Source organism: Lynx rufus, unplaced genomic scaffold, assembly GCF_022079265.1.
Source record: "Lynx rufus isolate CCGP_SWC_20201006 ecotype Redwood Valley unplaced genomic scaffold, mLynRuf1.p SCAF_9, whole genome shotgun sequence".
Taxonomy (NCBI): Eukaryota; Metazoa; Chordata; class Mammalia; order Carnivora; family Felidae; genus Lynx; species Lynx rufus.
This window is the reverse complement of record NW_025814897.1, coordinates 15,729,162-15,787,245: the sequence shown is the minus strand read 5'-3', so window position 1 is coordinate 15,787,245 and position 58,084 is coordinate 15,729,162. Positions and strand designations below refer to the sequence as shown.

Genomic DNA, 58,084 nt, shown 5'->3' with positions numbered 1-58,084 from the left:
TTAGACGACATGTGTCGTCTCTCGGCCCCAGGTTTGAACTGTGGGCTTGGATCTTATAATCTCAAGTTTTGGGAGAGTCTCCCAACCTCATTTTGCATAATTTAATAAATCTCATTTTACTCCTTTTAATTCAGTCCAAAAAATGTGTGTTGAACACGCTAGCTGGGCCAAACACCCCTCTGTGACCCCCATGAACGTCTCCATCACAGCTCGGGCAGCAGGTGCCTCTGTGCTGTGCCTCCCATCCTTGGATACACCTCTGATTCCAGCCGGTTGTCAATGGGCTACAACTTTGTGCCGACACGTCTCGTCTCCAGTGTCCGTTACACGTCACTTTCTCTCTGCCCTGGCTCCTCGTGTTCTGGGGGAGCCCAGACAGCCCCACGCACCAGCAGCTTGAGAGCGCAGCACCTCTGGCGGAAGCCTCGACCAGTGCAGGAGCTCAGGACTTCTGTCAATGCTCAGGGGACAATTGGAAGACGCTACTACACTCTTTAAGGAACATTCCAGTGGGATCAAGGCCAGCACAGCCAGCTTGGTGGCAGGTCCTTGTTTTGGCTTTTTCTTCTCCTGGTTTCTCACTCTCTTGTTCTCTGTGATCACCTTCCAAAGAAACTACCTGCCCACAGTCCTTGAATCAAGGTTCTGCTTCTGGAGGGACAGTCTAGGCTAAGACCATACTTGCCACCTTCCATTGTACGCTTGCCCTTAATCATTTACTTGCTCATTCATTCTGCAAATATGGATCTCTGCTGTGTGCTTTTAGTTGTGGGACTGCGGGAGTGAGCAAAAGAGAGGAGGTCTCTGTCTTCATAGATCTTTCTCGGGAGAGACAGGCTGTGAGCAAATAAACACACAAATAGGTCATATAATTTCAGGTTATAAGTGCTCTGGAGGAGAAAAGCTAGGGGTAGGGAGGGGCGGAAGGGGGATGGGGAGGAAACTTGGATAGGGGTTCAGCAGAGACCTCCCCAAGGAGGCTGTGTTTGAGAAGACACTCGAATAAATGACCTGAGATGGAGATTAGCTAAAAGCAGGATGGGCAAGAGAGAGAGTGCAGGAGGTGGTGTCGGGGAGCTGGCAGATACCAACTCATTTGGACTTTGCCTGTCCTTTGGCCCAAGAGCAAAGGGGAGGGCTTTCAACAGGGCAGTTGTATTTTATAAGGATCATGCTGGCTGCCGTACTAGACTACACATGTGGTACGAATCCCACCATTGGAGGCTAAGGCAGCAGGCGTGGAAGCAGGGGGACGGTGAGGGGATGAACTGTGGTCCCGGTGAGACGTGGTAATGGATTTGACCAGGAAGGTAGTGTGGGGGTGGGGACCAGCGATTAGACTGACCACATATCTGGAAGGTAGGGCTGATCGGACCTAACTGATGGATTAGATACGGAGTGTGAAGGAATGACTCCTGGTTTTTGTCCTGAACAACTGGGTGAATGGTGGCATCGTTACTCAGGAGGGGAAGATGGGAAAGATCGAGCGTGTGAGGGAATCCGACCTTCTTTTGTGGACATTACAATTTCGAGGTGCATGCCAGACATCTCCATGGAGCTGCTGAGGAGGTGGGGTTCAGGAGAGAAGTCCTGCTGGGACATTTGGAAGTCCTCGGCCTCCAGGTGGCATTTGAAGGCATGGTCTGGGTGACACCATCTAGGGGCAGTAGGGGGAAGGGTAGAGTTTAACAGAATAGACATCCAATCATCAAATTCTTTAAAGCAGTGGCCTTTACATTTTAGTGTGTATGGGGGGAGGGGGTCACCTGCACCTCCAACACCTGTCACCTGTTTACTAAGCCGGACCCTGGGAATTCACATCCAGAAATCCTGGGCCTTGGGGAGAAGCTTAGGAAAAGCACCCTTGGGTGATTCTGATGTGGGTGATACTTTGGAAAACTGCCCTTGGGTACAGGTAGATGGGCGTGTTAGGCGGTGGAGGGCAAGGAATACCGCCAGGGTCACGGTGACTGGGATCCTGAAGAATGCTTTTCTTCTCTCCAGAGCCATCATGAGGCCTTGACCTCCACCAACCCTTCCTTCCCTGTGTAGGTAGAGGTATGTGGGTGCACCCCCTACCCAGCCTTTTGGCAGTCCTGTACCAGTGTGCTCCGGGCACCCCCCCCCCCCAACGTCCGCTCCAGAGCTTATCAGCTCTACGGATCCGCTGATTTACTAAAAACTCTCAGCTGCACCTTTGTCTAAGCAACGATGAGGCGTTGATGAGGCTCCCCTGGGGTCTACGAGATGGGTGCCGAGCACACACACGGCTCCTGTCACTCTAATGGCAAAGGGCTGGTAGCCTGCTTTTCCTCTAGGCGGGGGGGTCAATAGGTGAGTGTTTCAGCTGCAGGTTGGCTGCGGGGTGGGGGGGGAGTGTGTGGCCATCACCATATCTGTGTCCTCAGTTCCACACCCAGGTGTGGGCTCTCCCATCCAGTGGGGGCAGCATGAGCACAAAGGCCATCACATCTGAATCCCCAGCTCTGAGCCCTCACCGACTGCCAGGCCTGCCTTGCCAACTGCCGGAGGACTACTTCTTTGGGTGACTTGTCCTAGGGCGCCAGAACTCCTCCCCCACCGCGCCCCGCCCCCCCATGTCTCCTTCCCATGTGCGTATTTCGCTTTTCTCGTCCATGTTTGAGTGGGATCAGTGCCTCTTTCACTGCAGCCTGCCACGGAGCCTTGCCAGTTCTTTCTGCAGAATGCCTTTTGAATCGGTCACCTGCTCTCCATTCCTGCTGTCCCTGTTCAGTATTGTCATTGGATCGGATTGTCATTGAACCCTGTGGCGGACTGAATGTGTCCCTTCCAATTTCACGTGTTGAAGCCCTAACTCCTAATGTGATGGTATTAGGAGGTGGGGCCTCTGGGAGGCTTTTAGGGTTAGATGAGGTCATGAGGGGGAGGACCCCATGGTGGGATAAGTGTCTTTGCGAGAAGAGGAAGAGAGACGAGAGAGCTCGCCTAATGGGAGCACGCACTCGCTCTCTTCCCCCTCTCCTCCCCCTCTCTTCCCCCTCTCCTCCCCCTCTCCTCCCCCTCTCTTCCCCCTCTCCTCCCCTCCCACCTCCCCTCCCCTCTTTCTCCCTCTTCCTTTAGTGAGGACAAAGGAGAAGGGGGCATCCACAAGCCAGGAAGAGAGCCCTCGCCAAGAACCAAATTGGCTGGCACCTTGATCTTGAACTTACAGCCTCCAGAACTATGAGAAATGTCTGTTATTAAGCCCGTCCCCAACCCGGGTGTGGTATTTTTCTATGGCAGCCTGAGCAAAAGAAGACAGCTGCCTCTTCCTTCCCCTCCTCTTGCTTCCACCATCCCTTCTTTTTCCATCTCTGTTCCTCTCAGGGCGCCTGTCACTGATTGTAATGATGTATCTGTCAGTCTGTTAGCTTGATATTCATCTTCGTAACCGGATGGCTTCCTCCATGAAGCTGCACCTCTTTTGTTCACCGTGGGCCAGTGCTGAGCACCCTATCCGGCACATAGTAGGTGCTTAAAAATGCTTCTTGAAGAAATGAAATGCTGACTGTAAGTGCTTCTGGCCAGGTCTCAGTACATCCTGCCTTGTCCCTTCTGACTCATGCCATGTGCTTTGGCCAGGGTTATCTTTTTAAAACACTGACCCAACCCTTCCTTGTCAGAGTGTTTATCGGGTCCCCCCCACCCTTGTCGAATATTTATGGGAGCCATGCGGACCTAAGATGAAGCGGCTAGTGAGAAAGGTGCTGTGAATCGTTAATAAAAATGCATTTAATTTTAAATTGTGGATTTGCTTTAAAAGAAACCCTGAAACCCAGAAGCACTACAGGAAATGGATGAGTCATGCCTCCTACTACCTGGTGTCCTCTAGGCTGGGGCTTCAGAAAATCTGCCCGAGCTGCCCAAAACACTCCCTCTCTCAGTCGCAAGTGCTCTGTCCCGGTTGGGCATGGCCCATGGCATCCCTCTCTCCGCCGTTCCCACGTGGGGTTCCTACAGTTTCCACCCAGCGGGGCAGTGTGGGCTCTGCGGCCATGACCACCCTCGCGACCCCGTGACCGTGTGTGTTCTGTGATAGTGCGTGCCTTGCAGGTGGGGTGAGGAGGGGTAGAGATCTTTGGGGAAGACAAGGCAGATTCTTTGACATAGCTATTTAGAAAGTTGGGAAAACAGTTCAATAGAATTTCCTGTTCGGTCAACGTGGGTCCATTTCCCCCGTCTCCTGGGTAAGAGGAAGTTCCGTTAGCTCATAGAAACGCAGAATCACACATTCCTCAGCCTGGAAAAGCCCTTGAGGGAGATTACTCAGTTTAAGAACAAAGAGGGCCTTCTGTTGGGGACTTGAATCCAAACGGCCGAGAAGCCTGTGAGCATCTCGGCACCGACTGTTGGAAGATCGCTGTTTGCCCCACGAGCCCTGGCTGTCTGGGCTGGGCAGGCAGAGAGGGGCTTCAAAGCAGAGGGGACCCAGCACAAACTCCCACTCATGCGTCACAAGGGAAGCAGGCGAGCCCACATCCTGGGACTCCGTTCTTCAAGCTGCTCTGGGTTTGGTCTCTTCCAGCCGAACTGTCCACGGTTGCTGGTTCCTCTTACTCTCTCAATCTGTGTATTCACCTCTCTGCCGCTCTCCACCCAGCCTGCCTCGGGGGCCTTTTCCTTGGGGCTGAAGCCATCTGCAGCATTCGTTTCCAGGAGTAAGTGGCCAAATCCACACTTCTTAGGAATAGGACAGGGAGGCCTCCGGGGCAGAAGTCTGAGCAGGTCCCAAATGGCATGGTATTAGTCAAGTTCTCTGAAGACGATAGGATCAGCACTTCCCCAGAACGGCTGCTTTTCTCAGAGTGGAATGGGGAGAAGCATCATTGGAGATAACCCAGGGGAAAGGAGATGAGGTGTCCCCATTCACCTCCTCGAGGATCCAGGCTGTGACAAAGGGCAAAGTGCACCAGAGACCCTGGCCCCGACCCTGAGTTTGCTCCATCTGCCGGGCTGAGCCTGGGGAGAGATTCAAACCCACGTGTGGCTTTTCGTAGAAAGAGAAGGTTGCTTTCAGAATCAAATGCAGATGGCTTCCGCACTTATGAGAAGCACCCGTGGGTCACACCTCCAGGTCGAGGGGGTCAGGTGGCGGGGCTCCAGGAAGGTCTGCTCTCTTTTCCAAGCGGTCAGAATCCACACTCAAAACATTGTCTTGGGGGCACCGGGGTGGCTCAGTCGGTTGAGCGTCTGACTTCAGCTCAGGTCACGATCTCATGGTTTTTGAGTTCGAGGCCCCGCGTCGGGCTCTCTGCTATCAGTGCAGAGCCCGCTTCGGATCCCCTGACCCCTCTCTCTGCCCCTGCCCCCACCCCCATGCTCTCTCAAAAAAACAAAAACAAACAAAAAACCTTTGTCTTCTACATTTCCTTTTCAGCTTTCCAAAGGAATGTTTCTTTCACTTGCATACAGTGTCGTGATCTCTTTCATTACATTACATACCCATTTCGTCATGTTAGCACGAGGGCTCAGACCTGTGTCCCATTTGAGCCTAAGTCTTCATCCCTGTTAAAGCGACATCATCCGTTTTATTCCTTATCAACCTCCATGAACAACAACTTGAGTCTCCCACCAGCCACCGTGTCATCAGAAATTTGACTGGTTTCACAAGATTCCTGTGGTCCTGACAATTTATTGAAATAAAAAAAAACATACACCACTGACGTACAGAGCTTTTCTTTTAAGACCCGTTCATACCCACCCCCTCGGTGGAAACTCACGTCCCTGTGAATGAAACGTGTCAGGCATGGTTTTCTAGATTTGCAGATGAGGACACCGAGGCTCTTCAGTTTACAGATGAGGAAATGCTACGCACAGTGGGGTCAGAACTGGAACCGGGGGGGGTCAGAACCGGGTTCTTGAAATACCCAGAATTTTTTCGTGGTATGGTGCTCTCTCTTCAATAAATAAGGGAACAAGATAAATAAACCTTCCGAGGGAACCCTGAGGAACTCCTCAAGCTTCAGTGTGCAGAGGGAGTCATCAGATACCTGAGAACCTCTTGGTAGAGTGTGGTGGGGGAGCAGGGGTGGTTCTGGCTGGATTCTCTGAGCTGCTGCGTCTATTCTTGGAATGCCACAGAAGGATGTAGGGCCGAGTGGTGACTCTTCGGGGGCGGCTGTCAGGCCTGTCACACCTCCCAGCTTCCTTGCCCATAGACTGTAAACTGGCTTGGAAGACAGAATCTTAACCCCGAGTGTGGGGAAGCAGGGCCCACAGCCGCCCCCTTTCTGGGCCCAGGGTCTGATGGTTCTCTCAGCGCGACACCGTGGACTTTTGCTAAATCTGTTAGTCCTCGGCGTGAGAAGGAAGCTGGTTCTCTGCAGACGTGGGTTCTACGGTCTGCTTCTTCCCAGCCCAGGCTCACACCGGGCCGGAGTCACCCCCGAGGCCAGCTTGGTTAACGTCCAGCGGGGAGGGGCCCCCTGGAGACTGCGTCCTTATTCCAACTGTGGCTGGCCCCAGCGCACACAGCTGAACCCTGAGAGAGCAGTGACATGTCCTGTGGGTCTGGAGCTGGATGTCAGCAGTAAACCCAAGTGCAGGTCCCAACCCGGACCCTCTGGGGCAGGCGAGCTGGCGCCCAAGTCCACAGACAACCTGGAGGGCTGAGTTTTGACCAGTGACCGGTGCAAATAGCCACGGCTTCTCCAGTGCTGTCAGCAAGATGGTGGAGGCCACAGGGTGGGGTAGTGAGTGGCTTGGACACGGGGGCTTCGTCCCCTTGTGGCTCCATGATGGTGGTTGGTAGATTGGCTGACCAGGGCAGATTCATCTGAAGATCTTCTGTGACAAGCTCCCTGCCTGGGAGGACTGCCAGTCTGGAAGATTCTCCGTGTGACCATCCTAGACACCACACCTGATCTCCGGGTCCTCCTGTTTCCTCCTAGAAATGACCTTGCAGGGAGGCTCTGAAGCCCCCACCCTCCCAGCCCTGCATCCTGCTGGAGGCCCTGGCACATGGTTAGCCTGAGACGGAGGGCTGGGTCTGAACCGACAGCTTGGTGCCCTCACCACAATAGCTGGCCTCACCACATTTCCAGAAAACCCTATGATTCCCCCGAGCAAAGACTCTTTTACAGTATAGGAAGAGCCCCTAGAAGGGAGGAGATCTCCGCCCTGCCCTTCCTGGTCCTGCCAGAGTCTCTGGGGCCCTGTCTGCATAACCGGCCAGTGCCATCTGGATACCCTGCAATAGTATAACAAGATAGCCTCTTTCTGCCCTGGGCACCTCAGGGAGCCCTGCTGGGCCTGGTGAGGGCTGGACCTCCGGAACTTGCAGAAGAGTGCTCACACTGGCCTCATGAGTCACTTCTGACCCCTGCGGCCCCTCCTCCTGGTCCAGGAAGGGCACGGCTGACATCAAAAGCATCCCCTTAGCCTGAGTCACTCATTCGAGTGCAGGCTGGAGATCAGAGGCAGAGTGACCAGGTTTGAGTCAAAGCGGTCCAGGAGACCACCTGGGGCTGCCATACAGTCCAGAGGGGCCAGGTCATGGGCCAAGTTGCAGTCAGATGCTCCTAGGTCCCTGGAGCTGGTCAAACCCAGAAGTGACCACTCCTCAGTTGGCCGACTCCACTGTCCGGTCGGGGTCCCTGATGCAGGGTGAGTCATTCCTGGGTCCTGTTTCAAATAGCCCTTGGCCAGGGCCAGCGGGGGCCAGCCAGCCTCGGCATCCAGGCATGTCCTGAACTTGGGGCCGAGGCCATCTGTCGAGGCAGGCTCTTCCTCCAGGCAGCCTGCCGTGGTTGCTCTCTCCTGTGTGCATCTGGTCTGCTTTAGGTAGCCCCGGAATGCCACTGAGGCTGGGTCTTCCTCCCCAGGCACCTCAGGCCCTGGGGGATTGACACGGCCCAAGTCTGAGACCCCCTGCACATCCCCAGGCTGCCCTTCTGAGTTTTGGGCTAGACCGAGGCCGCTGTCGTCCTGGCCCTGTCTGCTCTTCCTCACCCGCTGCTCCCAGTGGGGTCCGGTGCCAGGACTCGGGCTGGACTCCTGCAAGCAGATCCCGCTGTCTGTGCTGTTGCTGCTGCCCCCGCTGCGGCTGCGCTCCGGCTCCCGGGGCGCCCCCTTTCCCACCGTCCCCGCCGCCTGGGGGTGGGGGACCGGCAGGAGGAACTGGGACCCCTCATTCTGCAGGGATGACTTCGCACTGCCAAAGCCGCTGTCCGTGCTGCCGTGCAGTTCCGAGTTCTTCAGCTCCGGGGACACTTTGGGGAAGGCCCCCTCGTCAAGGGGATGGATGGTGTCCTGGGGCTCTGGGCAGGGGAGCTGGAGGACCAAGTTGAACGGATGGGGCTTCCCGAAGACCTGGAGGGGAGAGGGCAGAGTGAGAAAAACAAGGGTCACCTGCAGCAACCCACTCCAGCGTTGCAGGTGAGGCCCCGGGTCCGGGAGGTGAGCCCAGGGAGGCTCCGCTCTAACCGAGGGGCCCCTGTGCTTTTTGTTGTCATTTCAGAACCGACCTTTCCTCTTAATGCAATTCTCAGTTTGGCTCAGGCCTGTGTACTCACAGCCCGGGTGGAAAGGCAGGCGGGACGGGAGCCTGCAGGGAGCGGAGAATGTTCTCGGCTCCCTGGGCACTGCTTTCCACACCTGAGAGCAGGCTGGATTCCTTTAGATACGTCTAGAAGTGAGTGCCAAGCTTTTCTTTGACGATGGCCCAAAATAGGGAATGTGTTACATAGTAACCCACCTACAAATAGCCCGTAAGTCTGTAACTCACGTTTAAATAACTGTCACTTAACCCCTCTCCCCCTTGCTGTTCTGTCTTGGTCACACTGGGGTTCTTTCTGCCCTGGAACGCATCAGCTCAGTGCTCTCAGGACCTTTGCACATGCTATGCCCTGTGGTCGGAACACTCTTCTCTCAGCGCTTTCTACGGCTGTGTCCTCCTTAACACTCAGGTCTCCGCTCAGCTCAGCTCTCCCCAGAGAGGCCTTCCCGATCATCTTGGCTAGAGCAGTGCTCCACACAGTCTCTGCATTAACCTAGTTTTTAAAAAAATTTTAAGTTTATTCATTTTGAGAGTGAGAGGGGGAGGGGCAGAGAGAGAGAGAGGGAGAGAGAGAATCCCTAGCAAGCTCTACACTGATAGTATGGAGCCTGATGCAGGGTTCGAACTCATGAAATGTGAGATCATGACCTGAGTCGAAACCAAGAGTCAGACTCTTGACCAGCTGAGCCACCCAGGCGCCCCAGCATTAACCTAGTTTACTTCTTTCTAGTACTTGGTTCCTGGAATTATTTTTTAGTTTATTTTCTGCCCCCTACCAAGACCCACGATACACACTACCCACACCCAGCAGAATACAAACACCTTGAGGGCGGGACCTGCCTAGTTTTGTTTGCCACAATGTTCCTGGCGCTTAAGCTGAGCTGGCACATACTGGGCACTCATAAGGTTTGCTGACTGACTGACAGACTCACTGTTGCACATCTGCCCTAATTCCCTTTGTAAGTTTTGACTCCAGCGCAACTCTTACTGGTTGAGTTCCTATTGCTGTCCTGTAGGTTGGCGATTAAGGACAGCTGTTTCTAGAACCACACTCCATGGCCCAAATCCCAGCTCTGCCTTTGCCAGCCGTGTCACCTTGGCTCAATTATTTGTCCTCTCTGTGCTGTCGTGTCTTGCCTGTAAAATGGCAATAAGGACAGTACCTGTCTGGTCATGTTGCAGTTAATGCATGGAGAACGCTTTGAACTGTGCCTGGTACATAGAAGGCACTCGGTGAATGTTCGGTGAATCGAATTTTATGCTCCCATATCTAAGGAAGTGTTGTTTCTCCATTTCCTAGAGGAGGAAATGGAACCTCAGAGAAGTTAAATGACACGCCCAAAGTCACAGCAGCAAAGAACAAACCTGGGATTTGTACTCTGCTGGCCTGATTTGAAATCCCCATTTGTCCAAAGATCAGGTCAAAACAGCTAATGAGGGGCGCCTGGGTGGCGCAGTCGGTTAAGCGTCCGACTTCAACCAGGTCACGATCTCGCGGTCCGTGAGTTCGAGCCCCGCATCAGGCTCTGGGCTGATGGCTCGGAGCCTGGAGCCTGTTTCCGATTCTGTGTCTCCCTCTCTCTCTGCCCCTCCCCCGTTCATGCTCCGTCTCTCTCTGTCCCAAAAATAAATAAACATTGAAAAAAAAAATTAAAAAAAAAAAACAGCTAATGAGTGGGACTAAGCAAGTGAGTGTGAAGGTGCTAGAAGGTGCCAGAAGTTATTGGTACAGTTCGTAATGGCCATGATCACTTGATGAAGGGAACTGGGTTGCCTTTATCTTGAGGAGGCAAAAATTCTCAAGGAGAGCTCAATTCTGTGATCCAGATGTCACAGAGGAGCAAAACCCCAGAGGTTGCTTGTCCTCTCCTTTGGCATTTTGGATCTGTGTCGATTTCACTGGGTCGCATTAGAGTTAAAAGAATATATACACGTCAGCTGCCCCGACAGGCTGCGATCAAGCCCCTTGGGACCAGGGGCCACTGCCGGTTTGTTCATCTCTTCCTGGACGCTCGTCCTGATGCCCAGCTAGGAATCCTCGCTGCAGTTACCAGGACCACTCCTCCCCCACCCCTCTGCTTTCCAGTTATCCAGCCCGAAGGGCAGCCGCCATGAGGCACTCACCTCTAAACCTCCCCCATCCCAGCCCCAGGCCCTGTGTATCGGATATGCTCCAAGTACCTGTTAAACAGGCCAGTGTATACACGTTTATAGAACTGAATCTCCCCAGAGTACAGAGAAGGAACCGTGAGTTACATACTTCAGTTAGACACAAGGGAGAACTTTTTAGTCTCCTAAGGTACCCAGGGCACAGGAACACCGTCCTCTGCTTCCTGGACAAGGCTCTAAGTAGGGCAGTAATTCCAGAGGACCTGTGTCTCTTCTTATTTTTCCCAGAAATCCTGGGATCCCTCTGAGTGGGGGGATACCCTTCCAGCGGTGGCCTTTCCTAGGGCCCCTGGCTCCCTGATGGGGCCGGTCCTCCCCAGCACAGCCCACGGCTATCACAGTGATGGCGGCTGGGGGGATGTGGCCGCAAGCTCTGGAGAAGCCTGAATCCCAGGCGGGACAGGCGGGACAGTTTGGAAATGCTGGCTTACTAGCACAGGTGCAGCCGTTGGTGGCACAGTGTAGCAAGACGAGACGCTCTGGAAGAGGGTCAGAGACCCTGGCCATGACCTCCTCGGCATTACCACCCGCTCTGCTCTCTGCCACTCTGGTGGCAGCACTAGGGGGGTGCTATTAGGCCTGAGTTCTTCCTCTTCCGGAGCACTCGTCATCACCAGCCGGTAGGTGGGGGCAAAGACTGGGCTTCGGCCTGACTCTTCCTGGCCCTGTGACCCCTGTGCGTGGAACAGTCACTCTGTGCCTCCCCATAGGGGAAGATAAAATGAGGATAAGACCTGCCTCAGAGGTACTAATAGTAAATAGTAACAAAAACACCTTGGGGGTTGGGACTACTCAGTATGTATCTTATCGGGGCTATTAGAAGATCATGTTCTCAGCACCGGGCTCTGCATGTAAGCCCTGCCTCTGTCCCCGTGGTCCCTGAGGAAGGTGCCTGCTGATAACGTCAGGGCTGAGGGAACGGACCGTCTGGGGGGAGCCCGCTGCCTCCTGGAGCCCTGGTGCGGCTAGGGAGGATGGGATAGTGGCCCCTCCTGGAGACTCACCAGGACGGTAGGCAGCTTCCTCTGGCGTCGCACGTACAGCTGGAGGGCCAGGCAGTAGGCCAGGGCTCCGCAGAGCAGCAGGACGAAGGTGAAGAAGATGATGAGGTTGGTCACGGTGAAATCTGTAGGCCCAGAGAGATGTGTTTGTGGCCCGGCAGTTGCGGGACGTTGGAGGGGTGGCTCCCGGGAGCCACCGAGTGCGGGGCCCAGGTGATCCCCCAGGCTTCCTCTAGGCTATACAGCTAGATGTTTCTGGATTCTTGAGAATCCCTGCCTGGCCTTCCAACCTCTGTCCTGAAGGATTCCCTCACTGGGCACACTGACTCGGCTTCCGGCTTGGCGCTCGATTCACGCTACGGCACGTGGAACGGTGGGGCAGGGTGGTACAGCGGGTGGGAATGGAGGCTTTCGGAGCAGTCAGACCTGGGCTAAGTCCCAGCTCCAGCACTCGCCAGCCGTGAGGGTATGGACAAATCACACAGCCTCTCTGAGCCTCCGTTTCCCCACATAAGATGACTGTGAAGGACACAGCACCTGCGGAGAGCCTGGCTTCGGCAGCGTGGCAGGGGGCAGCTCAGTTCGGCTTCCTCGGAGGGGGAGGCAGGGTAAGAAGGCCCCCTGGGCCCGGCTCCAGGGAAGGACGGCTGAGGAAAGACCACAGGTGGCAGAGGTAGGCTGGGGTGGGGGTGGGTCCTTGGGAAGCATGGCTGTGCTCACGTGGAATCAGCAGCGGAAGCAAGAGGCCTGGCTTTGCCACCACGTCCTAGAAACTTGTTTATACCCACAGAGCCTCCGTTCCCGCGTCTCTAAAACGGGGACAATAGGAGCTCACCCACAGGGCTGTGGGGCGGAGCGCCCATGGCGTCGGCAGCCCTCAACTGATGCTTTTCGGGTTGTGTGAGGCCCTTCCTGCCTCCCTCCCCACCCGGACAGCAGCCCTGGCCGCAGACTCACACTGTCGGGTAAGCACAATGCACTCCTCCTTGGACCACAGCCCCCTGTTCACTCGGGAGGCCACAGATGGCTTCACCTTGACACAGAATTCTCCCAGTTCTCCAGGAGGTGAGAGGCTGAAGGTTTCGCGGTTTATCTTCTGCTTTATGAACTGAAACGAAAACAACACAGCCATCAACAAAATATCCCTGGCTCATGGGCTGCGGGAGCCGAGAGCTGGGGAGCCGTCAGAGGTGCTCCAGGCCGACCTTTCTTCAGTGTCCTTTCTCAAACACCACAAACCCGCTATCATCAATGCAGCCCAAGATCTCTGTGATTAACATGATTTATCTCGTACTAAAAGAGAAGTGGAACATTTTACGGGACACTGAGGACCTTTCTAGAAGGGGCTGGAATCAAACGGTGGAAAGAGCCTCCTCTTTCCTGGCAGATTCCAGATATCCCACGTACGGGGTGTCCATGGGCAATCACATAGCCTCGCGGAGCCTCATTTCCCCACTTTCAAAAGGGAGTAAAATATCCACCTGCAAGGGTGTCGGAACTAACAGCTATCAGATGTGTGGCATGGTGCCTGGTGCTAGTAGGCAGGGTCCTCCCTGCCACCTGGCAGGTGCATCTTAACCGACGGCTTCTCAACTCCCTTCCCCGCCCCATGACCGCCCTCCGCTCTGCCAGCAAAGTCCCCCACGGGTGCACAAAAGGTGCTGCCGGCCCGGGGTGACAGGGAGGCCCAGGGAGCCCAGGGGCTGCGGCCCTGGGGAAGTCCATACCGTAGAGTTCCCCGGCACCTTGCGCAACTTAATCTCATACTCTCGGAAGTGTTGGAAGATGCTTTCGTAAGTGTCGCCTGTAGGGGCGATCCCGGGCCTGGGGAGCTGGATCCGCCCGAGGATGATGCCGTTGTCCACCTGTAGCTTCACGCTGACCATCAGAGTCACTGAGCGGGGAGGCAAAATCATGAGGCCGGCGGGCTGGGGAGGGCCTGGGTGCCCCACCCGTGCTTGGCCTCTAGAGTCCAGCTTTACCCACCCTAAAACCTGGGCCACTGGTTTGCAACCCAGCAGAACATCAGGACTTCCTGGGGGCTACATTAAAAATATAGATGCCCCAGGCCCACTCAAGACACAGTGAATCTGAAGTTTTGAAACTGGGCCCTGGAAACATTTATTTTAAACACACTGCCCGGGTACTATTTCTCCAGCCAGCTGAACACTGGCCTGCGGGCCGGCGTTTGGGAGCCAGTGACCTCAACGACCATTGGTTCTGGCTCTGAATTTTGGAGAGTGGGCTCACCACACACATAGGGTATATGGTCAGTTCCAATTTGCAGAATAGAAGAATCCCATCGAGTTTGGGGCTTACCCTTTTATCTCTAGAAAGGGAGACCCCCAACTCTTCATCAGCATCTCCCTGCCTCAAAGCCTCACACCCTGACCCCTGGGAATTCAGCCTGAAGCAGGTGAGGACTAGATCTAAGTCTGCCTACTGTTCGCTGCCCCATGCTGAGAGCTTATGGATTCACTTCCTCTTCCAGAACTCTCTAAGTACACAGGTCTGGCCCTTGTGACTCAGCTGCTCCAACTCGCCCCAAGACTTCTCTTCTGTAGGATAAACAACTCCAGTTCCCTTTTAAATCTTGAACAACTTGGCTATTTTCATCTAAATCTTCCCCAAAAGTCCTGACTAGTTGTTTGGGTAACGCGGTGCCCGGCCAGGAAGCCTGGCTGGATGGCCAGCTATGGGAGCAGAGTAGAGTTCTAGACTAGAGTTTCTGGCAGGAAGGGACCCCCAAAGCCATATTCCAGGTCCAGGGGAGTTTCGAAAAGCACCTTCATCCAGGGAGAAGCGGGTGTTGGTGTTGGTCCAGTTGGAGTACCGGTTTCCAGCCATTGCCCGGACCCTGGCTTTGTAGCTATTGTCGTGGTACAGGTCCAGGGTCATAATAGTGAGATCACAGGACAGCACCAGGGTCTGGTTACAGCTGGGGGTCGACTCCCAGGAGTCTCTTCCATACCTGGGGAGATATCCGGATCAGAGCATCAGTAGGGAAATTTGTGCTCAAACCTACCTCCTTTAAGAGGAAAGCAAGGGGCCCGGGGAGAGAGCTCAACGATGGTCCAGCCCTCAGGGCATTTTCTCTGGCCCAGGGCATCTAACTGCAAGAATCTCTCTCTTGGTTCTGGAACCGCATACCAATTTCTCTTAGATTGGAACATCTAACGGACATCCCCTTCCTCCAGGAAGCCTTGCTACCTACTGCCACACGGCCTCATTTCTCCTTTCTCCCGACTACCTTTGCAGTCCTTTGGGCTTTTACTTGTTTTCCGACCATATTATGGATGCACTTCCTGTTTTTCCAGTAAGATGGAAAAAACCTTGAGGGTAAAGGCAACACCTTGGCCTTTTCACCCCAGAGCTCCCAGCGCACTGCTCAACGCGCGAGACTCAAATCAGTACTCGTCAACTGATGGATATGCACCAGGGTCCTTCCTGGAGTCACTTCAATGACAAGACCGATTTATCTTCCCGTGCCGGGAAAGTGCAAGGGGATGGGTCCACCCCCTCCCGCACCCACCTCTCTCCTTTCTCCATCTCCCCTTTCCATACCTCAGAAGCTCCACTTCATAGTAGGTGCTTTCTGACTGATTCGGGATGGGAGTCCAGTGGAGGATATGGGAGAAAAATTCTGCTTCGAACCACACAGATGGAGGGCTGGGAAGTTCTGTTCCTGGGGCAAAGAGTGTGGATATCAGAGCTGGTGGAGCCCGCCCCCCAGGGATAATGATGCTGACGGTGGCCATCAATCTAACAGCCTCCATTTATTGAGTCCTTTGAGCTGAGCACTCTGCTAAGTACTTTTTCTATGTTGTGTCAGTTAATTATCCCAGCAGCCCTCCAGGGTAGGCATCTGTTACTCCAGTTTTACGGAAAGGTTAGGTGACTTGCCCAAGGCCCATGGAGTGAGTGAGGGTCAGGGTGAATCCAGATGGGTCTGATTCCAGAGCTAGTGTTGTGTCCTTAAATTGCTGTCCTGTGCTGTCCGTGATTGGAAGCAGGAGTGGAGGCGAGAAGCATCAAGCTGAGTCGGATGTTATCTCAGCAGGGAAGGCACAGGCTGAGGGCTAAGGTCTGTGTGTCTGCAACGGGCTCTCAGATGAGCCAGTCCCTGGCTCTGCCCGATCCTTGTCCCTGTTCCGGCCTCATCCCCAGGCCTGCTCCCATCCCCATAGCTGGTCCCCATCCTGGCCCCGGCCCTGGCTCCAGCCCCAGGCCTCCTCTCTGCAGTTCTTGGGGGTACACAGATGTCCTGCTTGTTGGCATCTGTTTCTCCTTCACAGCTCTCCTGGGCAGTCCCAAGCTGTGTGCTTGCCCCATTCCCCCGCTTCTAGAAGGGCTTTAGGCTGGCTGACAGAACGAAGCAGTTTTGGGTCTACACGGGGCTGACGGCCTTTCCACCCAGAGCCAGCACCCTTGGCCCCACGGCGAGATACTCAACACCACAGCCGAACTCCCATCTTCCGCCCTTGCTCCTCCCATTCACCAGGGGGAAACTCCAACTTCAGGAGGCCTCAAATGAACTTGCCAGTGTGACTTGGGCAAATTACTTAACTTCACCAGACCTCTCATTTGTAAGAATGTAATAAATACACCTATGCCGAGAGTCTTGCCAGTCAAGGGCAATGAGGTAGGTCAAGGCCAATACCCAGTCAATCCCTCTTCTCTCCTCCTTGATCCCTTAATGTCTCTCAGTCTGCCAGCCACTCTCCCAGGCTTCCTTTGTTCTCCAATTTCTCACCATCTCTAGTAATAATACTTCTTCTAGAGTTGACATTCGCACTGAGTATATTTCCCCTGTCCCTTTCTTTCTTTCTTACAATGTCTTTGATGCTCAAGGCGGTGTTTCGATTTCAGAACATTGGATGGAAAGTGAAAAATGCAGCGGGTCTCTGTGGTGTTTGGGCTGCGCGTCCCCGACTCAGCTCTCGATCATGTGAACGGCTGACTGCATGTTTTACTTTGTATTTTGGTGTAGACGCGGTTTCAGTCCCTGCTCTCCCTGCCGCCACCTCGCTGCCCTTTCGTTCTCTCTCCAGGCTTGCCTCGGCTCCCCTGCAGAAACTTTCCAGGATAGCTGGCTGGGTTAGAAGACTGAGCTAAGGGGTAGGAGGAGGTAGGGGGAGGCGGGTGGCAGTGGGAGCACGTTAGGGGCTACAGAAGAAGCAGGGGATGATCAGTTGGAGCCACAGGTGACAGTGAGGGGAAAGAGCTGGGATGAGCCAGGGCATGGCACGGGGAAGAAACAGGTTAAGTGGACCTCTAAGGGAAGGTGGAGTCGGATGGGGAATCAGTCATTCCCCAGGGTGGGGAAGCAGTCTTAGCTGGCCGAGAACAACAACAAAAAAGGCCAAGGCTAAATTTCTGATCGGCCTGGAAGTGGATGGACAATAAGCCGGGCGCGGGGGTGTTATCTGACTTCTCTATCCACCCCCTTACCCCCCATCAATTTAATGCTCTTACACTTCCACAACGGGGAGCCTAAGACTCAGGCTTGCCGGAATGAGGGAGCTTCGGGGGCGGGGGTGTTGGACAATGGACTCCCCTCTCCCCAGAGGGACAGCCAGACGGGGTTCCCCGTGGAGCGCACAACTTTAATGCAGGGGCGACGAAAGGCGGGGGTCGCGTGTGGACACGCACACAGCCCAGCCGGGCGAGCGCGGAGCGGGCAGGGGAGGGCCGGGCTGCGATCCTTACCGTGCGCGCCGGAGCAGAGGCGCAGGCTGAGGAGCACCGCCAGCGGCACTACCAGGCGCGGCAGCATCCTGGGCGCGCCGCATCCTCCGGGGGCCGGAGCCGGGCTGCGCGCGTCCAGCCGCGATTCCGCGGCTCTGCCTCTGAGAGCTCGGGCTGGCGGGCTGCCCCGCCCGCACTCCGCCAGGCTGCGTCAGAGGGGCGGGGCCCCGAGACGCCCCGCCCCCTCCCCCGAGGCCGCGCCTCCGGATGCTCGCGCGGGCAGCTGCCCACCGCCCTGAGCCCGCAGCGCTGCGCTCCCCGCCCACTCGGTGGGGAGGATGCGGGGGTGGGGGAGTGGGCGGGCACAGGGCTGTCCCGGGGAGGGGACGCGGTTCCGGCGTCCCTTCCCCGCTTCCCAGCCCTCCGCTCCCGGTTTCCAAGGCCGCCCAGTGCGATCGCGTTAAAGCAAGCCCGGGCAGTCTGGGCGGGGGTGCGGAAGGTGGGGTGAGGGTGTCAGAGCTGATTTTGCGGGATGGACAAACAGGGTTGGGATTGGAGCTGTGGCCAAGGCCAGGCGCTCGCTCGGAGCTGGGGAAGGGAGGAGAGTGCCCCAGGCGCTCAGGCAACATTGTTAGGACACGTGTGTGACTCTCGATGTGGCCCTAGTGCCTGGGTGTAGGGTTATAAGCCAAGCCAGCGGTAAAGTAGGCGGTCCTCTACCCGACTTAATAGTTTGGGAGGGGTGTCCGAGGCCTCCTTCAGCTGCTTTTGGCTTCCGTCGCTTGCCTGAAATCTCACATTTAGAGCCTTTTCTTTTCTTTTCTTTTCTTTTCTTTTCTTTTCTTTTCTTTTCTTTTCTTTTCTTTTCTTTTCTTTTCTTTTTTTTCTTTTCTCTTTTCTTCTCTTCTCTCTCTCTCTCTCTCTCTCTCTTTCTCTTCCTTCCTGCCTTCCTATAAAACTCCTGGGGGACTGGGTAGCATATTGTCCGTTACTCATGCTTCGGTATCACTTGACTCAAACGAGACTTCACTCCAGGTGCACTGAAGATGTGAGAGCATGGGAGACAAACTTGTCCACTTCACTTTGGTTGTGCGCTGACACCTGCTTAAGAGCATGTGGGTGTCTTGGGGAGGGAGTCCTCTTCTGGGCTGAGGGTCTACTGTAGGGCTAGTAAGACCTCACTTTTTGATGATGATTAGTGAAGGTCAGGGATGCCCCACCTATGTGGATAGTGGAGAGTGGTATAGGGAGGCAGGACACGGCGTCAGTCAGAGAGCCACCCTAAGGGGACAGCTCTTGTTGCCACACCCTCAGATCAGCTGGGAGAAAGAGTTCCAGGGTTTGTAATGTGTGAGAATGTTTTCTGCACTCTCTGTTGCCCAACTGGAAGATTAAGTGGCCAAAAGTATCCAGGCATGACCCAAGGGGTGTGGCTGCCTTCTGAAATGACTTTTCAGTTCCCACTGACCTTTTGAAGGAGGAGTACACGACAGTTTCTTGTTGAGCTTGTCTTTACTTACTTTTTTTTTTCAGTTATAAGAGTTTAAAAGTCTTACCCCATTGCCATTGTGAGGGAGGGTCAGGATTCTTAATTCGTTCACATGACAATTTTTTTCTGTACACTCAGTTTGGGCCAGATCCTGTATTAAAGCTGAGGATAAAATGGTGATCAGAACAAGGTCCCTTCCCCCAAGAACTTTACAATTTAGCTAGAGATGGAAAGTAAACAGAGATTTTAATATGTCATGGGAAGTGTTCTGGGAAGGAAGTATAGGCCAAAGTGGGTACACAGGAAACGGGCACTCAACCATAACTTGGAGTAGAGGATAGGGAACGCTTCCTGGAGGAGGTGACATCTAAGCTGATACTTGAGGGATTTGTAGGAGGTAGCTAGCTGGGTTGAAGAGCAGATATGGAGGATGTTCCAGACAGAGGGCAGTGTCCACTTAGAGATGGGGGAACATGGCGTTTTTGAAGAACCTTGTAAAATGCGTAAGTCAGCTTTCCTGTTTTAAGATGAGAGTCACCATGGCTGACATAGATTAATGTTTTGCTCAGGCAGAGCCTGCATTTGAATACAGGCTGTCCCCATGTGTCCTGCTGCCTCATAGCACTGAGAACAGGAATTAGGTCAGACATATGATTACCCTATCTTTTCTTTTTTTAATGTTTGTTTATTTTTGAGGGAGAGAGAGAGAGAGAGATACAGAATCCGAAGCGGGCCCTAGGCTCTGGGCTGTCAGCACAGAGCCCGTCGTGGGGCTCGAACTCATGAGCTGAGAGATCATGACCTGAGCTGAAGTCAGACGCTTAACCGACTGAGCCACCCAGGCGCCCCACCATACCTTTTTTTTTTTTTTTTTTAAAGAAATTCATGTGTTTGTTTTGTATGCAGTTATGTATTCTCGGTGTTCTGTTCTAAGGTTCTGCTATTCATAGCAACTAGATTTCCTGCTTCCCTTGCAGTTAGGTGGAATATGGGACTGGGTTTTAACCAATGTAAAGTTGAATTGATGGGTGCCACTTCCTGGCCTGGCCTGTAACTTTCCCTTTGTTATTCTGTCAGCTCGCTGGAAGGGGTCCGGTGGAGGATTCCACGGGGGTGGAAGGAGCCTGGGTCCCTGAATCACATCTCAGAGGAAAACGCTTCGGTAAAAGACGCCCAAACCGTGTGAGCCTGTGACTGGAGCGAGGAGTGAATTCTCGTCGTATCTAGTTACTGAGATTTGGGGATTTTTGTTACACCGTCTGGCGTTGGCTCTCCTGGTTCACGCGCAGACGTTGTCTCGTTGAATCCTGACTGCCACTCTACGAGATTGGCTTCGTTACCGGTGTTTTAGAGACGGAGTGGTGAGGTCCGAGACTAAGTCGCTTGTCTGTATCACTCAGCCGGTGAGTGGCAGGCTACAGCCCAGGTCTCTCCAGAACTCATGCTTCCAACACTGTGTAAACAACGCCATTTCCTATCTTGGAAGAGCTGTTGGGGAAGACAAATGTGTGATGAGTTGAGAGAGAGAGAGAGAGAGGGTGGGGGGAGGAGGAACAGCTCAGGGCTGAGGGTTGTGGGTGGAGGGAGTGTGCTGAAGCCCCAGAAAAGCTGTGGGTGGAGCTGGGTAGGGATCGTGTCCCCGTGGCCACACTGGGAAAGTTTTAGGGCAAATTTTGAGCTCTGGATGGTTCCATTGTCTCATTTTCGCTTTACTTCATCTTGGTCTTCGGGATGACGCTTCTCAACGGGCATCCCTGGGGGGGAGGGTGGACATCTGGGAGGGTAGGAAGCCCATGTTCAGTTGTGGTTGTAGGCAGGACTTGCAGTTTCTGTCCCTGACTAGTGACTAGGGAAGTTCCAGGCCTTGTGATTGCTGTGTCAGAGCCACCCATAACAGAGAGCGCCCTAGAGGGAACAGACCCCGAGAAGCAGACAGAGGGAAGGAGACTGCCTGAGGACACTTGGTAGTCATTGGGTCGAGGACAGCCACAGAGGTGAGGTGAAGGGGCCACCGAAGAAGAGGAAACTCAGAGCACGGAGGTGACCCCCTGAGGGATTTGCTAGTTAATGGCAGAATCAAAACCCTGGTCTTCAGATTGAGGTTCGAGTCTCTTTCCCTGACATTCCATAGCAGCTAAGCTTGTGGAACACTAGGAAGGCTACAGCAGAGTGTCTTGCCCATCAGCCTAGAGGAAAGAGGAAGATATATATGTGTGTATATATGCATACACGTATATATGTGTATGTATATACATTTAAGCTTATGTATTTATTTTTGAGAGGGGGGAGGGACAGAGAGAGAGTGAGAACATCCCAAGCGGGCTCCTTGCTGTCGTCACAGAGCCCAATGTGGGGCCTGAGCTCATGATCCATGAGATCGTGACCTGTGCCGAAATCAAGAGTCGGACGCTTAACGGATTGAGCCACCCAGGCGCCCCAAGAGGAAGAAATATTGATTTACCAGTTGAGGAACCTCTCCTGCTAGTTCCCTTGAATCAGCAGAGTTGGAGCAAAGAGCTTTCTCACGCCTGCAACCTCACGCCGGGACATTGTGCTTGGTCAGTGCCCAAGGTTCACAAGGCTCCTGGGAGAAGACTGTGGGTCTTGGAAACTGGAGACCCAGTTCTAGCCCCGGCTCGGCCATTGCCGGCCGTGTACCTTTGGGCCAGTGCTTTCACCTCTGTTAGCCACTGACAAGACTGGAATCGTTGTAACCCTTCCTGGGCTGTTGTAAGGCCGGATGCAAAGTGTGCTGACAATTGTCAGAGGTTCCCCAGATGACAGGGGGTGTGGTTGTTAGAAATATTCAGCAGAAAGGCCTCATACTGGCCAGAGGGAGCCAGTCCTTTTTCTGTGTCTACATGCACTTGATTTTCCTCCAGGCTGTATATGGTGCTGAGTCCCACCCCACTCTGGGGACTGGGGCCTTTGATTGTACTTGGGACCTCTTCCCTGCAAGTGACTTTTAAGGCAATCCTCTTATCAGGGAGGGAGAGGTCCTAGTCCACTGTCATTGCTTTGTGAACTTGGGGTGCAGCACGTTAAGAACAGAACATTGACAAAAATACCCCATGTCATTTCAAGAGGCAGCTGGGTATTCGTTCCGTGGCCCAGATGACCTTGATTTCTCCAGTTGTTAGGGGTGTCATTTCCCCTTAATTCTGAAATTAACAGCAGCCTGAGCTCCCATCCCACGAATGTAGGAAGTCTACCTGCTCTTGGATTCTCATTCCTGGATCACTTGTGGAGTTCTCCAGGGAAGCCTCACATGCCCAGAGCCATCGGGGGACCTCACAGCTCAGCTCTCAGTGCCTCACAGTGGTGGCCTCTGGGCTGAGGCTTCTCACTTCATGCGTGGACATAGTGCCCGTAGCATTCTTCTTTTAAAAAAATTTTGTTTTAAACATTTATTCATTTTTGAGAGAGACAGCACGCGAGTGGGGGAGGGGCAGAGAGCTAGGGAGACAGACTCTGAAGCAGGCTCCAGGCTCCGGGCTGTCAGCACAGAGCCCGACACAGGGCTCGAACTCACAAACCAAGAGATCGCGACCTGAGCTGAAGTCGGACACTTAACCGACTGAGCCATCCAGACGCCCCTTGCATATTTCTTTACATCTGCCTTAGTCTTAAATAACAGTACAGGTGGGACAGTAGCTGTGTGGCCTCAGGTGGTGGTGGCATGTCAGGCCCAGTCCAGGGCCTTGCCACAGTCATTCCTCCTTGGGTGGGGGTGGGGGTGGGGTCGGGGTGAAGACCAGATCTGCCTGCTTCTTCTGCCCTTGTCTGGGCTCCCGGTCCTCTGTAAGTAATACCGGGAGAAAGAACAATGATTTTACAGGTATTGGACAGGACAGCCCAGACTCAGACTTGGGGAGGACCATTTCTCTAACTTTGCAGGGCCATGGTTCTGCGAAGGAGATACGCAGTTGACATTGCCCAAAAATACCTAGAACACTTCACCTGAGACACCCGCCTTGGACCCACGGCTGATGTCCAGGGCTTTGCCCAAAATGAGGGACGTGCACTTACTTTACATTGACGTGACCCAGGAGGTTCACCCAGGACAGAGGGAGGCTCCCACCTAAAGACAATCTTAACGCCTACTTTGCGGTGTAGAAACTGCCTGTATCTCCTTGCGTTACGGTGTTTAGTTTCAAGTATTTTAGTTTTTTCTCCAAGGTTTTATTTATATAACAGTTAGTTAACATACAGTGTAATCGTTTCAGGTGGAGAATCAAGCGATTCATCACTTCCATTCATCACCCGGTGCTCATCCCAACCAGCACCCTCCTTAATACCCATCACCCATTTAGCCCACCCCCTTGCCCACCTCCCTTCCAGCAACCCTCGGTTTGTAATTTCAAGTATTTAAAGGTTTGTGTCCCACTACATCTCTGCTGGCAGCAATTGCTTGATGGGAAGACCCAAGACAGGGGTTCAAAGATCCAGTCGTTAGCTGTCATCTGTGACTGGGTCTCAGGTCTCAGATTTCTTAGCTGTAGAATGAGGATGATACCTCTTCATTGAGATGCTGACAGGAATAATGTAAGCAAACATTTTTAGGTGCCCTCCACTAGGCACCGTGGGGTACAAAAATTAGTCAAACACTGTCCTTATCAGGTGTATGGACTTTCAGGGGATTTAAACCTGTAATAAATAACTCTGATATATTATCAGAAGGACCAGCTTAGATAGATAGCGTTTTGTCAAATCCAAGGTGTAATACGCATGTAGGATATTGGTATTGTTTTTATCTATCTATCTATCTATCTATCTATCTATCTATCTATCTATCTGTTGGATCAGGTTATCTATCTATCTATCTATCTATCTATCTATCTATCTATCTATTTATCTATCATCTATCTATTGGATCAGGTTATCTATCTATCTATCTATCTATCTATCTATCTATCTATCTATCTATCTATCTATTGGATCAGGTCTCCTGTCTCTCTCTCTCTCTATCAGATCAGGTCTCCTATCTATCATCTATCTATCTATCTATCTATCTATTGGATCAGGTCTCCTCTCTCTCTCTCTCTCTATCAGATCAGGTCTTCTATCTATCTATCTATCTATCTATCTATCTATCTATCTATTGGATCAGGTCTCCTATCTCTCTATCAGATCAGGTCTCCTATCTATCATCTATCTATCTATCTATTGGATCAGGTCTCCTATCTCTCTATCAGATCAGGTCTCCTATCTATCATCTATCTATCTATCTATCTATCTATCTATCTATCTATCGGACTAGGTCATCTATCTATCTATCTAATCTATCTACCTACCTACCTACCTACCTACCTACCTACCTACCTATCTATCGGATCAGGTCTTCTATCTATCTATCTATCTATCTATCTATCTATCTATCTATGTATCTATCTATCTATCTATCTATCTATTGGATCAGGTCTCCTATCTCTCTCTCTCTCTCTCTCTCTCTCTATCAGATCAGGTCTTCTATCTATCTATCTATCTATCTATCTATCTGATCAGGTCTCCTATCTCTCTATCAGATCAGGTCTCCTATCTATCTATCTATCTATCTATCTATCTATCTATCTATCTATCTATCTATTGGACCAGGTCATCTATCTATCTATCTATCTATCTATCTATCTATCTATCTATCTATCTACCTACCTATTTATTGGATCAGGTCTCCTATCTATCAACCATCTATCTATCTATCGATCTATCTATCTATCTGATCAAGTCTCCTTTTTGTTCACTGCCAGTCCAAGCATACCTTGATCAGCTCACAACCCCAAACTGTCTCCTCCTAGTCCCTCATATCTTGAGATTCCGATGTCCCCATAGAATCCTGAAATCCTTGTATGGAGGTCAATTCATCTGCCCACAGCTTCTGTCCCAGGTCATATTAGAAACACAGTCTTTCCTCTTTCACAGAATTGACAACAAGTACAAGAAATGGTAACTAGAGGCCGGCCGGGGATACTGAGTGGTGAGTGTGCACACATGTCCGGCAGATGGGTGTGTGGGAGGGGGTCATGGAAGAGGGAAGCTACGGTCCTAGGGAAGTTCTTATAATTTATAAGAAAATGAAAGTCAGAGAGGAAGAGCTCGTTTAGACAATGGCAGATTCACACCTCACCCTCAGATTCATTTTGTGGCCATCTGACCTTTTGGGACATAAGAACGAGTGAGTTAATGCTCTTTGCACCTTCTTCCAAGCTCTTTTTCATAAGCCAACTGTGGGTGACTAATGCAGAGGGATCCTGCTGGCCTCTCTCATGTCCAATAGCCAACATCCTTCCTGCCTGCACTACCCTGCCCTTCCCTCCTGCCCCCAGCCCCTGCTCCCAGGACACGGAAGAACCCCACGTGGAAAATTCTCAGGACCTGTGAGAGGAAAATTAGCATTTCTTCTGCAGCTTTTTTAGCATTCTTGGGTATGGCACGCTTGTTTTTACATTTCTTAAAGCTTTGGTTTGGTAAATAAATTTCTAACGCACAAAAATCCTTTGATTGAGTGATAGATGTTCAGAAATATATACCATTTTTATTGTAACTTTGATGCACGGTATGAATTCCACATAGGTGACTCATGCTTCATGGTACAAATTTGTAGAAATTCCAGTTTTAGAACACTGGAGGAAACAAATGCTCTGAGGTTCATGAAATTCTCATCAGCGGTCACTACTTGCTTTCTAAATTATCAGAAGGGTTTCCACGTAAGTCCTGGGTGTTTGTGCACCCACTGGTCCCAGGAGAGGCTCCCTGTTCAACCACATAATGAGATACTTCTGACTCTCAGTCCAGTAGCCTCTTTCTGTTACACTGTGTTCTTGAGCTCAGGACTTTATTCTTTCCCCTTGTCCATTTAATTTTCCTTCCCCAGTCCAACTGTGGTCACCGCATATTAAGGCCTAAGTCAGTAACTCAGCTCTTCTGATATCCCACTTGATGACAAATCCATAATTGCCACACCTTCCTCACGGCCCTTGTCCCTCGTGGGTCAGTAGCTCAAATCTGCTAACATCCATTGAGTACTTGCTTTGTGTCAGCCACTGTGCTAAGCACTGGGGTACAAAAATGGAAAAGGTATGGTGTTTGCCTTGGAAGCTGTTTAGCTGGAGAGAGAGGAGGTAAGGACACCTGGCACTCATTACTGTGCCAAGCTAGTGTGCTGCCATTACTTCCCCTGATCCTAGACGATGCAGTCTTTCCCCTTTGACACGGGGGGAAACCGAGTCTCAGGTTATATGGTTTTCCCAAGGTTATGCAGCCAATGGTACAGCCCGGGTCTGTGTGACTCCTCCACCATGTTCCTCCTCCTCTCCCCGCCTACCCCTGCCAGCCACAGACAAAAAGCAGCAGATGGGACGACTCCAGCTACAGGCCCAGCTGGGGGCCGCCAGGCAAGGAGGCAGGTTGGAGCCTGCTGGCGGGAGTCCGGGGCCCCTGTGGCTCCACACGTCCGTCCCCGTGAGAGACCTGGAACCGGAAGCAGCCAGGGTGGGGTCTGTAATGACTCTGCGGTGCCCCTTGGGCCCCCTGGGTATGACAATGACTAGGAATGGTAAGAAAGGCTCCGATTTGTGGCGAGGGGTGGGGAGGTGCCTGGGTGGCTCAGTCGGTTAAGTGTCCCAACTTTGGCTCAGGTCATGATCTCAGGGTTCCTGGGTTTGAGCCCTGCGTGGGGCTCTGTGCTGACAGCTGGGAGCCTGGAACCTGTTTCAGATTCTGTGTCTCCCTGTCTCTCTCTGCCTCTCCCCTGCCCTCGCTCACTCTCTCTCTCCCTCCCTCTCTCTCTCAAAAATAAATAAACATTAAAAACAAAGAAAGGCGGGGCGCCTGGGTGGCTCAGTCGGTTGAGCGTCCGACTTCGGCTCAGGTCACGATCTCGCGGTCCGTGAGTTCGAGTCCCGCTTCGGGCTCTGGGCTGATGGCTCAGAGCCTGGAGCCTGCTTCTGATTCTGTGTCTCCCTCTTTCTCTGCCCCTCCCCCGTTCATGCTCTGTCTCCCTCTGTCTCAAAAATAAATAAATGTTAAAAAAAATTTTTTTTAAAAACAAAGAAAGGCTCCAATGGGGTCTGTGTTTGGCACTGAGATCTATGGAAGAGGCGGCTGGGCGGACGGCTTCCAAAGCAAAGGCTTTCTTATCCTGCTCCCTGCTAGCTATTCCCACCTGCACCTCTCCATTTGCCCCAGAGAAAGGCCCTCTGAGAATGTTTATTCATTCGGCAAATAGTTATTGACCACCTACCATGTACCAGGCCTACTTTTAGGCAAAGTAGCCTGAACTCCTGCCGCATAGAGTATTCATGCGGGGGCGGGGGGGAGGGGGAGGCGGGGGAGGAGACTTGTAAATAACTAATAAGTTAGATACCTATGTAGTATGTCAGACGGTGGTCGGTGCTACAGGGAACAATTAAATAAGGAAGGGGTAGAGGGAATGGGGTGAGGGATCACAGTTTAAATAGGGTGATCAGGGAAGGCCTCATCCGGTAAGGTGACATGTGAACAAGGACCTAAAGCGGGTGGGGAATGAGACGCGTGGATATGCGGATGAAGAGCATTTCAGGCAGAGGGACAAGTGCAAAGACCCTGGGGTGGGGGTGTCAATGGCAGTGTTTGGGCAAGGCCAGTGTGGGGCTGGAGGCCAGGGAGTGAGGCTCGCCTGGCTGTAGGTTGGCTCTTCTATGGGGATCATGGCCAGGGGGTGGGGTGAGGGGCATGAGGCCGAGGAAGGACTTGAGAACTCTCAGCCTCTCCCACTTCCGCTTGAGAATACTTATTGGGGAAGGGGAGGGGAGGCATGAACACGGGGCTCCTCTTCGGCAGTTGTGGCCCTGGCTGCAGCATCTGAGTAAAATCCACTCCCCCTACCCACTCACACTCCAGCCTTTTGTGCTACCCTCTCCTCTCCTTCTTCTTGATTACCCCCTTTCTTTTTTCATCTCCCTCCCCCCAGTCTGAATTGTCTGCTCATGGAGGGGGTTAGTGGAGGAGGGCTGGGGAGGTCACAGTGAAGAGGCAGGTCAAGCTTGGGAGGTGTATCAGTTTCTGGGGGCCGCTGTAACACATTAGCCCACATGTGGTGGCTGACAACAACAGAAATGTGTTCTCTGACGGTTCCGGAGGCCAGGAGTCCGAAATCAGCTTCCCCAGGTTGAGATCAAGGTGCCGGGCAGGGCCTTCCTCCCTCCTGGGGCTCTAGGGGAGAATCCTTCCTATCATAAAAATTTCTTTTTTTTTTTTTTTTTAAAGTTGATTTATTTTTGACAGAGAGAGAGAGACAGAGCATGAGTGGGGGAGGGGCAGAGAGAGAGGGAGACATAGGATCTGAAGCAGGCTCCAGGCTCCGCGAGCTGTTAGCACAGAGCGCGATGCGGGGCTCGAACTGACAGACTGCGAGATCGTGACCTGAGCCAAAGTCAGACACTCAACCGACTGAGCCACTCAGGTGCCCCATCACAAAAATTTCTTACGAACTTAAATGTGATGGCATTTAGGTCCCTCCCTGATAATCCAGGATAATCTCCTTGCCTCAAGAGCCTTTATTTATTTATTTGTTTATTTATTTATTATTTTTATATTTTTTAATTTACATCCAAGTTAGTTAGCATATAGTGCAACTGTGATTTCAGGAGTAGATTCCTTAATGTCCTTCCCCATCTAGCCCATCCCCCTCCCACAACCCCTCCAGTAACCCTCAGTTTGTTCTCCATATTTATGAGTCTCTTCTGTTTTGTCCCCTTTCCTGTTTTTATATTATTTTTGTTTCCCTTCCTTTATGTTCATCTGTTTTGTGTCTTAAGGTCTTCATATGAGTGAAGTCATATGATATTTATCTTTCTCTGATTAATTTCACTTTGAGTAATACCCTCTAGTTCCATCCACATAGTTGCATATGGCAAGATTTCATTTTTTTTGATTGCTGAGAAATGCTCTGTTGTATGTATGTGTGTATATATATACACATACATATATATACATATATACATATATATACATATACGTATGTGTATATATATACCACATCTTGGATGAAGAGCATTTATTTAATCACAGCTGCAAAGATCCTGTTTCCATAGAAGGTAACATTCACAGGTTCCGGGGATTAGGACCTGGCTGCCTTCTGGGGAGCCATTTTCCATCCTAATCACAGAGGATGTTTCTATGTTAATTCAGTCATTCCTGTATCCAACATATGATTATTGAGCATTCGCGCAATACCGTACACTGCAGGATGCAAGGAATGTACGATAAGCAGAGGGGAGCCCTTCTGGAGTTTGTGGATTAGAAGGGGACATGGATGTTAATCCAATAATCACCCAAATAAGATGGAAGCTTGCCACCGTGGTAAGTGCTAGGAGGGTCTGTGATTGACCCTTGACTTGGTGAGAAAGACCCAAGAAAGCTTCCATGAGGAGGTGCTGCTTGAGTTGGGAATCTGAGGGGCAAGTTGGGGTAACTGATAAACAGGGGAGGGAAGAGTGTTCTAGCAGAAGAGACACGGCAGAGTTGGGTACCACCAGCACTGGTGGGATGTGCTGGGCTTGGGGCGGAGCCCGTGGGAAGAGGGATATGGGTTTCAGGGGCTGTGTGGCAGTCAGTATTCTATGTCACCTCCCCACACTTTACCCCAGTCCTCGCCCATGGCCACTACTCGGTATCCAGGGGCCCTGCCTCACTGCTCTGCCTTCACACCCCATCTTTCCATTTCCTGCCCAATATGGCGTGTGGTTTAGCAAGGAAACCCCCTGAGTGAGTGTTGGGCAGACCTCTGAGCTTTGGTCAAGCCTACCGTGTGGCAGCCATCGTGTCAGAAGTTACGGGGAATAGGATGAGAAAAATGACATTATTCTGGTCCTCGAGGCAAGATAGCGGAGGGTGGAGGGGCAGGCACACTGGGGCTTATGTGCTGAGTAGTCTGTTGACCTGGGTTGAATCTCACTTCCGCCACTTACAGGCTTGTGTGGCCTTGGGAGAATGACACCCCTCTGTGCCTCCGTCCCTTTCAGGAGCACCTAACTCAAGTCAAGAAACATTTAGCGTGGCTCCACTCTGTGCTTAGGCGGTAGGCCCAGAGCTGGCAAGCCTCGGAGGTCTGTCTGCCTAGAAGCAGAACCCTAAGGTTTCTAGTTTCCTCTCCCGGGACTCCGGCTCCAGTCCTGCTGTCCGGAGTGCTTGATCCAAATGGATTCTCAAGGCACGTGACACCAAGGGGTTCTTACACCGGACCCCACACCAGGCACGGAGCTCCAGGCGATGGCAGTTAGAAGAGACGCGTGTTCTGGGAGTGTGGACCCATCTGGCCTTGTTTCTGCCGTCTCCTCCCTCCTGCAGAGCATCCAACAGTGTCTGCAGAGAACCTTGTCTGACGACACTAGCCTTTCTCGTCTTCTGAATGACCCCCAACTCTGCGGAGCACTGTTGTAACCAACAATTCTCACCTGCCTCTTTATCAGCCACTGTTGCCAGCTGCCTCTACGTGTTTGTTTCTTTTTTCTTCCTTTCTTTTTTTCTGCTTTTGTGATGGCAGCGGCCCAGGTCTCTTGCAGCAAATCACTTGTGCGAAAAGCCCAAGGCGGGGGTCGCACAACCTGCCAACTGGCTGTACTGTTTGGCGAATGACTTTACATCTCTAAGCCTCCATTTCTACGGTCAAGTGAGAATCTAAATCCCTACCTTGTCATCCTTTGAGGGCTTTTGTCCAAATTGGATGCGATTCTGCCCCCGAGTCCTGTCTTTACCCCCATTGTGGTGCCCAATATGAGACCTAGGGGTAAGGGTGAGGGGAATAAAACCTTGAGCATTGAGGGATCGAACTCTCCAGAACTGGCCGAGTCTTTTATTCAGTGATACCCTCCTCCAGGGGCCGTTGTGGGGGCAGGTGGCTTAACTGCCCAGAAATTATCTTGTCTGGTTTCTTTTCCAACCATAGTGGCTTTTATGTCTTCAACTCCCTCCTTGCTCTCTCGCCTTTTAACATCTGGGTGGGGGATTTTGTTCAGAGTGTGAAACAGGCTTCTGACGCTCTCAGGTCTTCTTGGGTGTGAGGTGTTCTTTTTGTCCTTTGGCGGGGGGGGGGGATCTTGCTGTGTGAGCAGCGGTGACCCCCTCGGTCCCTGGGGCTGCTCTTGTGGTCAGGATCTTGCCATCTGTGATCAAGCACTCAGGCAACCAGGGGGGAATCGTGTGGGACTTGATTCTGGGGTGGGCTCTCGGGCAGGCCGACATGAGCGCCCACTGACTACACAACCAGGTCCAGCAGGGGAGAGAGGACAGGGAACCTCAGAGAAAGGCTGGGAAACGTGTGAATGAGAGGATTCGGAACAGGGCTCACCCAGCAGAACAGGGTCTGGACGAGCCAAGAGTGTCTGGAGAATGCACTCCACTTTTACGGTGTGGCGTGAAAAGCACGCAGAAGAATACGATGGGGTTCTCGAGTAGAGGAACTCTCTGAGTCTCAGTTTCTCTGGCCATGAAATGGATCTGATAGTATTCACTGCATGAGGTTACTGTAGGGATGAAGCGAAATAAGATACACAAAAGATGCCCAGGTTAGTGCAACATACGTAGTAAGTGTCCAACAAATGTTGGAATTGGGAAGATCTAGTTCAGGTTGGAATGGTGCTCTGGCTGATAACAACGACAGACTGCATAAAATGTGAGCAATCCCAACTGGGAGAAGAGATGTATCTCCTATGTGGAAGAATTCAAAGTCATTTAGGTAGACACTTCAGCCTCACTTGAGGGGTGAGCATCTACTCCCCACTCCCCAAGTGTGGGCTGCACATACTGACTTCCTTCCAAAAGGGACAGTATGGATGGGGGTGGGGTGGGGGGGGAGAGTAGCTCTTCAGAGGAGAAACCTGACAAACACTATCTCAGCCAGGTGATCAAGGTCAATATCAGCAGAGGTCACACCTGCCCCTGATATCAGATGATGAGAATAGCACTTAACCTCTGTGATCTTCCTCCCCCAAACCTATGATCCCAGCACAGTCATGAGAAAAGCATCAAATTCCAATGGTGGGGGGTGTGGTGCTCCGGGCTGAGAACAGATGGGTAGGATTACTGGTCTGGGTCCCTGCCCATGGGAGGCTGTAGGATGGGTTGTGTGGTTGTCTGGGGTTCTCTAGCTTCCTAGCCGGGTGGTACTGGGTACCTTACTCGGTAGGTGGGGCTACAAGTGAGTTACCCTGTCCTGGCCACGTGGCAGAAGGGACCCAAGACCTGCATGGCTTTTTTGGGAATCCAAATCAGGCAAGACTGTGCGCTGAGTTCTCTGGCCAGATGGGGTCACTGGTTTTGCTCTGCAGATGGAAAGAGCCACTGGCCAGTTCTTCATTCAAGTGCCACTCTAATCGGGGCCACAGGGCAGACTACGGAGATTCCCAGGAACTCTGAATGGGTTTCCTGCCCAGCAGGGTTGCAGGCTGTGTTCAGCAGTGGGCAGAACTTTGAGTTAGCTCTCCTGCCCAGGTGCAGGGGCAGACTAGGTTCCAAGGCCAACAAGGCTCTTTGAGGTTCCAAATCAGGCGGACTTATCCCCTGCCGAGTTTCCTGGTCAGACTGTGCAGCGAAGCTCGTGGTTGGGACTACTACTTGGGTATTACTAGTAGGAACTCATTCTGCCTAAATCCAGGTGCTGGTTGCTGCAAACTCCTCCCTCTTCTCCATTGCAGTCTGATTCCCAGTGGTCAGACTCTGCAGATTCCCCCGTGATCCCCTGTGATCTTCCCTGTGACCCCCACAAAGTGACCCACAATGCTGGGGGAGGGGCTGGGCGTCCATCCTGGGTTCTCTTTTCACTCTGGGGGAACCATAGGCTCAGAGAGGAACTCTCACTGGCCTGTGGGAATTGGAGGTGAGGTCGGAGCATAGCGGCTTCCCTTACCCTTCCAGTGCCTTCTGTCTCAGTCTCTGTGCTGCGGAGGGGCCTCAGCCTCATTTCTGTGTTCTAGGATTCTCTCAGTGATGTCTTGCCCATGGATAGTTATTAGTTGTTCTTCTCGTGAGGGGGAGAGAAGTCAGGAAAGCTTATATTGCCGTCTTTGTGGGTTCACTCCATCCCTGCCTCTGTTTGATGCATAGGTTAAACATTAAAAAAAAATACATATGGTTTTATTTGTACCATAAGTATAATCTGTATTTGGCTTTTTTTTTTTTTTAGTTTATTTATTTATTTTGAGAGAGAGAATCCCAAGCAGTCTCCATGCCAAGTTCAGAGCCCAACACAGGGCTTGATGTCTTGAACAGCGAGATCATGACCTGAGCCGACATCTTGTCCATCAAGAGTTGAACACTTAACCCACTGAGCCGGCCAGGTGCCCCTGTATTTGGCCTTTATAATTCATTTATGTATATTTGTATACATATGATATGTGTATATATATATATATATATATATATATATATATATGGTTGCATGTATATGCATCTATGTATACATACATGTATATATGAGATACATAAGATACATCTATATGTGATTACATGTGTCTGTGATACATATGTATATCATATGTGATGTGATATATATTATATATGTTTTTCCATATTGTCAAATGGTAGCTAACATTAATAGCTAACACTAAGTGTTGAGCATTGTGTTAATGTTTTTTCATTAATTATCCTTCTTAATTTCACAACAATACTCTGATGTGAAAACGGTCATCATCCTTGCTTTATGGGCAGGAAGTTGAGGCTTAGAAAGGTTAAATAACTTGCCTGGAAATTAGTGGTGCTGGCATTTCTATTTGAGTTCAGAATACAGGGTTTTAGCCACTAAGCCATACCACAATAATTTAAAAAATTGTGACATAATTGCATACAGTAAAATCCACAGGTCTTAAGTGTATAATTGGGTGAATCTCAACAAACGTATATACGTATATCTTGATCGTTTTTCATGACTGTGTATCTCTCCTCTGAGTCCTATTTGAATTTTGAGCTCTGTAAATAAGAGGTAACTATCTGTACCATACTCAATCTGTCTTCTACTCCAGGCTGCCTGGGACATCCCTCCTGAGCCTTTTCATAATCTGGCAGCTGAGAGGTTAACCCCAGGTATGGCGCACCCTTCAGAGCCCTCATTGACTGGTTGTTCAATGTTTGAATATTATTTCTGAAAACACCAGAGTCTACCTTGCCAACTCCTCTCTTGTTTGATGTTAGACTAAAGAATTTTCTTGCTTAAAACACTATAATGAACGTCCTTATACAACATAACCTTTGCATGGTTCTCTGCTTATTTTCTTAGGATAGATTTCCAGAAGTGAAATTACTGGGTTAAAGGGCATGTCATTTTAAAAAAAATCGCTTTTGATGTATCGTTTTCACGTGTAAGTTTCTCCTCTTTTTAAGATCATTTCCTTAGAGGAAATTTCAAGAACTGGGATTACTAAATGCAAAAACATTCTAAAGGTCTTTGATGTGCCTTAAGGCAAGAGTTTTGCGCCCTGACCAGGCTCTCATCCCTTGGCTCACTTAGCAGATTTGAGTTTTGCTGTAGACTAGTCTTACTTGGGACAGCTGACTGAGGATCGTGTCCATGTCCCTTCCGTGGCCAACCCCGGAGAGGGGACACCTGGGTCTCAGTGGACCACTCCCCAACTTCTGGATTCGTAGCAAATTACCTGGAGGAAAAGAAGGATATTCGTATTTGTGGGAAGCGCCCCCCGCGCTCCGCCAACCTCTTTGGTTTTTCTTCTAGCTCGTGGTGGAGCCAATGCCTGCCTCCTCCAGAACTTGGAAGACACCTTGCAGAAGGGCATCTCCTCCAAGTCATCTTTGCGCCTCCAAAGCTAGCACAGCGCCTGGCACATATCGGCACCCCATAAACAGTTGTCGAATATACAAATGAGCGTGTGCTATGCAGGAGGTACTGCTCTAAGTTTGTTCACATACATCATCTAAGTTAAAGGCATAGCCATCCTGAGAGATAATGGTGTTGCTGTGTCCGTTTTGTAGATGAGAAAACGGAGACTCAAAGAGGGAACATTTGACATTTTGCCTGAAGTCTCACAGCTAATAAGTTGCAAAGTCAAGATCTGACTCCAGACGCGATACTTTCTTTTCATTACCATTGGGACGTGTTAGTCACACCATTTTAAAAGCCGTGAACGGTGCCGTCTGTGCTGGGGTTGAAGGCAGACATCGAGCCTCAGAGGAGGGGACTGTGGGTGATGCACTCAGGGAGGGGGACAGGGCTCTGTCCCTGTGGCTGTCACTATCACGGTATGTGGCTCCGTTTTTGTGTCTGTAGATGCCCGGGGACCACAAAGAGAATTATCGTCCTTCCATTACGGGATTTCTCAGAGTGGGCTGGCTGCATCAGGACCCTCCCTGCAGCAGGTATAAAAATGCAGATTCCTGGGCATCCCAGAGCTACTAAATCACACTTTCAGAGAGTCAACCCGGTCAAATCTGCATCGTAGCAGCTTTACCAGGCAATTCTCAGAAGCACAGCCTCGCGTGTGAGAACCTCTGCCCTCCAAGGGAGAGCCCATGGTGGGAGCCGCAGGCCCAGCAGGAGGGGTTGTAATCAGGGACACACGTTCTGCGTTTGTGTTTGGGTTACCGAGGTGCACCGGAACTGTCCAGCGTGGTGAGAGGGCCATGGGCCCGTCACATGTGGCGGTGTCACATCTCTGACACACGGAGCTGCTGTGCTGTGATAGGACCCAATCAAAAGTACCATCTCAGCTGACATTTGGTGGAAGCAAGCTGCCATGCCAATTATCCAGAAGACTCTGCCGCCAGACCACAGACCAGGGAAGCGGTGCCTTGAAGCATTAAGTCTGTTTCTTTCCTTTTTCCTTCGTGTTTGTGGGAGTGTCCTTTGCTCTTCGCGTGGCTTCTGGGGTCAGAGATGTCAAGGGCAGAAAAGGAGGGTCCAGAGGGGAGTACGGCACTTTATAACTTCCCAAGAGAGGAACCAGGTGGGGCCCCGTGCTTTATAGAGAAACAGCTGGAGAAAAATGTCAACTGTGGTTGTTTGGGTGGAAGAGACTCTCTGAATTTTTCCTCCAACTTCTCTGTCTCCTCGGGTTTTCTTTAACAGACACAGAGCCATCACACCTACTGTTATGTCGTGTGACAGCGTCGTAAGCGCTTTATTTACCTCACCCCATCCTCACAACCACCCTGTGATGGGAGTACTGTTCTTTAAAAAAAAAATTTTTTTAATGTTTATTTATTTGGGGGAGTGAGTGAGAGAGTGCAAGGGGGGAGGGGCAGAGAGTGGGGGAGACACAGAATCCGAAGCAGGCTCCGAGCGGTCAGCACAGAGCCGGACTCGGGACTTGAACTCACGGACGGCGAGATCACGACCCGAGCCGGAGTCGGACGCTTAACCCGCTGAGCCACCCAGGTGTCCCCTGGGAGTCCTATTCTAACCCCTCTTACAGAGGAGCAAGCTGAGGCACAGAGATGTTAAGTCATTTGCCCGAGGCTGCACAGCTGGTAAGTGGCAGAGGCAGGATCCAACCCGGGCACTTGGACTTCGGGGCTGTGTGCTAGCTTCTGCACCACACCGCATGCGATGCCCACGTGTGTGCCCACATAATGTGAAAAAGAATATGAAAAAGGTATTCGGCCACAGTTATTCAAGTGCCACCCCTGTGTTACCCATTTCAAGTAAAGTGATAACACCAACCTTCGTGTACTTACTTGGGACCAACAGATTTATCTCCGTGGACTCATTTAATTTTGACAGCAGCCTAGGGCTACACTGTCCGGGGTGGCAGCAGCTTCCCCAGCGTGCCTACTGCGCGCCTGCAATCTCGCCAGTCTGCACTGAAAATACGCGCTGGACTTCCAAGACGGCATGGAAAGGAAAGACTGTCCGGGCGCCTGGGTGACTCGGTGGGTCGAGCGTCTGACTCTGGATTTCGGCTCAGGTCATGATCTTACGGTGCGTGGGTTCGAGCCCTGTGTGTGGCTCTGCCCTAATGGCATGGACCCCACTTGGGATTCTCTCCCTGTCCGCCCCTCTTCCTCACGTGTGCCCACGCGCTCTCCCCCCCACCTCTCAAATACACTGAAACGAAAATTTAAAGAAAGAATATAAACTATCCCCTTCATTTTTAAAATTGATGATCCACTGAAATGGTAAGCTTTGGGGTACCTTGGGTTCGATAAAAGATACTAGGATCGACTGCCTCTGTTTCCTCACTTGTCAGAGGAAGAAGCCCGCAGGTTAGGTAGCCTGCTGGGGTCGCGCAGCTGGGAGGCGGCAGAGGCTGGGTGAACACCAGGACCCTCAGGCTCCCCCTGGCCACCCTGCTTTCCCTTCTGCCCTCCTGTCTCAAATCTACACTGGTTAGACAAGCATGTGTGCGTGAAACGAGTCGTGGACAAGGGGCTCCGTGCCGATTCCCCGAGTCAGAAACACGTGCTGGGCACGTACGGTGTGGGCAGCGTGATGTCAGGGGCCAGCTACCCCCACTGGGCCCCCTTCCGAGTGGCGGCCATTCGGTAGCTAACATTTATTCACCATCCGCCAGGCCCTGTGCTAGGCGCTCGATATGAACGACCTCATAGGATCGTCACCACCCCCCCAGGACTGTTCTTGGCCGCCCTGATTACCCACGAGGGAACCGAGGCCCGGTGAAGTTTAAATCTGCTGCCCAGGGTTACGCAGACGGCGTATGGCCGGGACTCCACCTCGACTTTGCCCAGCGTGAGAGTTTGTGCTGTGAGACCTGCCTTGTCACTAACCCTAGACTCAGGGGCAACGTCAACGTGCACACTCCAGGAACTAGTATAGTCTCGGAAGGGACATGTGACTGGGCACGGGGCCAGAGCCCAGAGGCACGCCCATGAACTACCGCTGGTGAGCAAAGCAAAGGAGAGGGGCTTCCGAGGGCTAAACCAGAAAATCGGCACGTCTCAGGGCAAATAAGGAGACCTGTTGGCTTCAGGCTGCAGGAAGGTCATGTGCCAATGGCAGGAGGAACGTGTCAGTGAGGAGGGCGTTGACAGTGTGGAATTCAGGTCTCCCCGGGACTGTGAAGCAGGGAGCCTATATTCAGTACTAGAATCTTTCTAGAAGGGTCTGGCTTGATCAGTCCTGGGATGAGGAAGGCACTTTACAAAAGCAAGAAACAAAAAATGTCCATTTGTTTTTGAGAGAGAGAGAGCGCACAAGTGGGGGAAAGGCAGAGAGAGAGGGGGGCGGAGGACTCGAAGCGGGCTCTGCACAGACAGCAGAGAGCCCGATGTGGGGCTTGAACTCATGAACTGTGAGCTCATGACCTGAGCCAAAGTCAGATGCTCAACCGACTGAGCCACCCAGGCGCCCCGAGGAAGGTACTTTTAAGGGCAGAAGAGCCTACTAAGTTCATTCTCCTGTGAGGATTCCCTTCAAGTGAACGAGCAGTTAGTTTTTTGAGGGTTTGCTTGTGGGGAGAGAACTCATCTCTACGCCAATGAGAGAATTCTAGACTGGGTGACCCCGGGTTTCTCTGCGACAAGTTAGTGAGCGCAGCTTCGGAGAATTCAGTGGTCTCGGCTGATGGTATCTGGCTTCCTTCCTGGGTTCTTTCCCTTCGGATTTATCCCCGTGACTCGGACTGTCTCCAGGTCTGGATCTTTCTAGAAGGGCTGCTTCAAGTGTCTGTCCCTGGGTGCCACCGCAGCAGCCCTAGACGGATGGTGCCGATGCCAATCATTTCTTTAGGACCTCATCATCTCAGAGAATTCACAAAAGCTTATTTCTACGTTCCACAAGCTGAGAAACTGACCCCCGACGGAGGCTGATCCATCAAGATAATGTCATGCTGGCCACTTAGCTCCTTTGCTCCACGACACGTCCTGTACAAGAGTTTCTCAACCTCGGCACTCGTGATATTTTGGCCTGGACAAGTCTTTGTTGGGGAGCCTGTCCTGGGCACCGTAGGATGTTGAGCGGCACCCTGGTCTCTACCCATTAGATGGTAGTGGCACCCCACCACCGCCAGTTGTGACAACCGAAAACGTCTCCAGACATCGCCGCATATGCCCTGGGTGAGAACCACAGCTCTGGTGGGTTTCTTTCACATTTCACCAGACCAACTGCTTTGGTGGACTCCAAGGAGTGAGGAGTTTCTTGTGTCCGGATGTGTTAGGACGTATCTGGATGTTGGGGCGAGCGGCAGGAGGAACGCTCATGTAACAAAAAAAAAGTTTATTTATTTATTTTTGAGAGGCAGAGAGAGAGAAGCTGATGGCGTGGAGCCTGAGGCGGGGCTCGATCTCACGAACCGCCAGATCATGACCTGAGCTGAAATCAAGAGTCAGATCCTTGGGGTGCCTGGGTGGCTCGGTTGGTTAAGCATCTGACTTCAGCTCCGGTCACAATCTTGAGTTTCATGAGTTCAGGCCCCGCGTCGGGCTCTGTGCTGACCGCTCAGAGCCTGGAGCCTGCCTCGGATCCTGTGTCTGCCCCTCCCCTGCTTGTGCTCTCTCTGTGTCTCTCAAAAAATGAATACATGTTAAAAAAAATTTTTTTTTTAAAGAGTCAGATCCTCAACCAACTGGGCCACCCAGGCGCCCCGGAACATCCCTTTTTAAACTCCTTCATGTATGCCATACATAGAGCGTAGTTGGGGGCACGGGGTTAGAGTCAGACCTGAATTCCAATCCGCCTTCTCCCACTTAGCGGTTACGTGAGCTTTGGCAGGTTACGTAGCCTCTGTTAGCTTTGGCTTCCTCATCTGTCACGCGGAACTAACAGCGGTGCCTCGGTGCAAAGATGAAATGCAACACGGGGAGTGAAGTGCTTGTGAAATGCACGTTAAACGTGGGAATTACATCCTAAGGATCAGCCGTGCCTCCTTGTTCCCCGGGACCTGGCTAAGGTGGGCTAGGGTCCGAAGCCCTGCTCCAGAGGGCCTGCCGGGGCGGGGGCCGGGGGTGCTGTGAGCTCCCCGCCCCCTCCCCCCCCCCCCCCATCGCCTGCCTTCAGCTCTCAGCTTCTTTTCGGACGTGTGTTTTCTGTTCTGCTCCATGGGTGACCACCTCAGTTCTTCCCTTGATTTCTAGCAAAACCAGGAGAGAAACAAAAGGAAAAAGGAAAAACCCCCCTCGCCAAAAAAACATTCGTGTGATCGACTTGCTGAGAATGAGGGGTCACGCTGTACCCCTCGTTGCACACCCAGCTGAGCTTGTACGTTGATATTCCCGTCCTTTAGACTTACCTTGGTTACCTTGCGTTTGGGGTCTCTTCCCGACCGTTTCTCTGAGTCCTCTCCCCGCTCTTCCTCACCGTCCACTCTCCTCCCTGTCTCTCTCTGTCTTCTTCTCACTCTTAGGGCCTTGGCTCGCCTTCTTGGAGAAGCCATCCCTGACATCATTTTGTACAGTGTCTCCCCTCTCCCGCCAGCTGCTTCCTATGGCTTTATCTTCTTTCTAACATTTACAGCCACGGAAGCCAGGTGTTTATTGCCCATCTGCTTCTGCTAGAATGTAAACATCATGGGGACAGGACACCCTGTCCTCGCGGACCTCTTGTCCAGATCTGACCTGAGCTGTCCTGGCGCCCGTCTTCCCGTGACAGAGTTAGGTCTGCGTGTGGCATCATGTTGACCTTTGCCCTCCCTTGCTGGCTCCGTGTTGACTTGTTTGCCAGTGTAACTTCCTGCTTGATTCCCCCCTTGCTGTCTCTAAACCTTCTGTAAAGTGTGCTACATGCACAGCCTTTGGTAGATGGCACTGGTACAGAAAGGGAGCAACATGTAAAACCCAGAGCAGTGAGCAGGAGTTGCGACGCCAGCAGAAGAAAGAGTACAGATCTGGAGGTAATACTGGGAAACCTAAGTCCTCCTCCAGAATCCCTGGAGGTGTGGTGAGTGTCCCTGGATCCCCCCACCCGCCCCCGATACCTGGCCTAGGAAGCATAGGGGAACCCCAGCCAGTTGGATGCTTTAGGGACATCTAAGAAGCTGGCTACAGGTGTCATTTTTCCCTTAAGAAGGTGTTCAGGGGGGCGCCTGGGTGGCTCAGTCGGTTAAGCGTCCGACTTTGGCTCGGGCCACGATCTCACGGTCTGTGGGTTCGAGCCCCGCGTCGGGTTCTGTGCTGACAGCTCGGAGCCTGGGGCCTGCTTCAGATTCTGGGTCTCTCTTTGCGCGCTCTGCCCCTCTCCCACTTGCTCTCTCTCTCTCTCTCTCAAAAGTGAATAAACATTAAAAAGAAAAATGTTCAGGGCCAAGGCCACATAGCAGGAAGACAGGAGGGAGAGGCGGAAGATGGTTGATTCTGCTGTTTTGCAGAACTGGGACCTTGGGGTCCTGGTTTCTGGTGATTCTCAGCCTGGAAGATTCAGAGGCTGGCCAGCCTGGGGAAGGAGGTAGAGTGAGCAGGAGCGCTTTACCTCGGGGTGTCACCAGGTGGCGCCCTAAGCCAAGTGCTGGAAGGCTCAGCGAGCGAAGGGGGAGGTCACCCTCCAGGCTACTTCCCAGGAAATGACTCACCACGATGACGTCATCCATTGGGTGTTCTTCCCTAGTTCAGTGGGGCGACACCCAGGGAGACTGTATGATCTCATTATATCTGCGGTGGTGGGTGCAGTTGGGGTAGTCTTCTTGACTCATTCGCTTATTCTACATTCATCAACGTTCTAACAAGTGTCCGTGAGGCCCAAGACATTGCGTCTGGTCCAGAGGGACCTTGCAAGCATTTCCTCAAAGACACCCTGTCCTGTTCCTTTGAGTTGCCCAGTGTAGTGGGGGATGGGAGTGAGGGCCGGGGATGGGTGTCTGAGCATGGAAAACGGGGGCGCTGGGGGTCGCAGTGGGGAATACCCCAGCCCAGCCCATAGTTCTATCTTATATTCTCCCTCCTCCGGAATTGGGTACCGCTTGTCTCAGGAGAATCCGACCCCTCCAGCACCCCACTGAGGCAGGAAGCCGGCATGGAAACATGTCTGGGCGGAGCTAGACTATACCACGTCTCTGGCATTTCTTACAAACCACCCCACTGTCTGATAAGCTTTTTCTAAGTCCGTATCTTATCTCTCCAACCAGCAGAATGGTAAAACATGCTAGGTCAGGAATTACCCCTCTTGCATCGCTATTATCTCAACAGCCCCCACCCCAGCCACTGCCTCCCCAGCTTCCAGTACTGTGACTAGAACACGGGCACGTTCAAGATCGGCTGTTGCTGATAAACCCGTGTGCCATCTGCGGTGAGGCACTAGGAATGTGGCAGAGGCCCTGCCTGGCAAGCCCTGAATGTCACAGCTATTAATAAAGATGTCAGAGGTCACTGAGTCAGGGAGGTGCCTGGGCCGAATATGGATTGAGCAGAAGCGATCGTGTCTCCGGAAGCAGGTAGCAAAGAGAGGCCTCTCCACGAGGCCATCACCACCCTCATTATCATTCCTGTATCTCTATGGTTCGGATGAATATGGATTCGTTTATCCTAACAGTGTGGGCCCCACTGGGCGAGGACTTAACACGTAGCTCCTCCTGGTTTGAAACCTCCAGGTGGTGTAAAGGTACAAGTCAGTGTTGTTCCTTGGGCATGCTGATGGGTAAGGATATTTATTATTCATTCGTGCACGCGTGCGTGCATTCACCCATTTGTTGAGCACCTACTGCGTGCCGGATACTGCGCTAAGTAGTGAGATGCGATAGTGAGCTGAAACAGACACGCCCCGTCCTCCCTAAGCTTAAAATCTTAACAGACATCAGTCAGGTCATCACACAAAAGTGAGCTTACTATTGTGTTAAGTGCTACAGAGCAGAGGTCCGTGGTGATGTGAAAGCTTGTCTTAGGAGAATTCAGCCCCTCTGGCGCCCCACCGAGGCAGGAAGCCGGCATGGAAACAAGTCTGGGAGAAGCTAGGTGGGGCCTCCGCTGAGACCACCTGCTTCCACACCGACTTCCGGCCCCTCGGAGGCTAATTGACTGACCGCTTGGATTTGAGTTGGGGAGATGTCGTGTCCCGAGGCACAGCCAGAGACAAAAGCTCCACCACATGATGCGTTTGATCAAATAGCAAGATGCCTAGTTGGTTGCCCAGGATTCACTGATTACCAATTCTATCATCTTAAGTGGAAAGAGCTACTGAAAATAGGGAGCCGAACATTTTAGGTAGAAAGGCCAACTCAGCCCGGGTTACCCAGGACTTTCCTGGTTTTGGCACCGAAAGTCCCCTGTGCTGGGACTCTTCTGGCTTTAGAACTGAAAATCCTGCATCCGGGGAACCCCCTGAGTCCCAGGAATTCCTGTCCTAGCCTCTGCGCAACTCTGCTTCTCAACTTCCTCCTCTATAAGATGAAGTTGGACTAGAATGGGGGATCTCAGTTAAAAATCACCAGGGGTGCCTGGGTGGCTCAGTCGGGTAAGCGTCCGATTTCGGCTCAGATCTCACGGTTAGTGAGTTTGAGGCCCGCATCAGGCTCCGTGCTGACAGTGTGGAGTCTGCTCGGGATTCTCTCTCCTTCTCTCTCTCTTTCTCTCTCTCTCTCTCTCGATCTCTCTCTCAAAAATAAATTAAAATAAAATAAAAAGACTTAAAAATTTACCAAGGAAGCACTCTGAAATTAGCAATGCCCAGGCTTCACTTCCAGAGATTTGTTTGGGTGAGGCTTACTTATCAGTGATGCTGCTATGAGACCAAGATTGAGAACCTTTGCTGTAGATAATCTAAAGTCTTTTCTGTGCTCTGATTCTCATCTATGGTGAGTTGCTCATACCAGGACCCATTTGTTAATTATCCCCAAGCTCCAAGCTCTGGCCTGTGTTGCTATCATTGTTCCTATCAATGACAGAAGGGCACCTTTCTCTTCTCTCTCCCTCTTTCTGTCCTTTACTACTCTCTTGGTCTTTCTACCTCTGATTGCCTGGCCTCCTAATTGATGCCTTCCAGACATACCCACTAGGCCTGGATTCAATCAATGGTATCCCTTCCTCTGTCTTGCCTCTGTCTTGGCCATTCCCTTCCCCAGCCTCTCTCACTTTTCACCAGAGAAGCTGAAAGAGACCTCTACGTCCAGATGGTTAATTGAGTTTTTAGCAAAGCTGCTAAGGTAATTCAAGGGGTAAAGATAGTCTTTTCAACAAAGGAACAATTGGATATCCACCATGAAAAAAAAATGGACCTTGACCCTTACCTCACACCATACACAAACATTAACCTGGCATGGGTCATAGATCTAAATGTAAAAGTTAAAAATATAAAAATTCTAGAGGAAAATAGGAGAAAAATCTCTGGGGTCAGGCAAAGACTTTTGATAAGTAATGCAAAACACAAACCATAGAGGAACAATTGATATATTGGATCTCATAAAAATAAAGCTGCTCTTTAAAAGACACTGTTAAGGAAATTAAAAAACAAGCCACAGATTGGAGGAAATACTTGAACACATATATCCAGAGTGTGAAAAATGTATTCAGACTCTACAGAGAACTCTTACAGCTCAATAATGAGGAAATGAACAACTCGATAAAAATAAGAGTGGGGAGGGGCGCCTGGGTGGCGCAGTCGGTTAAGCGTCCGACTTCAGCCAGGTCACGATCTCGCGGTCCGTGAGTTCGAGCCCCGCGTCGGGCTCTGGGCTGATGGCTCGGAGCCTGGAGCCTGTTTCCGATTCTGTGTCTCCCTCTCTCTCTGCCCCTCCTCCGTTCATGCTCTGTCACTCTCTGTCCCCAAAATAAATAAACGTTGAAAAAAAAATTAAAAAAAAAATAAGAGTGGGGAACAAAAAGATTCAAACACACACTTCACTGGAGAGCACATGGACATGCCATTCAGCTCATGAGAAGATGCTCAACATCATTAGATGTTAGAGAGAAATGCAAATTGAAACCACATTGAAATACTACTGCACAGCCACTATTAATAGAAGGTTGACAACACCAAGTGTCGAGAAGGATGCAGAAAAATCGGAATTCTCATGCATGCCTGGTGGGAATGCAAAGTGGCAACATCCCTTGGGAAAACAGCGGGGCGTGTGTTGTAAATTTAAACATAAACTTCCCATGTGACCCCGCGATTCCACTCCTAGATACTTACTCAAGAGAAATGAAAACACGTCCATACAATGATGGTCGTGAATAGTCAGAGATGCTTTATTCCTAAGAACCCCTAAAAACAATCCAAATGTCAGTCGACTGGTAGAGGGACAAATCGTGGTATAGCCATATAACGGAATACCACTAGCAATAAAAAAGGAATAAACTCTTGCCATATGCCGACATGGAGTAATCTCAGAAACATCATGCCAAGTGAAAGAAGCCACAGCTAAGTAGTGCATATTTAGGATTACATTTATATGACGTTCGGGAGAAGCACAAAACAATGGATCTGTGGTTGCCAGGGGTACGGATGTGGACAGAGGATTGATTGAAAAAAGCATTAGAGAAACTTGCGGGGAGATGGAAATACTATTTTGATTGCAATAGCAGCTACACAACTACAATATGTAGCAAAGCTCATCAAACTTTATACTCTAGAAAAGTGAAGTTTACTATAAATAAATTATAATCCACTAAATCGGGGTTTTATTTTATTTTATTTATTTATTTTTTTTTAAAATTTTTTTTTTCAACTTTTATTTATTTTTGGGACAGAGAGAGACAGAGCATGAACGGGGGAGGGGCAGAGAGAGAGGGAGACACAGAATCGGAAACAGGCTCCAGGCTCTGAGCCATCAGCCCAGAGCCCGACGCGGGGCTCGAACTCACGGACCGTGAGATCGTGACCTGGCTGAAGTCGGACGCTTAACCGACTGCGCCACCCAGGCGCCCCAATCGGGGTTTTAAAATAGGTGTTTGTGCTTTCTTTTTTTTAAGTTTATTTGTTTATTTTGAGAGAGGCAGAGACAGCGCAAGTGGGGGAAGGGCAGAGAGAGAGAGAGAGAGAGAGAGAATCCCAAGAAGGCTCTGCACTGTCAGAGCAGAGCCCGATGCAGGGCTTGAACCTACGAAGCCGCGAGATCATGACCCGAGCTGAAACTAAGAGTCAGATGCTTAAACGTCTGAGCCACCTGGGTGCCCCTAAATCTGATTTTTTTTTTTAAAGTGGGGCACCTGGCTGGCTCAGTCAGTAGAGCTTGAGATTCTTGATCTCGGAGTTGTGAGTTCAAGCCGCATGTTGGGTGTAGAGTTTACTTCAAAAAATAAAAATAAAAAGAATCAGATCATGCCACTACCCCGCCCCCCCCGACTTACTTAAAAGGACACAGTGGCTCTTCACTGCACGTAGAATGAAATTCAGATCCCTGCCTGTTATCCCTAGGGCCCCAGGACCGCTCTTGTCCTTGCTCCTTCTACGGCCACCATGATGCTCCCTTTCTGGTTCCTCAAACTCACTGAGCTCTTCCTTCTAATTAATTACAACACTGCCTCCATTTTGCCTAGCTGGATCCTTTTCATCATCCGGGGCCTTCCCTAGCTGCTCATCCAAAGGAGCTCCCTCATTCTGTCCTGTTTCATTGGTTTTCTTTCCATTGCTGTGTGGGATGATTCTGTTTCCTTACTCTTACTTGCTTGCTGCCTGTCTCATTAGGATTTGAGCTCCATGGGGACGGGAATCACATCTGTTTTGTTCACTAGAACTTGATCAGATATTTTCACCAGATATGTTCAGAATACCCAGCACCCAGGGGCGCGCCTGGCTGGCTCAGTCGGTGAAGCGCCTGACTTCGGCTCAGGTCATGATCTCGCGGTTCGTGAGTTCGAGACCCGCGACTTCCAATTCTGTGTCTTCCTCTCTCTCTGCCCCTCCCCTGCTCACGCTCTGTCTGTCTCTCTCTCTCTCTCTCTCAAAAATAAATAAACATTAAAAAGAAGAAGAAGAAGAATGCCCAGCACCCAGCCTGGGCCTGGCACAGAGGAAGCCTTCAGAATTTTTTGTGGAAAAGTTTCAAAAAAGGTTAAATATGGAGTTATTGTATGCTCCAGCATTTCCACTCCTGGGTATATGCCCAAGAGAACTGAAAGTGTGTGCCCACACAAACACATATATACAGATGTTCGTAGCAGCATTATTCGTAACAGCCAAAAAGTGGTTATTTCCAAATAACCTAAGTGCCCACCAACTGCCACATAGATCAGTTAAGTGTGGTATAATCCTCCAAAGGAGTATTATTCCTCAATGACAAGGAATGAAGTTTTTTTTTTTTAAGATTTTTTAAAAAGTTTATTTACTGAGAGGGGGAGGGGAGAGGGAGGGAGTGGGGGAGGGGCAGAGACAGAGGGAGAGGGAGAGAACCCCAAGCAGGCTCCTGTCTGGCAGAGCAGAGTCTGATGCAGGGCTCGATCCCATGAGCTGTGAAATCCTGACCTGAGCCGAAATCAAGAGTCAGACGCTTAATTGACGGAGCCACCCAGGCGTCCCTAAAGATTTTATTTTTCAGTAATCGCTACACCCCACGTGGGGCTCACACTCACAACCCCAGGTTCAAGAGTTGCAGGCTCTACCCACGGAGCCAGCCAGGTGCCCCAGGAATGACGCATTGATACAAGCTACAGCCTGAATGAATTTTGAAAACTATTATGAGTGAGAGAAGCCGGTTACAAAAGACCACATATTGTGTGATTCCATTTAAGGAAATGCCCAGAATAGACAAATCTATTGAGACAGAAAGATTAGTGGCTGCCTGTGGCTGAGGGAGGGAAGTTAGGGAGAAATGAAGAGTGCCACTAATGAGTAGGGTGTTTCTTTTGGGGGTGAGAAAAATGTCCTAAAATTGATTGTGGTAATGGTTGCATAACTGTGAATATACCAAATGGCATTAAACTGTGCACTTCAAGTGGGTGAATTGTATGGAATGTGAATCTTAGCTCAACAAAGTGGTTATTACATGGTGTGTGTGTAGATATGTCGGTGTGTGTACAATGAATGAATGAATTTGCTCCTTCTTACCACGTGCCGGCCCTCAGGGGAGACAAATCAGGTAAGACCATGATGGGGTCTATGAGCCCGCGTGTCTGGACTGAACTCTGTTCTGTTTTGGAAACGCACAATTGATGCAGGCAGCTCAGACCGTCTGTGCCCGTGTCCTGTCCCCCTTGGGGATGCTAGTCCCATGGAGGCCACAGGGGTGTTGTACGAGACCTCATGGGAGTGGTGTCCTGGAGGGCCAGACAGGATCCAGGCCCGGAAGGGGCTCCTGGGAATTTTCTCTCCAGCTCTCTGCAGCTAGAGCAAAGCATTCTCTTAGTCACCTGGGCTCTGTCGCCCCACCCGGGGTAATTACCCCTCGTGAGCCCCTCTGAATGTGTCATCTGCACATGTGGATAATTAAACTGAACTTGGGGCTGATGACTGGGGCAGCATTGCATCACATTGGCCTTGGCCCCAGTGCAGACTGGGAAAACTAGATCTTCTGGACGCCTGGGGTGAGTGGAAAGCCAGGGCACCCGGTACTGGGAGGAGGGGGGTGGTGGCCGCCCAGGAGGGCTCTCTGGTCTTCCTCAGTCCTCACTCCGAAACTGGAACTCAGAGCAGGTGGGGCCATCGTGGTTCCAGCCAGGGCCGAGGGCAGCTGGCTGGTTAACCCTGTGGTTTGTCTCGAAGCTTTCGTCTTTGTGTAGCAAACCAAAGGTGCCTCGGGCAGCCTTTAGACCCCAGGGTGCGGGCTGAGGCTTGGGAGGGAAGGCCGAATGCAGGAAGCAGGTCTCTCGACTCCCGGCTTCTCCAAGTCTCTGATGCCTCGTGGCGGTGTGGGTTACCCCAGACTCAGAAACTTAAATGAATGATTCAGAAAAGAGGCTTTCTGAGGTTCCTTCTAGGTCTGACATTCGGTAAGTCAGATCGTGAGGACCTACTGAGCACTTAGACCGTGCAGTGGCCCTGCACACATCATCTGGGTTCATACTCGTGTGGCCCTAATGAGGTGGATCCTCTCCACAGTAATATTTAAAAAAAATTTTTTTTAACGTTTATTTATTGTTGAGAGGCAGAGGGAGACAGAGCACGAGCAGGGGAGGAGAAGAGAGAGAGGGAGGCACAGAATCCGAAGCAGGCTCCAGGTTCCGGGCTGTCAGCACAGAGCCCGACGCGGGGCTCGAACTCACGGACCGTGAGATCGTGACCTGAGCTGAAGTCAGTTGCTTAACTGACTGAGCCAGCCAGGCGCCCCCACAGTAATATTTTTTTGTGATGGGGATATCAGTGGAAGCAATTTAGGTATTAAGTAATTCCTGATTTGCACATAGTAGAGATTCAATAAAGACTTGTTGACTGACTAACTGATTGCTTAGATATGTGCTCGGTGTGAGAGGGATGCAAAAGAGTCCTATCAATCAATCAGTGCGTACTTATCGAGCGCACGTTATAGACAAAGTATAGGCCAGTCTTGGAAGGGAGACCAGACTTGCTTGGATTTCTAGATGTTGGCAATTAGCTCAGATCAAAATAATACCATCCAAAGTGAATGAAATACACTGGGAAATAATGAGAAATCTATATCTTGAGTTTCTGACATAGGGCTCACCGAAACCCTTGTAAATAGGGGTGCTAGGAGGATCTCTTGTTCCAGTCTTTAGTCTTTGACCCTGGTTCCTAACACAGGGCTCCTAAAACCCTTGGAATTTCCTAGATGATAGGAGTACCTTTTGTTCTAATGAGGCAACTCCGGATGGGCTCCTGGATGGCTCCTGGGTGGGCGCTGGAAAGACCAAGCCGTGATTAGAAGCTTGGAACTTTTAGCCCTGTCCCCCATCCTCTGGAGAGGGGAGAGGGGCTGGAAATGGAGGTAATAGTTGATCATGACTATGTGAGGAAGCATCCGTAAAAGTCCCAAGAGCATGTGGGACATCCAGCCGGTGTCACAGAAGTGCTTGGGGGGGGGGGAAGGGGGACCCTCACACCCCTGGTGTCAGCATGTTATGAGTGTGGTAACAAGGAAGAAATACCAGAGCAACACGGGTATTCCCAACACCATCGTCTTAATCCAGCTAGAGAGCAACCAGTTTTCAATGCTTGATGTGGACGTTGTAAATATATTGAAAAGCTCCGATATCCAAGACGACTGAAAAAATTGGGATGAAGAGAAAAGTTGTATATCACGGCACACACTACCCTTTTATTGAGCACTATCTCTAACCCTTGTATTTCCATGGGACAAAGAAGGGATATTATAACCCATGGCATGGGTATTCTTCTCTCTCTTTTACAGATGAAGAAACAGATTCCGACAGTAAATTTGTAAGTCATAGCAGAATTCCAAACTGGGCTGTTATTTTACGTTATGTTTTTAACCGTAGTCTACTCTGCATTCCTAACATGATGTTCTTTTGCCGTTTAGATGAGGAGCCAGCTTAGAACAGAGCACCAACCACAGAGAAAGTTGGAAACTTATCTGTACCCAGAACTGTCAGGTAACACTCTCCAGGATGCTCTGAGGGAACAGACCTCATTTCAAGCCTCGTGAATTTTCTGGAAGACCGAATGACCACGAGTATTTACATGGCTGAAGTTGACATTGAATGGGGACACTGTCGCCTGAAAAGCAGTTTCAGAAGGTCAGACAGATTTGGATTCAAACCTCATTTCCAGCACGTCTTGGGCATTTGGAGACTTGATTGCTTCCTCCTTTGTAAAATGGGAGCAAAAATATCTATTTATAAGGTTGGGGTGGCAGTGAACGGTGCACATAAAGAGGGTTCAAGAGACATCAGCTTTCTTTTCTAGTAGCCAAGTCCTAAGGTGAGAAGGGCAAGGATAGAGGGTTAAGGTCCGTGAGGACAGGCACGATGTTGAGCTTCTCCCGCTCTGTTTTAGTGGCCTGAGCAGTACTTGGAACATGGTAAGTACCCAGTAAATAATTGTTTACAGATGTATACGCATTAAGCATGATCTTAGGGGCTGAGTGAGTGGGCTTTGCTTCACTAAATGGAAGGGAACCCATCTCAGCAAGATGATCCATGCACTAACCATAGGGTCACGGGCCTGAGTCTTCTGTTTTTACGCAAGAAAGAGATGTAGGAGTCACTCCAGTTTTGTGAATTGTTTAAAAAGATTTTTTTAAATGTGTATTTATTTTTGAGAGAGTTGGGGTGGGGGGAGGTGCAGAGAGAGAGGGAGACACAGAATCTGAAACAGACTCCAGGCTCCCAGCTGTCAGCACAGAGCCCGACACGGGGCTCGAACTCACAAACTGCAAGATCATGACCTGAGCTGAAGTCGGACGCGTAGCCGACTGAGCCACCCAGGTGCCTTGGAGTCATTCCAGTTTTGAATGCAGCCTTCTAGCAAGTGGTCCAAAGAGCATTCATAGCCCAAAGGCTAGTGGAATCTGGGTATTTTCTGGGATGATTTTGGGCATTTTCTGGAAATCTTGTCTTGCCCCTCCCCCCCCCCCCCCAGAGCTTTCATGGTTGGGGGCATTATCAGGAACTACCAGGGACATCAGGACGCCTCAGTGGGGGAAAACTAAGGCTGAGAAGAAAAAAACAATATAAACCTATAACTCCTGGAAGGTTGGACTTGAATTCTGATGTGTTACAAAAGGGCACAGAGTAGAGATCAGAAATGTTGAGTGGAGACCTGTCTGTATAGTTTTAAAGCTTACAGTAATAACGTCTGATGTTCTTAGAGCACTTCAGAGTTTTCTAGACGTCATCTCACGGTACCATTTGGTGTCTAAGGAGCGGGCAGAGCCCACGTTATCTTTACTGGATCCCATTTGAGAGGATTTAAGTAAAGTAACTGGCCAAGGTTCCACTTCTGGGAAGTGGCCGAGCCGGGGCTGGACCTGGGTCAAGACGCATTGTCCCTAAGAAGAGCTATATGTTGGCCATAGGGACAGGTTCAAGGGAAGTATTCATATCTTCCTGGATTTTATGTTGCTCACAGTTATTGAGGGACTTTGAAGCTGTTTGGGATGTATTAATTTGTTCTAAACTGAGAATCGTTTGAGAGCCAATAAACCAGAATGTTTTCTTTCCCCACTCTGAGTAACCTATAGGAGAAATGGAATAATGCCGAGGCACGCTCTGATACGTAACGTTTCTCATGTTAACTAGATTTAAAGTCTGGATGATTCTGTAACTTTGGAAATGATTCACCTTTGAAAAGCAAAAAATTCAAAACGCATAACATTTCCCTTTCACTGAGCAGACAATATAAATGTCTGTCTCTTGGTGACAGTTGGCAAAACACAACATGATTAATCTGAGGACCTGTGGGGGTTCACCTGCAGTGAGTTCACACTTATCATCTGCTCTGATAAAAACACACCTGGGGCAGCCGAAAAAAAATGAACTAGGAGAAGACTTGCACCGAAATAAGGTATTTCCTTTAAAAGACTCTTGGTGGTGAAGAATATAAAGGTTCTAACAAGGATGCGCAGACTTGACATGTTCAACTTTATCATGAAAAAAGCATATTGATATTCAAGAACATTTAAAAGTAGAGTGACCCATTATACCTGTTACAACTGACACTTCTTGGTACGAGCAGAGATGTGGGGGCTGCAAATGTGGATTTGAGCATTAGTTCTATCCTTATAAGCTGTTGACAGTGGGGAGTTTCTTTCTTTGAGTCTTTGCTTCTTTGTTGCAAAAAGAGAGGGTGCTATTAACTGCTGTGCCCTTGTGTTCTGAGGACAAAGTGAAATAACGCGTGGATGCAGAAGTGCTTTGCAAGTGTGAGTTTTTATTTCCTGGTGCCTTTGTTATTTTTAACCACGAATATATGTGTATCGTTTCTACTCAAAAATTTTATTTATTGCCCGTTGCACCTGTTTTTGCTTTCTGTCTGGTTTCTGATCGTTCTTCTGTTCCTGTGTCTCTGGACAGTATTTGGGGGGTATTTTCTTCCTCCTCAAACTGTGACTCGGTTCGTGTCAGATTCTCCGGTTCTCAGCTCTTTGGCAAGGAGCTCCACGCCACCTGATTACCTTCATTGGCCTTCTTCTCTGGTGCCAGATCTCTCTACTTAGAGATTACCAGGCTCTCTGGGCTTGAAGGAGACCTCACTTTGGAAAGAGGAACTATCTGAGCTCTGGGGGCCCTGGGAAGAAGTTGCTAGAAGTTGTAGCTCTCTTAGCTACAACAGTAACTCAGTCCTGAGTCTCAGCCTGGGGCTTTCTCTGCCGAACTACCAGCTAAGGACCTTTATGTTTGGTCTTCCGATTCAAAGCACACGTCTTAATGTTCTTCACACCTGCTCAGGGCACTGCTGTTGTTCAACCAAACTTAGACATTGTAACCTATCATAATGGCTACTCCTTATTGGTGGATGCTGTGTACCAAGTCCTGTGCCGACTGTCATTGAATGGACATAAGTACTTTTTCTGAGAGGAACAATTATCCCCCTTTTATAAATGAGGAAACTGAGGTTCTAAGATAGTAAGGAACTTGCCCAAAGATGTAGAGGTAGTGCCTGGAAGAGCTGGGATTCCAGAATTATCTGCTCTCCGAGTCCCTCCTACAAACTGCTCGACACTCACTGCTCTGAATGTTCCTTTCCTTCCAGGCCCATCAAGCTCCCCGTGACAGCCCCAGAATGCCAGGCTGTGGTACCGCCTGTCTTTCTAGAACCTTCTGGAATCTTACCCCCTCCTCCAGAAAGCCTTCTCAGACGGATCAGAGGGAAGTAAAGGCATTCCTGTCTGAGTGTGGGAGTCTCGTGCTCACAGTTGCATGCTTCCGGTTCATCCCCACTTAGGCTGTGAATGTTTGGCTCCAGCTGTGTGCACGTGGGCTCACGTTCGCCTCTGCTGGGCTCAAGCCCCACATGCCTGTCAGCATCGCCGGTCTGTCTGTAGCTGCTTCAGTTTTGTGGAAATAGCAGCAGCCCAACGGGCAGTTGGCTGGTGTTGTCTGAAGGAGGGGCCCGTGGAAAAATGGCTCTGGGGCCCTGGCTCTGGGCCCGCCCTTCAGGAGGGCCACAGTGTCTGTGGGGTTTGTTTTGGAGAAATCCACGGAGGTGAGGGGACTTGGAGTAAGTGAAGTACTTGGAGTAAGGAGGTGGGTGCGTTCCCGTGGCAGAGTGCAGACTCCCCAGACTCCCCACGCTGTCGCCCTCAAGGGAGAGAGGAGAGTCACGAAGAAGTGGGATTTGACTTTTGCAGAATGTCCCTGTGGAGGGGAACTGGGAACTCCAGAGAAACGGGTGTGGGCGAGTCACGAGGAAGAACAGCTGGGTCCAGTCCTTCTTTGGAAACAGGTGGCGCCTAAGTAATACCAGATGGTGGCCGTTCCCTCCCCTGGGAGCCAATCTGGGACAGCTGGGTGGCCACCAGAGGGTTCACCTGGGAGGCCTCGGCTGCGCTGGCCCCGGGGGCCCCTTGGGGGGCAGGGCCGGTCTCCCATCGTCCAGTGCCCGCTGGCTGCCCGCTGTTCAACAGGGTGGGGACCAGCGTGTGCCGAGGGAGCCGGGGATTCTTCGAGGGGCTTCTGACCTAGTTTGTCCCATCCGAGTCTGGAGTTTTGATGTCACCACGAGTCCAATGACAATTACAGGGAGAAGCATGGGGCTTTGTTCCTCTTTGTCCTGGGCTGGTCCTGAATGAGACGCAAAGGGGCGGCCGAGCCCATGACTAAGAGAAACACTGGATCCGTGGTTCACGATTCGAGACTCTCCGAGGTGCAGACCTGCCGTGGGGTCATCAGGTGGTCCTTTGGCCAACCTTACGCTTCCCGCCCGTGTTTATTTTCTGGCTTCCCCTCCTGGGTGTGCCTGTCCTTCCTCCCTCTCCTGTCCCCATCTCCCAGAGGAGAGGCCCCAAATCTGCTGGAAATAGGGAGCCTCAGCGTTGCCCCACCAGCAGAAACCCCTGTAAGCCTTCCTTCGGGTGGCTGAGAGGCCAGCTGGGGACCAGGAACTTGGTTTAGTCTTCTGGCCTGTTTTGTCTCGGCTTGAAAAAACAAACAAACAAACAAACAAACCCATCCTACCTGGCCTCCCTTTACAAAATCCAGGAGCACCGTTGACAGAGTGCCTGGTGTGGGTCCGGGGCAGTGACCCAGCTGCTCTGTGCTCAGAGACAGCCACCAGGCCTAGGGACAGGGGCGTACAGGCTCTGGCTCAGGGGGTTTCTCCCAGCGACATCCCCTTGAGGGTGGGCTCGGTGTCTCCTCTCTGCCTTGTGTGGCCTCTGAGTATGCTGTCTGTGCCCGGCCCCCTCAGGCCCCGAGGGAAGCCCCTCTGTTGTGCTCTGAGTGATGGAGAAGCTCCAGAGTGGGGTGCAGAGGGGGGAAGGGTGCTCAGGGCTTCCACGGAGAGAGCTCAGGAGGTGATCCGGAGTAAAGCTGATGAAGGAGGACTCAGGAAAGAGAAGCATCGATAACAAGGCAAGAATACAAAGGCCAAGAGCCCTATTTCCATCCGTAGCCCCAGGAAGGGGCTCCCAAGGCCTCCGTGGTGGCAGCTGGGGCAGCCGTGAAAGCAGGGAACTGGGACTTTAGTCTCAGAATAGGGAGTGCGGTGTCTCCCTCTGGCTGCCTTGAGGCCCATGCTTGTTTGCATGGCTGATGTTTTGTTTTGTTTTTTAATGTAAAAGTCCACCTCAGATGGAAATGACCAGGAGGTGGGAAATGACCGGGAATGAATGGGCCTGGTGGCTGGCAGGGATCTTGTGGGGGTCGGTGGCTCGGTCAGCAAGGACCCCGGGACAGGCCAACTTGTGTCTCTGATAAAACAGCAAGAAAGGGCCTACTGGGTGCCGGACACATGCTCTGGTCTGATGTGTGATCGCCTCTTCCCAGACGTTCGGTCTGAAGACCTCCAAGTTCATGTAACTGGCCTTCACTTCCAAGGCAGGGTTTTCACCTGCTCCACTTGGCCCGGAACCCCAAGTCTGAGCTCTTTCTTTCCAGAGGCTGGCGGGGCCTTAGGGGGAAAAGGTGGAGGGTGACGCGAGGAGGCCGGTGGTCCGGAGTGGCGGAGGGGGGCACGGAGTGATGGCCATCATGGCCCAGCAGCGGTAGCTCCCCGGTGGCCAGAGTGGGGTCTGGGTGCTCCCTCGGAGAGAGGGAAGAGGAGGCGCTGGGGACATGATCCGGTGCCTCCTCGGGACCAGGTGACCATGTGGTGGTCCCTCTGCTGTGACAGGCTGCTCAAGACAGCAGGAAGGGGACGTGGCGTGCGGCTAAGTTCTGCTCTCTTGGAGAGCCAGGAGTGCGTCACCGAAAATAACTCAAGGTTGGAGAACGCCAGGGTCCCTGCCCGGGCCCTCCAAAATCTCTCTCCCCCGTCTGCCTCGGAATTAGGTTTTCCTCGGGACACCTGAAGCTGGAGCTGACGGTTTCTACTCTGTGCTAGAAGTTTCTGTTTTCTTGCCGGTAAATGGGGAGAATATGGTCACTTCCTTTAAGTCTTTGCTCAAGTGTCAGTTCCGTGAACCCCTGAAATCAGGGTTGTTTCAAACTGTAACTCTGCTCCCAGCCCTCTTGATCCCCTTCGCTCCTTTATTTTGTTTCATAGCACTCCCTCCCTCCCTCCCTTCCTTCCTTCCTCCATCCCTCCCTTTCTCCCTCCCCTCCCTCCCTCCCTCCCTTTCTTCCTTCCTCCCTTTCTCCCTCCCTCCCTTCCTCCCCTCCCTCCCTCCCTTTCTTCCTTCCTCCCTTTCTCCCCTCCCTCCCTCCCACCCTCCCTCCCTTCCTTCCTCCCTTTCTCCCTCCCTCCCTTCCTCCCTCCCTCCCTCCCTCCCTTTCTTCCTTCCTCCCTTTCTCCCTCCCTCCCTCCCACCCTCCCTCCCTTCCTTCCTCCCTTTCTCCCTCCCTCCCTTCCTCCCTCCCTCCCTCCCTTCCTTCCTCCCTTCCTCCCTCCCACCCTCCCTCCCTTCCTCTCTCCCTCCCTTTCTTCCTTCCTCCCTTTCTCCCTCCCTCCCTTCCTCCCTCCCTCTCTCCCTCCCTCCCTCCCACCCTCCCTTTCTTCCTTCCTCCCTTTCTCCCTCCCTCCCTTCCTCCCTCCCTCCCTCCCTTCCTTCCTCCTTCCTCCCTCCACCCCTCCCTCCCTTCCTCTCTCCCTCCCTTTCTTCCTTCCTCCCTTTCTCCCTCCCTCCCTCCTCCCTCCCTCTCTCCCTCCCTCCCTCCACCCTCCCTTTCTTCCTTCCTCCCTTTCTCCCTCCCTCCCTTCCTCCTCCCTCCCTCTCACCCTCCCTCCCTTCCTCCCTCCCTCCCTCCTCCCTTCCTCCCTCCCTTCTTCCTCCTTCCTCCCTCCCACCCTCCCTCCCTTCCTCCCTCCCTCCCCTTTTCTTCCTTCCTCCCTTTCTCCTCCCTCCCTTCCTTCCTCCCTTTCTCCCTCCTCTCCCTTCCTCCCTCCCTCTCTCCCTCCTCCCTTCCTTCCTCCCTTTCTCCCTCCTCCCTTCCTCCCTCCCTTCCTCTCACCCTCCTCCTTCCTCCCTCCCTCCCTCCCTTCCTCTCTTCCTCCCTCCCACCCTCCCTCCCTTCCTTCCTTCCTTCCTCCCTCCCTCCCATCCTTCCTCCCTCCCTCCCTTCTTCCTTCCTTCCTTCGTTTCTTCCTTCCTTCATCCTTCCCTCCCTTTTCCTTCTTTCCTCCCTCCCTTCCTCCCATCCTTCCTCCCTCCCTCCCTTCTTCCTTCCTTCCTTCCTTCCTTCCTTCCTTCCTTCCTTCCCCCCTCCCTCCCATCCTTCCTCCCTCCCTCCCTTCTTCCTTCCTTCCTTCCTTTCTTCCTTCATCCTTCCCTCCCTTTTCCTTCCTTCCTCCCTCCCCTCCCTCCCATCCTTCCTCCCTCCCTTCTTCCTTCCTTCCTTCCTCCTTCCCTCCCTTCTTCCTTCCTTCTTTCCTCCCTCCCTGCCATCCTTCTTCCTCCTTCCTTCCTTCCTTCTTCCTTCCTTCCTTCCCTTCTCCTTCCTTCCCTCCCTCCCTTCTTCCTTCCTTCCTTTCTTCCTTCCTTCCCTCCCTCCCTTCTTCCTTCCTTCCTTTCTTCCTTCCTTCCCTCCCTCCCTTCTTCCTTCCTTCCTTCCTTCCCTCCCTCCCTTCTTCCTTCCTTCCTTCCCTCCCTCCCTTCTTCCTTCCCTCCTTTCTTTCTTCTTTTCTTTTCTTTTTCTTTTCTTTTCTTCTTCTCTTTCTTTCTTTCTTTCTTCTTCTTTCTTTCTTTCTTTCTTTCTTTCTTCTTTTAAATTTACATCCAAGTTAGTTAGCATATAGTATAATAATGATTTCAGGAGTAGAATCCAGTGACTCATCCCCTGTGTATAACATCCAGTGCTCATCCCAACAAGTGTCCTCCTTAATGCCCCTTACCCATTTAGCCCATCCCCCTACCCAACACCCCTCCAGCAACCCTTACTGTGTTCTCTTTATTTAAGAGTCTTTTATGTTTT

The 58,084-nt window shown here is 51.4% G+C and overlaps 1 protein-coding gene across 2 annotated transcripts; it reads right to left on the bottom strand.

The window, feature by feature from the left end:
- Nucleotides 1-5,637: 5,637 nt before the first annotated feature.
- IL10RA (interleukin 10 receptor subunit alpha) lies at nucleotides 5,638-17,519 on the bottom strand. 2 transcript variants are annotated; one of them, XM_047071004.1, is made up of 7 exons: nucleotides 17,398-17,519; nucleotides 15,253-15,373; nucleotides 14,475-14,659; nucleotides 13,416-13,582; nucleotides 12,646-12,796; nucleotides 11,692-11,813; nucleotides 5,638-8,331 (listed from the first exon to the last, which is right to left on the bottom strand). In XM_047071004.1, exons 1-7 carry the CDS (start codon nucleotides 17,462-17,464, stop codon nucleotides 7,408-7,410), a joined length of 1,737 nt encoding a protein of 578 aa, XP_046926960.1. In that variant the 5' UTR covers nucleotides 17,465-17,519; the 3' UTR covers nucleotides 5,638-7,407. The 2 variants fall into 2 exon arrangements, with proteins under 2 accessions (XP_046926960.1, XP_046926962.1); XM_047071006.1 differs by having other exon boundaries at nucleotides 15,253-15,367.
- Nucleotides 17,520-58,084: the final 40,565 nt, after the last annotated feature.

Coding starts and splice junctions, on each gene's coding strand:
- IL10RA (XM_047071004.1), bottom strand. CDS start 17,464: ATGCTGCCGCGCCTGGTAGTGCCGCTGGCGGTGCTCCTCAGCCTGCGC. Junction 13,583..14,474: donor CCGCTTCTCCCTGGATGAAG/GTGCTTTTCGAA, acceptor CTCCCCGCTCAG/TGACTCTGATGGTCAGCGTG. Junction 12,797..13,415: donor AGGTGCCGGGGAACTCTACG/GTATGGACTTCC, acceptor TTTTCGTTTCAG/TTCATAAAGCAGAAGATAAA.